Source organism: Diabrotica virgifera, chromosome 7, assembly GCF_917563875.1.
Source record: "Diabrotica virgifera virgifera chromosome 7, PGI_DIABVI_V3a".
In the NCBI taxonomy this organism is placed as follows: Eukaryota; Metazoa; Arthropoda; class Insecta; order Coleoptera; family Chrysomelidae; genus Diabrotica; species Diabrotica virgifera.
This window is the reverse complement of record NC_065449.1, coordinates 137495276-137567364: the sequence shown is the minus strand read 5'-3', so window position 1 is coordinate 137567364 and position 72089 is coordinate 137495276. Positions and strand designations below refer to the sequence as shown.

The 72089-nt window shown below is 33.6% G+C and overlaps 1 protein-coding gene and 4 long non-coding RNA genes across 6 annotated transcripts; 3 read left to right on the top strand and 2 right to left on the bottom strand.

Moving 5' to 3' along the window:
- Nucleotides 1–31447: 31447 nt before the first annotated feature.
- LOC126888049 (uncharacterized) lies at nucleotides 31448–32539 on the top strand. The gene is made up of 2 exons (XR_007699365.1): nucleotides 31448–31586; nucleotides 31731–32539. It is a non-coding gene; the product is annotated as an uncharacterized LOC126888049 (long non-coding RNA).
- Nucleotides 32540–45638: 13099 nt separating this feature from the next.
- Nucleotides 45639–59843, bottom strand: LOC114346770 (uncharacterized). Of its 2 annotated transcripts, none has more exons than XM_028297523.2 (2): nucleotides 59561–59843; nucleotides 45639–59442 (listed from the first exon to the last, which is right to left on the bottom strand). In XM_028297523.2, the coding sequence occupies exon 2, from the start codon at nucleotides 59402–59404 to the stop codon at nucleotides 58139–58141; it is 1266 nt and encodes a 421-aa protein (XP_028153324.1). In that variant the 5' UTR covers nucleotides 59405–59442; nucleotides 59561–59843; the 3' UTR covers nucleotides 45639–58138. The 2 variants fall into 2 exon arrangements, with proteins under 2 accessions (XP_028153324.1, XP_028153323.1); XM_028297522.2 differs by having other exon boundaries at nucleotides 59499–59839.
- A 135-nt stretch (nucleotides 59844–59978) lies between these two features.
- On the top strand, nucleotides 59979–64142 carry LOC126888047 (uncharacterized). The gene is made up of 4 exons (XR_007699363.1): nucleotides 59979–60179; nucleotides 60289–60449; nucleotides 60571–60804; nucleotides 63599–64142. It is a non-coding gene; the product is annotated as an uncharacterized LOC126888047 (long non-coding RNA).
- A 482-nt stretch (nucleotides 64143–64624) lies between these two features.
- LOC126888048 (uncharacterized) lies at nucleotides 64625–69860 on the bottom strand. Its single transcript, XR_007699364.1, has 2 exons — nucleotides 69539–69860; nucleotides 64625–66576 (listed from the first exon to the last, which is right to left on the bottom strand). It is a non-coding gene; the product is annotated as an uncharacterized LOC126888048 (long non-coding RNA).
- A 308-nt stretch (nucleotides 69861–70168) lies between these two features.
- Nucleotides 70169–71502, top strand: LOC126888050 (uncharacterized). The gene is made up of 2 exons (XR_007699366.1): nucleotides 70169–70524; nucleotides 70680–71502. It is a non-coding gene; the product is annotated as an uncharacterized LOC126888050 (long non-coding RNA).
- Nucleotides 71503–72089: the final 587 nt, after the last annotated feature.

Below are 72089 nucleotides of genomic sequence, written 5' to 3'. Positions count from 1 at the left end.
TATGTGGAACGTAAAGATACATACAACCCTAAAATTTCACTTTTCTATCACTAACTGTTATTTTTTAATGGCCATTTAAATATTTTACACCTATATAAACAAAAGAAAGTCGTGACAGTTACCAACACATAACTCGAGAACGACTATAGATTTTTATGAAATTTTCCACGTATATTCGACCGGACCGAGAATAGGTTGTTGTGTATTTTTCATATTCGTACGTCTTAACGGGGGCTGTCCCCCTAATATATTTTTTTATTTTTTTGGTCAAACTGTTTTCTCTTAATTTTGTGTGATGTGGAAGGCAAAGGTAAATACAACCCTAAATTTTCACTTTTCTATCTTCGACCGTTATTTTTTAATAGCCATCTAAAATTTTGCATCTTATACAGAGAGAGTCTGTAAAGTGGAATAAATTCAATATCTCAAATACTAATTGTTTTTTTTGAAAAATGCTCAGACCCGTCGATTAGTATTTCAAATTGTCCTTTTTGACATTCAATAATAATGTATACAGGGTGTCCCAATTTAGAGATATGACGTCATCGTCGATTTTCTTAAATGGCAACACTGTCATTTTGATAGCTAATTTGATAGGGCTTGTAAAGTTATACATAACTGCAAAATATCAAATTTTTATTCTCTACCATTTACAAGATAATAGAAAATAACAAAGTTATATCTGTAATTTGGAATATGTATATTCAATAATTAAAATACTAACTGTTTTTTTGAAAAATGCTCAGACCCGTCGATTAGTATATCAAATTGTCCTTTTTGACATATAATAATAATGTAGACAGGGTGTCCCAATTTAGAGATATGACGTCATCGTTTATTTTCTTAAATGGCAACACTGTCATTTTGATAGCTATTTTGATAGGGTGTGTAAAGTTATACACAACTGCAAAATTTCAAATTTGTATTCTCTACCATTTAGATGATAATAAAAAATAACAAAGTTATGAAAAAGAAGTAACCAACTAATAATTGAATTTAATTATTTCAATAAATTAAGCAAAAACTCATAATGTTGCCCCAATTATTGTCAAATTGTCAATGGGCAACGTTATGAGCATTTGCTTAATTGAAATAAATAAATTCAATTATTATTTGATTACTTCTTGTTCTTCATAACTTTGTTATTTTTTATTATCTTGTAAATGGTAGGGATTAAATTCTGAAATTTTTCAGATGTGTACAACTTTACACACGCTATCAAAATAGCTATCAAAATGATAGTGTTGCCATTTAAGAAAATCAACGATGACGTCATATCTCTAAATTGGGACACCCTGTATACATTATTATTATATGTCAAAAATGACAATTTGATATACTAATCGACGGGTCTGAGCATTTTTCAAAAAAACAGTTAGTATTTTAATTATTGAATATATTCCAAATTACAGATATAACTTTGTTATTTTCTATTATCTTGTAAATGGTAGAGAATAAAAATTTGATATTTTGCAGTTATGTATAACTTTACAAACCCTATCAAATTAGCTATCAAAATGACAGTGTTGCCATTTAAGAAAATCGACGATGACGTCATATCTCTAAATTGGGACACCCTGTATACATTTTTATTGAATGTCAAAAAGGACAATTTGAAATACTAATCGACGGGTCTGAGCATTTTCCAAAAAAACAATTAGTATTTGAGATATTGAATTTATTCCACTTTACAGACTCTCTCTTTATATAAAAATCAATTGCTCTGCGTTAGTCTCGCTAAAACTCGAGAATGGCTGGACCGATTTGGCTAATTTTGATGTTGAATTTTTTGTGGAAGTTCAGGGAAGGTTTATACGGTTTTATATTGTCATTTTAGTAGCCACCAAAATTTTTACAGCTATATGTATAAAATGCTCTTTTTACAGTGTTTGTTGCCATACTCCTCCGAAACGACTTTACCGATTTTTATGAATTTTTGCAAGTATACTCGACCGGACCGGGAGTAGGTTATTATCTATATTTCATACCCGTGCGTCTTAAGGGGGGTTGCCCCCCTGATATTTATTTCTATTTTTTGGGAAAATCTCTTTTTTTTTAATTTTATATTATGTGGAACGTAAAGATACATACAACCCTAAAATTTCACTTTTCTATCACTAACTGTTATTTTTTAATGGCCATTTAAATATTTTACACCTATATAAACAAAAGAAAGTCGTGACAGTTACCAACACATAACTCGAGAACGACTATAGATTTTTATGAAATTTTCCACGTATATTCGACCGGACCGAGAATAGGTTGTTGTGTATTTTTCATATTCGTACGTCTTAACGGGGGCTGTCCCCCTAATATATTTTTTTATTTTTTTGGTCAAACTGTTTTCTCTTAATTTTGTGTGATGTGGAAGGCAAAGGTAAATACAACCCTAAATTTTCACTTTTCTATCTTCGACCGTTATTTTTTAATAGCCATCTAAAATTTTGCATCTTATACAGAGAGAGTCTGTAAAGTGGAATAAATTCAATATCTCAAATACTAATTGTTTTTTTTTGAAAAATGCTCAGACCCGTCGATTAGTATTTCAAATTGTCCTTTTTGACATTCAATAATAATGTATACAGGGTGTCCCAATTTAGAGATATGACGTCATCGTCGATTTTCTTAAATGGCAACACTGTCATTTTGATAGCTAATTTGATAGGGTTTGTAAAGTTATACATAACTGCAAAATATCAAATTTTTATTCTCTACCATTTACAAGATAATAGAAAATAACAAAGTTATATCTGTAATTTGGAATATGTATATTCAATAATTAAAATACTAACTGTTTTTTTGAAAAATGCTCAGACCCGTCGATTAGTATATCAAATTGTCCTTTTTGACATATAATAATAATGTAGACAGGGTGTCCCAATTTAGAGATATGACGTCATCGTTTATTTTCTTAAATGGCAACACTGTCATTTTGATAGCTATTTTGATAGGGTGTGTAAAGTTATACACAACTGCAAAATTTCAAATTTGTATTCTCTACCATTTAGATGATAATAAAAAATAACAAAGTTATGAAAAAGAAGTAACCAACTAATAATTGAATTTAATTATTTCAATAAATTAAGCAAAAACTCATAATGTTGCCCCAATTATTGTCAAATTGTCAATGGGCAACGTTATGAGCATTTGCTTAATTGAAATAAATAAATTCAATTATTATTTGATTACTTCTTGTTCTTCATAACTTTGTTATTTTTTATTATCTTGTAAATGGTAGGGATTAAATTCTGAAATTTTTCAGATGTGTACAACTTTACACACGCTATCAAAATAGCTATCAAAATGATAGTGTTGCCATTTAAGAAAATCAACGATGACGTCATATCTCTAAATTGGGACACCCTGTATACATTATTATTATATGTCAAAAATGACAATTTGATATACTAATCGACGGGTCTGAGCATTTTTCAAAAAAACAGTTAGTATTTTAATTATTGAATATATTCCAAATTACAGATATAACTTTGTTATTTTCTATTATCTTGTAAATGGTAGAGAATAAAAATTTGATATTTTGCAGTTATGTATAACTTTACAAACCCTATCAAATTAGCTATCAAAATGACAGTGTTGCCATTTAAGAAAATCGACGATGACGTCATATCTCTAAATTGGGACACCCTGTATACATTTTTATTGAATGTCAAAAAGGACAATTTGAAATACTAATCGACGGGTCTGAGCATTTTCCAAAAAAACAATTAGTATTTGAGATATTGAATTTATTCCACTTTACAGACTCTCTCTTTATATAAAAATCAATTGCTCTGCGTTAGTCTCGCTAAAACTCGAGAATGGCTGGACCGATTTGGCTAATTTTGATGTTGAATTTTTTGTGGAAGTTCAGGGAAGGTTTATACGGTTTTATATTGTCATTTTAGTAGCCACCAAAATTTTTACAGCTATATGTATAAAATGCTCTTTTTACAGTGTTTGTTGCCATACTCCTCCGAAACGACTTTACCGATTTTTATGAATTTTTGCAAGTATACTCGACCGGACCGGGAGTAGGTTATTATCTATATTTCATACCCGTGCGTCTTAAGGGGGGTTGCCCCCCTGATATTTATTTCTATTTTTTGGGAAAATCTCTTTTTTTTTAATTTTATATTATGTGGAACGTAAAGATACATACAACCCTAAAATTTCACTTTTCTATCACTAACTGTTATTTTTTAATGGCCATTTAAATATTTTACACCTATATAAACAAAAGAAAGTCGTGACAGTTACCAACACATAACTCGAGAACGACTATAGATTTTTATGAAATTTTCCACGTATATTCGACCGGACCGAGAATAGGTTGTTGTGTATTTTTCATATTCGTACGTCTTAACGGGGGCTGTCCCCCTAATATATTTTTTTATTTTTTTGGTCAAACTGTTTTCTCTTAATTTTGTGTGATGTGGAAGGCAAAGGTAAATACAACCCTAAATTTTCACTTTTCTATCTTCGACCGTTATTTTTTAATAGCCATCTAAAATTTTGCATCTTATACAGAGAGAGTCTGTAAAGTGGAATAAATTCAATATCTCAAATACTAATTGTTTTTTTTGAAAAATGCTCAGACCCGTCGATTAGTATTTCAAATTGTCCTTTTTGACATTCAATAATAATGTATACAGGGTGTCCCAATTTAGAGATATGACGTCATCGTCGATTTTCTTAAATGGCAACACTGTCATTTTGATAGCTAATTTGATAGGGTTTGTAAAGTTATACATAACTGCAAAATATCAAATTTTTATTCTCTACCATTTACAAGATAATAGAAAATAACAAAGTTATATCTGTAATTTGGAATATATTCAATAATTAAAATACTAACTGTTTTTTTGAAAAATGCTCAGACCCGTCGATTAGTATATCAAATTGTCCTTTTTGACATATAATAATAATGTAGACAGGGTGTCCCAATTTAGAGATATGACGTCATCGTTTATTTTCTTAAATGGCAACACTGTCATTTTGATAGCTATTTTGATAGGGTGTGTAAAGTTATACACAACTGCAAAATTTCAAATTTGTATTCTCTACCATTTAGATGATAATAAAAAATAACAAAGTTATGAAAAAGAAGTAACCAACTAATAATTGAATTTAATTATTTCAATAAATTAAGCAAAAACTCATAATGTTGCCCCAATTATTGTCAAATTGTCAATGGGCAACGTTATGAGCATTTGCTTAATTGAAATAAATAAATTCAATTATTATTTGATTACTTCTTGTTCTTCATAACTTTGTTATTTTTTATTATCTTGTAAATGGTAGGGATTAAATTCTGAAATTTTTCAGATGTGTACAACTTTACACACGCTATCAAAATAGCTATCAAAATGATAGTGTTGCCATTTAAGAAAATCAACGATGACGTCATATCTCTAAATTGGGACACCCTGTATACATTATTATTATATGTCAAAAATGACAATTTGATATACTAATCGACGGGTCTGAGCATTTTTCAAAAAAACAGTTAGTATTTTAATTATTGAATATATTCCAAATTACAGATATAACTTTGTTATTTTCTATTATCTTGTAAATGGTAGAGAATAAAAATTTGATATTTTGCAGTTATGTATAACTTTACAAACCCTATCAAATTAGCTATCAAAATGACAGTGTTGCCATTTAAGAAAATCGACGATGACGTCATATCTCTAAATTGGGACACCCTGTATACATTTTTATTGAATGTCAAAAAGGACAATTTGAAATACTAATCGACGGGTCTGAGCATTTTCCAAAAAAACAATTAGTATTTGAGATATTGAATTTATTCCACTTTACAGACTCTCTCTTTATATAAAAATCAATTGCTCTGCGTTAGTCTCGCTAAAACTCGAGAATGGCTGGACCGATTTGGCTAATTTTGATGTTGAATTTTTTGTGGAAGTTCAGGGAAGGTTTATACGGTTTTATATTGTCATTTTAGTAGCCACCAAAATTTTTACAGCTATATGTATAAAATGCTCTTTTTACAGTGTTTGTTGCCATACTCCTCCGAAACGACTTTACCGATTTTTATGAATTTTTGCAAGTATACTCGACCGGACCGGGAGTAGGTTATTATCTATATTTCATACCCGTGCGTCTTAAGGGGGGTTGCCCCCCTGATATTTATTTCTATTTTTTGGGAAAATCTCTTTTTTTTTAATTTTATATTATGTGGAACGTAAAGATACATACAACCCTAAAATTTCACTTTTCTATCACTAACTGTTATTTTTTAATGGCCATTTAAATATTTTACACCTATATAAACAAAAGAAAGTCGTGACAGTTACCAACACATAACTCGAGAACGACTATAGATTTTTATGAAATTTTCCACGTATATTCGACCGGACCGAGAATAGGTTGTTGTGTATTTTTCATATTCGTACGTCTTAACGGGGGCTGTCCCCCTAATATATTTTTTTATTTTTTTGGTCAAACTGTTTTCTCTTAATTTTGTGTGATGTGGAAGGCAAAGGTAAATACAACCCTAAATTTTCACTTTTCTATCTTCGACCGTTATTTTTTAATAGCCATCTAAAATTTTGCATCTTATACAGAGAGAGTCTGTAAAGTGGAATAAATTCAATATCTCAAATACTAATTGTTTTTTTTTGAAAAATGCTCAGACCCGTCGATTAGTATTTCAAATTGTCCTTTTTGACATTCAATAATAATGTATACAGGGTGTCCCAATTTAGAGATATGACGTCATCGTCGATTTTCTTAAATGGCAACACTGTCATTTTGATAGCTAATTTGATAGGGTTTGTAAAGTTATACATAACTGCAAAATATCAAATTTTTATTCTCTACCATTTACAAGATAATAGAAAATAACAAAGTTATATCTGTAATTTGGAATATATTCAATAATTAAAATACTAACTGTTTTTTTGAAAAATGCTCAGACCCGTCGATTAGTATATCAAATTGTCCTTTTTGACATATAATAATAATGTAGACAGGGTGTCCCAATTTAGAGATATGACGTCATCGTTTATTTTCTTAAATGGCAACACTGTCATTTTGATAGCTATTTTGATAGGGTGTGTAAAGTTATACACAACTGCAAAATTTCAAATTTGTATTCTCTACCATTTAGATGATAATAAAAAATAACAAAGTTATGAAAAAGAAGTAACCAACTAATAATTGAATTTAATTATTTCAATAAATTAAGCAAAAACTCATAATGTTGCCCCAATTATTGTCAAATTGTCAATGGGCAACGTTATGAGCATTTGCTTAATTGAAATAAATAAATTCAATTATTATTTGATTACTTCTTGTTCTTCATAACTTTGTTATTTTTTATTATCTTGTAAATGGTAGGGATTAAATTCTGAAATTTTTCAGATGTGTACAACTTTACACACGCTATCAAAATAGCTATCAAAATGATAGTGTTGCCATTTAAGAAAATCAACGATGACGTCATATCTCTAAATTGGGACACCCTGTATACATTATTATTATATGTCAAAAATGACAATTTGATATACTAATCGACGGGTCTGAGCATTTTTCAAAAAAACAGTTAGTATTTTAATTATTGAATATATTCCAAATTACAGATATAACTTTGTTATTTTCTATTATCTTGTAAATGGTAGAGAATAAAAATTTGATATTTTGCAGTTATGTATAACTTTACAAACCCTATCAAATTAGCTATCAAAATGACAGTGTTGCCATTTAAGAAAATCGACGATGACGTCATATCTCTAAATTGGGACACCCTGTATACATTTTTATTGAATGTCAAAAAGGACAATTTGAAATACTAATCGACGGGTCTGAGCATTTTCCAAAAAAACAATTAGTATTTGAGATATTGAATTTATTCCACTTTACAGACTCTCTCTTTATATAAAAATCAATTGCTCTGCGTTAGTCTCGCTAAAACTCGAGAATGGCTGGACCGATTTGGCTAATTTTGATGTTGAATTTTTTGTGGAAGTTCAGGGAAGGTTTATACGGTTTTATATTGTCATTTTAGTAGCCACCAAAATTTTTACAGCTATATGTATAAAATGCTCTTTTTACAGTGTTTGTTGCCATACTCCTCCGAAACGACTTTACCGATTTTTATGAATTTTTGCAAGTATACTCGACCGGACCGGGAGTAGGTTATTATCTATATTTCATACCCGTGCGTCTTAAGGGGGGTTGCCCCCCTGATATTTATTTCTATTTTTTGGGAAAATCTCTTTTTTTTTAATTTTATATTATGTGGAACGTAAAGATACATACAACCCTAAAATTTCACTTTTCTATCACTAACTGTTATTTTTTAATGGCCATTTAAATATTTTACACCTATATAAACAAAAGAAAGTCGTGACAGTTACCAACACATAACTCGAGAACGACTATAGATTTTTATGAAATTTTCCACGTATATTCGACCGGACCGAGAATAGGTTGTTGTGTATTTTTCATATTCGTACGTCTTAACGGGGGCTGTCCCCCTAATATATTTTTTTATTTTTTTGGTCAAACTGTTTTCTCTTAATTTTGTGTGATGTGGAAGGCAAAGGTAAATACAACCCTAAATTTTCACTTTTCTATCTTCGACCGTTATTTTTTAATAGCCATCTAAAATTTTGCATCTTATACAGAGAGAGTCTGTAAAGTGGAATAAATTCAATATCTCAAATACTAATTGTTTTTTTTTGAAAAATGCTCAGACCCGTCGATTAGTATTTCAAATTGTCCTTTTTGACATTCAATAATAATGTATACAGGGTGTCCCAATTTAGAGATATGACGTCATCGTCGATTTTCTTAAATGGCAACACTGTCATTTTGATAGCTAATTTGATAGGGTTTGTAAAGTTATACATAACTGCAAAATATCAAATTTTTATTCTCTACCATTTACAAGATAATAGAAAATAACAAAGTTATATCTGTAATTTGGAATATATTCAATAATTAAAATACTAACTGTTTTTTTGAAAAATGCTCAGACCCGTCGATTAGTATATCAAATTGTCCTTTTTGACATATAATAATAATGTAGACAGGGTGTCCCAATTTAGAGATATGACGTCATCGTTTATTTTCTTAAATGGCAACACTGTCATTTTGATAGCTATTTTGATAGGGTGTGTAAAGTTATACACAACTGCAAAATTTCAAATTTGTATTCTCTACCATTTAGATGATAATAAAAAATAACAAAGTTATGAAAAAGAAGTAACCAACTAATAATTGAATTTAATTATTTCAATAAATTAAGCAAAAACTCATAATGTTGCCCCAATTATTGTCAAATTGTCAATGGGCAACGTTATGAGCATTTGCTTAATTGAAATAAATAAATTCAATTATTATTTGATTACTTCTTGTTCTTCATAACTTTGTTATTTTTTATTATCTTGTAAATGGTAGGGATTAAATTCTGAAATTTTTCAGATGTGTACAACTTTACACACGCTATCAAAATAGCTATCAAAATGATAGTGTTGCCATTTAAGAAAATCAACGATGACGTCATATCTCTAAATTGGGACACCCTGTATACATTATTATTATATGTCAAAAATGACAATTTGATATACTAATCGACGGGTCTGAGCATTTTTCAAAAAAACAGTTAGTATTTTAATTATTGAATATATTCCAAATTACAGATATAACTTTGTTATTTTCTATTATCTTGTAAATGGTAGAGAATAAAAATTTGATATTTTGCAGTTATGTATAACTTTACAAACCCTATCAAATTAGCTATCAAAATGACAGTGTTGCCATTTAAGAAAATCGACGATGACGTCATATCTCTAAATTGGGACACCCTGTATACATTTTTATTGAATGTCAAAAAGGACAATTTGAAATACTAATCGACGGGTCTGAGCATTTTCCAAAAAAACAATTAGTATTTGAGATATTGAATTTATTCCACTTTACAGACTCTCTCTTTATATAAAAATCAATTGCTCTGCGTTAGTCTCGCTAAAACTCGAGAATGGCTGGACCGATTTGGCTAATTTTGATGTTGAATTTTTTGTGGAAGTTCAGGGAAGGTTTATACGGTTTTATATTGTCATTTTAGTAGCCACCAAAATTTTTACAGCTATATGTATAAAATGCTCTTTTTACAGTGTTTGTTGCCATACTCCTCCGAAACGACTTTACCGATTTTTATGAAGTTTGGTAGTTATGTTTGGTCTGACTGGGAGTAGGTTTATATCTCTATTTCATACCTCTACGTCATAAGGGGGTTACGTATGACGTCATAACTCTCAGAATAATGACGTGAAAAATACGAAATTAAGTAGGTGTACTCCTTGCTGAATTCTGAACAGAACCGTATTAAAATTTTTTCTCTAGCTGAATCGATGTCCAAAATACAATATCTTAAGCCGTAGAAATATTCTGAGGACAGGAGAAGAACGAGCAACAAATTTCATCGAAGAAAAGTCCAACTGTTTAACTTTTGGACTTAAATTGGGCAAAATATGAATTTCTTAATTTTTCGAAACTTTCAAAAAATATCTCTACCGAACTTTTCTGACGAACGGCAAGCAGGAGAAAAGTTCTGAGCACACGAAAAGAACAAGCAGCAAATTATAAAATTTTATTTACTTTTAATTAATTTTGTTTCATTTTATTTAATTTTATTTAATTTAAGTATTTTATTTATTTTCGTTTATTTTATTTTATTTCATTTTATTAAATTTTAATTATTTTTATTAGATTGTGTTTATTATTTTTTTAAATTTCTTTATTATTTTTATTTAAGTTTATTCAGTTTTATTTATTTTTATTAACTTTTATCAATTTTATGAAATTTTGTTTCATTTTATTTAATGATATTTAATTTTAATTTTATTTTATTTTGATTAATCAACACCTATATTGTTGGACAACCCCGAACCCAATTATAAATACAGGGTTGTTTTGAATGTAAATAAAATAAAGCTGTTATATTCATTATAAGATAAACAACTACTTCTAACTAAACTTTATTACTTCAAACATCCTGTGTAATTCATTAAAAATAATAATAAAAACTCATTCACATCGAGCATTTTTTGTTTATTAATTACGAATTCCTTTTGTTTATTTTAAGTTTATTGTTTACAAAAGTTTGTTCTTATCTATTGAGGCAGTACGAAGTCTGCCGGGTCAGCTAGTATGTAATTATAATTTAATCTAAAAATCTTAGCGCCATCTACACGATAATTGTGAAAGTATCCGAAGTAAGAAATTCATATTTTATCAATAGAACGTCAAAATGATTAGCAAAATCTTAAAAAAAATCGATTACAATTTAATTAATTTTTTGCGTTGTAAATGTTAAGCGATAACAATTAAATAATAAATTTAAAAATTACCGGTGAAAGATAATTCCAGTAATCTGCTAGGAGCGCCACCAGCGAAGCTCAGAGCGTATACCTATGAACGATCACATCAATCACTTATTTTGTATTTGCTGTCTTTTTCTATAAATAACAAGCGTTTGTTATAGAAAAAGACAGCAAATACAAAGCAGTGATTGATGTAATCGTTCATGGGTATTCTTTGATTTTTCCGACTGTATAGTATGTATGTACATGTATTATCCAAGTAAAAAATATTGTGGAATAGCTTTAAGCCGGTGAAATATGATATTCTTCAAATATAGATATTAGGTCAAACGTTTAAGAAGCGGCCCTTTGAAAGCATCTGTGTTTTTACGGCCAGACCTCCCGTATATCTATTCACAAGTTTCGTGCAAAACCTTAGTATTAGTTCGGTAGCTAGCAGTGTATTAGTACTAGAGTGTAGGTACGTGTGTTAAGTGATACGAGTATTTTGTTTGCTGTAATTATTTTGAATATTGGTTTAGTATTTCGTTTGGAGAGCGTCAAGTGTTGATTATTGTAATTTAATTAATGTGAATAGTGATGTGGCGCCCGTGGGATAATGTAAATATCGCGTACGATAACGCTGATATTGTAGAAATTGCCAGTGCTAGTGTGAATGTAATTACTAAAAAAGAGCTCGTAAAGAAGATTCGAATGCATTTAAATGCAGAAACGCAGCAAGTATGTTTGAATGTATACAAAAATCTACGTATGAAATTCGGCTTCGATGAAACACTATTGGCACAAGCCACCTCTGATTTAACAGAAATTCCACTTTCTAGTGTATATAAAATAGTTAAAAATGAACCCTATCATCGCAAGAAACGATGTGACTACAAATTTTCAAGACCTTTAAATCCTTCACTCGTAAAACTATTGAAAACCACAATATACGACTGCTACAAAAGCAATGAAATACCTACAATAGAAATAATAAGAAAGAAATTGGAAACAATAATCGGTCGAAATATGAACTGCTGTGAGGAAACTCTTCAAAATTGGATAAAAAAATGGGCTTTAAGTTCAAAAAAAAAATAAATAAACGTCAAGCAATTATGGAAAGCCAAAGAATAGTCAACAGACGTAATATGTACCTAGAAGAAATTACTAAATATAGGCAAGAAAATAGGAGAATTTATTATTTAGATGAAACTTGGTATGATACCCACGATACAGTAAAGAAAGGATGGACAGATGGTTCAAGCATGTGCATATCAGAAATGCCTGCAAATAAAGGCTCGCGGCTAATTATTGTACATTGCGGAGGCAATGAGGGATGGGTTCCGAATGCTTTATAATTATGTGGAAAGAAAATGGAAGATTGTAACGTTGACTACCACAAGAATATGGAGGCTGACATTTTTGAAGATTGGTTTGAAAACTCTCTGATCTCAAACTTGAAGAAAAACAGCGTAATAGTGCTTGGCAACGCTTCCTATCATTCCCGACAGCTCACTAAAATACCAAATATATCTTCAAAGAAAGCTGACCTGCAAAATTTTTTAATGGAAAATGATTTGTATTTCGAAGATTTTTACACAAAAAAACAACTTATTGAAGTTCTACACACGAAGCAATTTAGAAAATTATACGCTCTAGAGAGTATTGCCGAAAAGCATGGGCACACTATATTGAGACTTCCCCCTACTTTTGTGTTTTTAATCTTATTGAGTTAATTTGGGGACAATTAAAACCAAGTATAAGGCGTTCAAATACATTTCCTAAATTTGACAAAAAAGTAATTGAGATAACTAAAAAAGAAGTAGCCAATATTACCAAAGTAGACTGGCAGAAAAGAATCGCCAAAGTGATTATCAAAGTGGAAGAATATTATAAGAAGATTGGGCACTTCCACATTAATGGTGGAAATAAATTTATTATTGAATTGGGCGATGATAGTGACGACGAAAATACGGAAGAAGGAGAAAATGAGTAAGTGTATCAGTATTTTAACTGTTGTGTTGTGCAATTCATTTTCCAAGCATAAGTGTACTAATGAAAAGACTCGGTTAAAAAAATATTTTTAGATTTTGTATTTTTAATAAAAATAGAGCGGGGATATGCTTGCATTTTGTGCTGAATTTTAAAAGTTTTGAACTGTATACCTAAAGTAATTTTAGATCTAACTGTGTTTTTATGAAGTTCTTTTAGTATTAGTAATTCTAACAATAACAAGATTAATTATAAAAGCTATTCTACATCAGTTATTAATGCAAGCATGCGATAAGAGGGAGGTCCCTGTGAGGTTAAATGTTATTAAAAAATTGATAAAATTAATTTAAACACATACAATATTATGTCCTGCTTTAACGGTATTTACCTAAGTATAAATAAATATTTTTAAGTACATATTTAATTACCTGAAAACACCAGCTGCCGGCCTAATATTAAAGAAGAACAACCCAAAGCTACAAATCTTACCTATTACACTATATAGATTGCTTGAACAATACATAGAAAGAAATATTAGGAAATTGCATATCTGTGAAATAGTATTATCATATCAACAAAAATAAAGACGCTGAGATCAGCGTCTACATTCGCCGATATTTTAAACCTTCCGAAGTATAAACTAATTGTTGTAGTCTTACTACTAAGAACAAGCGCCAGTGGCGTATCATGAGTAATTTAACGCGACTGGTCAAATTATAAAAATATATAAAAATAATAAAATATTCTCATTAAAGATTCAACAGATATCGTAACCGCGGATAAGTGAAACCGCGGTTGATGAGTCAAAGAACGCCAGCCGATAAAGCTGTGCCAACATTTGATTTAAATCGAAGTGATTGAATCCTGTGGCTATGCTCTTGCTGCACTTTATTTTGTTTTTGGCCCTGATGCTCAGTATTGGTTCTGCTCCAAAAGACAAAATTGTTAGTCTATGCGCCTCTAAATTATGGGCTTCTGGGTGTAATGTAAGTTTAGTTTATGCTTCCGTTTGCTTTGATTCTTTTTCCTTTTCTCTTGATTGAGCTCGGGTTATAGCTAGCATATGAGTAAAGGATAAAGATAAAGGCAGTTTTTGTTTTCATTTGATTCAGAGTTGGACCAACATCTCCATATAGCTATTTCAGCATCTATGCATCCCCAGTGTAGCTATGCAGTCACAACTCTAAAACAAAATCAATAAACCCTGCCTATTGAAGGGAAAACATCGCGATGCACAGTATATGAATGATGAGTGTTGTCTATGTATAAGTTCTTTAGTTGATGCAATGTTGTTTTTGAAAGACTTTCTGGGTAGTTATTTTTCCCTGTTATATACTCTATTTCGAAATCGTATTCCTCCAGATCTAATCTGATCCTCGTAAGTTTTGAGGTTGTTTCCTTCATTGAAAATAAATGTGTTAGTGGTTTATGACCCGTTTTACCAAAAATGTTGGTGCTCTATATAAATAACATTTGAAATGATTAATTCCCCAATGAATCGCTAGTACTTAATTCCTTAATATTTATAGGTTTATTACATTCTCCTTTACTAAAACTTCTTGATGCGTAGGCTATCGGTAGATCTATTCCGTTATAATCTTGATTTAAAATTGCTGAACAACTCTCGTTGGATGCGTCCGTCGTTAGAATGAATTGTTTATTGAAATCCGGATATTTTAAGATTGGTGGTTTCATCAAAGATAATTTGAGCTTATTGCATGCTTCTTCACATTGCTTCGACCAAAAAAATTCTACTCATTTTCTCGATAATCTGTTTAGTGGTCTGCATATTTCAGCAAAATTTTGAATAAAACGTCTCTAGTAATTACAAAATGCTAAGAATCTTTTTGTCTCATCTGCTGTCTTAGGCGTCGGGTATTGTTCAATGGTTGCATATTTTGCTTTATCTGGTGATACTCCTTCCTGAGAAAGATCATGTCCTAAATATGTAACTTCTCTTCTAAAAAATGACATTTTCCTGGGTTACGTTTCAAATTGAATTTTCGATGTCTCAAATGTCTTTTTTTAGGTTGTCTAAGTCTTAGACAAGGAAAGAGAGAGGACGAGTAATCCTATGACCAAAAGTGAAGCCAAACTGACACCAGAGATTTTGATCATCGACGTATCTTTGGGGTATTGTTATGCATTGAGTATTTAAAATGAAAACATGAAATGTATTTAAAATGAAGAATTTGTGTACGGTAAATGTTTTATTAAGTTACTCATATTACGTACATATATTTCAATACATACATATGTTTTTATTACGAATTTTAGATGATGATTTACTTTATTTTTTATGAAATTTTAACCTTCAACGAACACCCACCACTGGCAACCCATTGTTATTTTTGACGTGACCGCCATGTTTTTGGTGACAAACAAACCAAAAACTGGCTTCACTTTTGGAACGTGTGTGTTAAATGAGTGTTACCCGTCCTCCCTTTTTTCCTTGTCTAAGGTCTAAGTGATGTTTTTCTGATATTCCTATTCGCTGGTGTCGCTCCTAGCGGTTACTAATTCAACTTTTACCGGTAATTTTTAAATTTATTTTTTAATTGTTATCGCTTAATATTTACAACGCTAAAAAGTAATTAAATTGTAATAGATTTTTTTAAGATTTTGCTAATCATTTTGACGTTCTATTGATGAAATATTAATTTCTTACTTCGGATACTTTCACAATTATCATGTAGATGGCGCCAAGATTAATTTATAATTACATATTACATAACATCAAAAAAACGCAAATTCAGTATTTAAAACGTAAGTATATTTAAGGTAAAAATATAAACCACGGCTTTGATCAACTAATATTTTTTATAATTAATGTTTTTAATTTTAATTTAAAATTAATCACTTTGACATTTATGTCAAATTTCCAGTAAACGTTTACAGACTTGTCACTACTGGCGCTCACGAATTTATAAATATCCCCTCTACGTACGAGCTCACAGCGTATATCGTCCATGTAAAGAAGTAATTTGTCCGGTGTTAAACTTGAAAACGCCATTGACATCATCCTTGAAAAGTTATTCGGGCTTACGTTTAATCCAAAAGGTAATCTGGTGAATTGAAATGCTCCATTATTCGTGCTAAATGATGAGTATTTTCTCGATGATTTTTCTAATGGTATTTGGTGAAAACCTGACATTAGGTCTATAACTGAAAACCATTTTGCTCTTCCTAGTTGATATAATATCGAGTCTATACTTGGTAATGGGAATTTATCTGTGACTATTTCCTTGTTCAGTTGTCTAAAGTCTATGCATAACCTCCATGCTTTATTTCCATCTATAGCCTTTTTCGGTACCAGCACTACCGGGCTATTGTACTCTGATGATGTCTTTCACTCTCAGTTTTTGTTCGTAGAAGTTACATATCAGCATGTCATGCCTTAGGGCGAATATATCTGAGTATTCCTCACATAAAGATACTAATTTATGGCGTATGTATTCTGGAATGACTAACTTCAGTGATTCCCGTAATTCCTTTTTCCTATCCTTACTGTCATTGATTAGTCTATATGTTAAACAATTTAATGTCTAATGTTCTGATTGTGTTTGTCTCTACTTTTGCTGTTTCGTAGGTTGTGTTCAAAATTTTGATGTACGTATTATTCCTTGAAATAATTGCTCTCGCTATGAATATTCCAGGTTGTTTGCAATTCTCCTTTAGTTACTCCTTTTATTTTCGCCTTTGTGTTTGTGGTTTCACATGTTCCTTCATAAAATCTTGTGAACATTTCAGTATTGAAATATCGGCTCCTGTGTATATGATAAATGTATTGGTCTATTCTAGGATTCCTGTTTTCATTCGTACCAAATTCGTTAAATTTAAGTCGAAGTTGTAAATATGGTATTCCGATTCTGACTGTGTATTTCCATTTTCTCGTTCATTCAAAACCCCAACTGCGGGTTTTCCCGTTCCCCTTGGCTATCTTCTAATTCTAATAGCCTTACGTTCCTGTTACGTCCTCCTCTCTGGTTTCCTCTATACGTTTGGTTGTTAAATTGTCTATATCCTCTGTGCGTATAGTTCCGTTGGTTTTCCGCTGCTTCGTTCTGTTATCCAAAGGTAGTTCTTTTCCCTCTATCATATTTGTTGTGATATCCTCTCCTGTATTGATGCTGTCCTCTTATATTTTCGTAATTTGTCCTATAATTTAACACTCTTCCCTGTGTTATCCTCTGTCGTATCAATCGATAAAAATTTGGATCCTACTTCTTGCGGTGTTGTAATGTTACCTGCCTGTAGTATTAGCTTAGCTTTTTCTGTATTAACGTTGCTACTACTGTTTCCGTCGTGTATTTTTTCGCTAATTCCAATGGCACTCCTCCCGCTATGTATGCTACTTCTAACTGTTCTGCTAGTTCTTCCACTTCAGATGTATACACTGTTACATCTTTATGCCCTTGCCTTTTCTTTGCTAACTTGGCTATGACAGTTTTCGGATTGTCGCCACTTAATTCTTTTTTCAGTGCCGCAGCCGCAGCTATACGTGGGATTGTATCTTCTGTGGTTATCAGATTTCTAACCTTATTAGTTAATCTTGTCTTTATTAATGTTATCGATGTTTATTCATGTCCTATCGCTATTTTCTCAAGGAGTTCTAATGCGTCTAAAAATGGTTGTAGTGTAGTTTACCTGCGCTTCCACGGAGAGCACGCCGCAGAAGCACAAGAAGGTACGCAGCGGTGGAAACACCACTGCCCCTTCCCAAAGCTTCGCGGAAGCCTCCGTAACACACCTTAGGGTAGCTATCATAGATAAGGTAAACCCGTACGGCAAGGTTTCTGCCGACCGGGAAAACCTTATCAAACGCAGCCTGATGGAGGAATTGGACAGAGCAATCTTGTCCACCTCCAACAGCCAAGCAAGAGCGGCCACGTTTAAGTCGTGGACCTACTCTGGTGAGATCATCAGAGTGGCCTGCGATGACGACGAGGCGCTTGCGTGGCTAAAAAAGGCTATAGATGACCTTAAACCGTGGGAGGACGCATCACTGGCTGTTGTCAGTCAGGATAAGCTGCCGAAGCTTACTAAAGCCTCTCTATGGATCTCGGAGGATGTTACTAACACCTCCGATGACACAGAAAGAGTGCTGCGGAGGCTAACGGCGCAAAATCCGGACATGTCAGTTGCGAGATGGTGCACCTTCCACCATGAGGCCAAAACCGATCCAAACGGACACCTGTTCGTCTTCGGAATCGGAGACGAGGACATGGCTGTCCTTAAGAAAAGAGCAATGAGGCTGAGCTACGCGTTCACCTCATTGACTCTAAAAGCAAGCAAACAAAAAATGGAGGGCACCTCCTCGGAACCAGGGACCTCAGATACTCGGCAACCGGATACGGTCACTGAGACTGAAACACCCGTGGTTCCACAGCAGGACGACGACCATCAGATGGTGGTCGACGAACCCTGCAGAGGAAGCACCGAAACGACTAAGGCTGCCGGCTCCTCAAGTGAGGAGGAAATGGACGCCTAAAAAGAACCAATACGACACCTTCGCCATGGGCAAAGACGTCGGGAAAAAGGTAACCATTATTCAATGCAACCTCCAGCACAAAAAGGTGGCAACCGCGACACTCTGCCGCCACCTGGATGTAAAGGAGGATGCAATAGCATTAATCCAAGAACCTTGGATAATTAAGACCAAAATAACTGGTTTTGGCAGTCTAAATGGTCAAATCTTCAGCTTACCAAGCAACCAACAACCGAGAACAGCAATATATGTTCCCAGGAAAATTAAAGCCTCCCCCCTGGTGCAGTTTTGTACTTCAGAAGTAACTGCTGTTAAAGTAAAATGCCCATGGGGAAAAGGCAAAAGCAGAGAGTTGATACTAGCATCGGTCTACCTACCCTCAGATGCAGCCACCCTACCACCAACAAAGGAGATGGAAGATCTGGTAGACCATTGTCTCAGCCAGAAGGTAGAACTTATTATCGGCTGCGATTCGAATTCTCACCATCTAGGCTGGGGCAGCAAAGATAACAACTCTCGAGGTAAGTCTCTTTATGACTATATTATTAGTAAAGATTTGTATATCTTAAATAGAGGCACGGAACCTACATTTATTAATGTTCGTAGCCAAACTGTTATAGATATCACCCTAGCAACAGCAGAAATATCTAATAAAATTCAGAACTGGCAGGTCTCAGAGGACATCTCTATGTCTGATCACCGCTGGTTGACCTATATTATTAGTCTGGAAAAAAGCCTTATCAAATCTCGCGACCCTAGGAGGACGGATGTAGAACTCTACAACCGCCTCTTAGAAGATGCTCTGCGGAATGAAAAGGCTTTAACTCCAGGAACTAATACAGAATTGGAAAGGTACACGGTATCTATCCAAAATAAAATAAGCTACGCTTATAAAAAATCCTGTCCAATAAGGATGGTCCAGGAAAGTCGCAAAACGTAGAAAGACAGCAAGAACTTCTTTTAATAAAGCAAAACGCACCAAACTCAAAGAGGATTGGGATATTTATCAATCAAACCTCAGGGAGTTTAAGAAAGTCTGTAGACAAAAACAAAGAGCTGCTTGGAGAGCCTACTGTGAGGAAATCGAAGATTTTCCGCAAGCTTCCAGGCTACAAAAAGCGCTCTCAAAAGATCCACATCGGCATATCAGCATACTAACAAAGGAAGATGGAAGCAAAACTTCCAACCTTTGCGAAAGTGCTGAGGTCCTGATGAAAACACACTTCCCCGGTTCTAGCATTTCAAAAGCACCAAACTGGACGGAAGAAATAATCATACCCACACCAAATGACTGGCATCTTGCCAGAACATTAATTAGTGAGGAAAAGATAAGATGGGCCATATATCGTGCTTCGCCCCTTTTAAGTCACCAGGGCCTGACGGCATATATCCAGCCCTATTACGGTGGGGACTGGGTATTCTTTTGCCGCACCTTGTGGGAATGTTCAGAGCCTCCTTGCCTCTGAGATATATTCCTAGAGAGTGGAGAGAGGTACGTGTGGTCTTCATACCAAAACCAGGTAGGATGGATTACACCCTACCGAAGGCTTTCCGACCAATTAGCCTGACATCTTTTCTCTTGAAAACGATGGAAAGGCTATGCGAGAGGTACATAAGAGATGAAGTTCTGGTTCATAATCCACTTCATCCAAATCAACATGCATATACTTCGGGAAGATCTACCGATTCTGCACTTCATCAAGTAGTGGGAAGAATTGAAAGATCGCTGGATAATAAAGAATCCACCCTAGGTATATTCATAGACATTGAGGGAGCGTTTGATAAAACGACTTTCCCAACCATCACCCAACAGCTCAATGTCAGGAATGTCCCCCTGGCCGTGAGCGAATGGATATTCAGTATGCTGTCAAATAGAGCAATAAGCATAAATGTAGAAGACGTTTTGGTTAGAGGGATGGTTACGAGGGGATGTCCACAAGGGGGGGTGCTATCACCACTCCTCTGGAACATAGTGTTGGATACCCTGGTTTACCAACTCAGCAAGAACGGTTTCTACACAATAGCCTATGCAGACGATATAACCGTCTTGCAAAGCGGTAAGTTTGAGAACACACTATGCGAGAGATTACAAGTTGCTCTCAGACTAATAGAAACATGGTGTAAGGAACACTCACTGTCTATAAATCCAAAAAAGACAGAGATGGTCCTCTTCACCAGAAAAAGAAGGATCACGGGCTTAATACCCCCTAGGATTCTAAACTGCAGTCTGAATTTCTCTGAAGAGGTGAAATACCTTGGTATTACCCTTGACAGGAAGTTAACATGGAACTCTCACTTAGATAGTAGAGCTAAAAGAGCATATATTGCCTATGAACAGTGTCGGCGAACGGTCGGACGCACTTGGGGCCTTTCGCCCAGGGTGGTCGCCTGGATCTACACTACTGTCATTAGGCCAATGCTAACTTACGGAGCCATTGCTTGGGTACCAAAAGTGCTACAGGCAACAGCGATCAACAAACTAAATCATATTCAACGGATGGCTTGCCTAAATATAACAGGTGCCATGAAAACAACACCAACTGCTGCAATGGAGTTGCTCATTGGCATTACCCCTTTAGACATATATGTCAGAGAGGTGGCGCTGATGACGATGATGAGGTTACGCTCAGCGGGTGCAAACCTTGATGTAGGAATGGGACAATTGAGATGTCGTTTCTGGCGGGGTGAGCTGGAGGCACTGCCCCAGCTGCATGACAAGAATCTACAGGTCGAGCAAGTCTCGTAAATTTCACGATTGCGAGCCACGCTTCACGCAACCGTGTTTGCGTACTTGTGTTTCGAGTTGCGTGGTCGTGCGGAGTTATATTTACCAATTCGCGCAATCGTACTTGAGACGCTGTGTCAGGTGAGGTGTTTGAAAATTTGTGTAACTTGATTGCTTGATTCTGTGGTGTGAAGGTGGTTAAACTTTTGTTTTATTTTTTTTTGTTTTGTTTGTTTTTGTTGTTGCGAATATATCGCAGAAAGTTTTTAGATGAAGTAATTGTATGATGAAGATAACACAGAAAATACAAGAGGGCAGCATACTTTGCAAAACAACTGTTACAATTTGAAATCAACAATTTGTTAAGTTGTCTTGCAGGTAAAAAGTGACTTTTTAAAAAAATTATATCTTGGAAACTAAAAATTATTTTTATTTATAATTGAAACATGTAAAAGTATAGTACTCTCAAAAAAATTTCAGCCAAAAATATTCATTTTTGTAGAGTTGACTGCAATTTTTCGACAACAGCCCATTTTTGCGGTGAGCAGCATAACAAGTCCAGTCTCATCTGAAATCAAAGTTTCTTGTAGTTTATACCTCTGGCTAGTGAATGAACAAAGGATTTTTTATTAGATGAGGTCATTTTTGTTTTATAAAAAAAACTACTTTAAAAATGAGAAAAATTGGGGTCAAAAATGTGTTTAAACTTATGTAAAATCTTCAAATTTCATTTTTTTTAATTCCTTCGTTCATATTCTAGCCAGAGGTATAAACTACAAGAAACTTTTTGATTTCAGATGAGACTGGACTTAGTTATGCTGCCAACGCAAAAAAACTTAAACTCTACAAAAATGAATATTTTTGGCTGAAACTTTTTTTGAGACTACCTTAAGTACTATACTTTTACATGTTCCAATTATAAATAAAAATAAATTTTAGTTTTCGAGATATAATTTTTTTAAAAAGTCACTTTTTTTACCCACAAGACCTATGTAACCCCTTAAAAAAATGTTTGGAAGAATATGTTTGATGGCCAAGATGCATACATATATTTAGAAGGAAAGTTCCTGATTTCTGTAGTATAATACATAATACCGAAGAGGAAGTAGCCCTAAGCGCCGGACTCCACTTGCGATTTGTAGTTGTGAAGATTGAACACATTCTTTCAAATAGAAGTCAATCCATGATTATTTAGTCACAAATGGATTGACTTGTATTTGAAACAATGTGTTCAATCTTCCTGATTACAAATCGCAAGTGGAGTGCGGCGGTAATAACACCAACATATTCCATATAGGTCCATAGAAGGTACACAGACATTGAAAAATTCCTGGAATATCCCCGAAAACATGTTCCCTGAACATCCCAGGAAAATCCTGTGTCAGCATTTTAAACATTACCTGAATGTCTTATTGGAACATTCCATGAATGTCCACGAATGTTCTCTGGACGTTCAAAATATATTTTGTAGACATTCCCTGGATATACCAGAAATACAGTGATGAGCGCTCTAATAACCGGCAAAATAGCACAAAAGATGTATTAAGTAGTGAGATAAAAAGACATGAAACTAGTCGAGCTGGGAAATTTAGCGATATTAACTTATACATTTAGATTGTATTGATTGTGTACCACCTTCAGACGTATCAGACGAGTTTGGAAACTACCACTGTCATAGTGACAGTTTTAGTTGACATACTCCTCCGATATGTGTAAAGGGGGAATCAATATAACGTAAATTTAAAGGTTAATTTCGCTAAATTTCCCAGCTCGACTAGTTTCATTTCTTTTTATCTCACAACTAAATATGTTGCCCATATTTTGCCGGTTATTAGGGCACTCATCACTGTACATCCTTGCTGATGTGACAATACCTCCTATCTGTTTTTTCATGAGTTTTGTATGAGAGATGGAAAAACATGTTTTAAGGTCACCTCCTGTGTTCATATGTAAGTTTTGACTTGTTTTGTAGTTCATAGTTAGTTTAATTTACTACAAAACAAGTCAAAAAATATCATATGAAAACAGGAGGTGACCCTAAGACAAGTTTTTAGTCTCTCTTACAAAATTCATGAAAAAACAGATAGGATGTATTATTACATCACTGACGATATGTGGCCATACCAAATAATACATCCTTGATAAATATAAACATTTTTATTGAACAAAATCTTTTCATACATCTTTTTAATGCAATTTACTGATATTCCTAAATATTTCAAAAAAATGTGTCACATTTGCTTTGTAAACCTTTCTTTTGCCTTGCGTAGCCACATATTCCGTTTCCTTCCTGGTTTTTTGTAGACCACTTCTCTCAGCTGATTCTAAAAAAAAATAAAATAAATGGTAATTTTTCTATCCTTTACAATTAACAATCAGAAGAAATATTATTTACAGATAATGATATGCATAATAATAATAGGTTTGTTCTAGCATCAGTTTGAAACCATCAGCGAATAGTGGACCAGCTCGAGTAGAGGGGATCACACTGGTGACTGTATTATGTTCTTTTACTGACCAACTGTTTGCTAGAACTAACCTAATAATAATGAATATTTTGTATTTTGACAATGACATCTGATGTGGAAGTCAAAACATTAATAAAATTATTTTTTCAAGTTAACTTTCACATGCGCGTCTTAAAATTGTACTTTTAATACTTATATCATAAATAACTATTAAAACTATCTTAAGAGGAAACAGTATCGATCAACAGGTAGCGAAAATGTGTTCCAAGATTGCGGCTGTAATTTTGAATATTTTTTCAAGACATTTGGCACACATATTCGTAATATAATAAAGAATGGCGGTACAGAGCCCAATTTGAAAAATATATTAATATGTGGAAATTACTCTGTAATTAAAGACAATATAAAAAAAACGAGCTTGTACCGCCATTAAGAAGAACAAAAAAATACACTTTTTTCAAATACAACTTTTTTATCCGATTTTGTGTTATTTTGGAACTACTAAAATTTTTTATTTCATTAGTAGTTCCAAAATTACACAAAATCGAGGCATCGGATAAAAAAGTTTATTTGAAGAAAGTGTATTTTTTTGTTCTTCTTAATGGCGGTACAGGCTCGTTTTTTAAATATTGTATAATTACAGAGTAATTTCCACATATTACTATATTTTTCAAATTGGGCTCTGTACCGCCATTCTTTATTATTTTACGAATACGTGTGCCAAATGCCTCGAAAAAATATTCAAAATTACAGTGACAATCTTGGAACACGTTTTGGCTACCTGTTTATCGCTACTGTATTACCTTAAAACATTGTAATTTGCTAAACCAGTATATTTTACTCTACTACTACTCTACTAGCTACCTCATTTTCCACTGTTTCTAAAGACTTGTTTACATGGGTAGAGTTTTGAGGAGAGTAGAGTAGTGGTAGTACTCTACCAAAAATGGCTTGATACCATTCACATGAGGAGAGTACAAGTATAGTACTGATGCTAGTATAGTGAAACCGATTTTTGTATTTTTAAACACTCTTGATTATAAGTGCACCTTAAATTCTTAATTTTTTGCTTAAGCTCGTTTACTCCAAAGCCCCCTTTGCCATTCTTTCGACGATTTCATCCTCCGCAGCTTGCTGCAAACTTTTATTTCTGTAGTATACACTACCTAAATTCCATAAACACTGGTATTCGCCGTATTATAGCTCTACAAGTTTTAAAGTTTCATCTTCGGTGAACTTCATTTTCACTATTTACACAAAACACAATTCCAGCCAGAATGACAGCGCCCCCATGTACTCTCCTACCTACTCTATTCTGCCATAATTGAGCGTGTTCCATGGGTAGAGTGTGCAGCCCAGTAGACATTTTGGCAGTAGTGGTGGTCATAGAGTAGTTACTTTGCCATAGGTTGCTAGTCACTCTACTTTAACTCCAACTCCAACTATACACTCTACCAGCTATTCTACTGTGCTGAGCATTTTTACAGGTACAGTTACTCTACTCTATCAAGTACTTGCATCATTACTCTACCCGTGTAAACAAGTCTTAAATCTACTGAATGAAAATCTACTTAATCTTAATCTACTCTTAATGAAAAATGTCTAAAATCATTTACCCACCTAGTATTATTGTAGAATTTAAGACAGTCCAGTGCGTTATAAATAATTTCAATATGAATATTTTTCCCTTTAAATCTCCTACCACTCCATTTTAGATTTTGGGGAACTTATTTCATTGTGTTTATAGACCATATTTTATTGACGGAACCCAATCTGGAGATTGTTATTATCGATTAAGTCGGCTGGTTTTCCTATAAGATTAAAATGTTAACATCTTCAAAAATCGTTACTGTTGTAATTGTAACTTACCAGATATAAAATGATTACAGCAGACAGGACAGGAAAATTTTCATTTCGCTAGTAAAACCTGTACATTGTATTGCATTTAACCATTGTTGTCTCTCAGATACCTTATTTAGTTCAGTTTAAAAGTGAACTTTATCTTGACTTTATCACAATTACTTTGCATTTCACACTTCAAAACACAACACCAATGAAGCATATTATCTTTCTAAATTAATACTTCCAGAGAAAATGTTAAATTAATCTTTGTACAACACAAAATTACAAAGAAATACAACTAAAATTATCTAAAACTCATTAAGAACAGATAGAATAAGATTTATCTTTTACACCCAGTAGCCATATTGATTTAATTTTGTAAATGATTATATTGGATTATATTTAAATTTGGTAAATATAACTCCGCACGACCACGCAACTCGAAACACCAGTACGCAAACACGGTTGCGTGAAGCGTGGCTCGCAATCGTGAAATTTACGAGACTTGCTCGACCTATAGATTCTTGTAGCTGCATGCGGGCCATGGATGCGACTCAATTAAACCTACGTTTGTCTTCGACAAACCCTACAAAATCGAAACAATACAACATAGGGAGTCAAACGTGGCAAATGCATATTGCATCTACACCGATGGCTCCAAAACGAAAGAAGGCTCAGGATGTGGAATATACTCCAGATCATTGAACCTTAGTATAAAATGGGGCATGGGCAAAAATGCCAGCGTAGTTCAGACTGAACTGGCTGGTATCTCCATAGCCGCAAAAGAGATAATCGGGAAAGGTATAGCCGGCAAAACTGTAATAATCTGCACAGACAGCAGACAAGCGCTACTAACCCTGAACAGACCACGCGTCATATCAGGGCTAGTAATGGAGTGTCATGAATCACTAGCCCAAGCTTCGGATGGTAACAACATCATCCTGAGGTGGGTTAAAGGACACAACAGAAATAAAGACAACCGCATTGCTGACCAGGGCCCGGATTCCGTGCACTGTAGATATCTACATGTCGCTTTCTATCAATGTCCATTTTCGTAAAAATATTTGAATTTTAGCTTTAATTGAATTATTTTCTAGTTTTGTTAAGTTATACTCTAATTGATGCTGAAGTGAGACTTAGTAAAACAAGAAAATATTTGAATTAAAACTAAAAATTCAAATATATTGACATTAACAGAAAGCGATATGCGCGATATCAATATATTTGAATTTTTAGTTTTAATTCAAATATTTTCTTGTTTTACTAAATGTCACTTCAACATCAATTAGAGTATAACCTAGCAAAACTAGAAAATAATTCAATTAAAGCTAAAAATTCAAATATTTTTACGAAAATTGACATTGATAGAAAGCGACATGTAGATATCTACAGTGCACGGAATCCGGGCCCTCTGGCTAGAAGGGCAGCAGGCCTAAAGTCCACTTTACATCAACAATAAATTGGACAAGAAATTGACCAAGTTATTCAAGGCCAAATTTGACGTGTAAAAGCACACTTTGACATCTAAGTTTGTTCGTTATAAACTTCACGTGAAGAAATTGACGAAAAAGAAAATTGTTCTATTTTTTTCATTTTATTTGGCGTGAATTTGTTCTCAAACCGCGTATATTTTCGCGTTTGATTTTTCTTAGCCTCCGCCCACCGGCCAGGAACCTTCCTGATTGGTCGGTTTTTGCTTTCTGAATTTTAATTACGTCTTACTTTAATTCGTGAACCTATAAATTGAAGTAATTTCTCTGATTCTCTCTCTTACTTCGCCTAACATCATTTTCGTCGTATTGAGCGCTCTAACGAGCTGGGGCTCCGGCCTCAACTTCGGCCATTTGGCCGTTTTACAGGCGAAATGCCGAACTAGAAGGAGAATCTGTGCTGTACCTTACTAAAACTCGACTGTGTACTTTATTTCAACACCTGAAGCCCTCTTAGCCTTTCAGGGTGCTAGATCAGAGGCAGAATGGACTTAAAGATACGCCTAGAAAGGCAACCTATGAGAGGAAGTTCACATATACGAACCTCTCACCTAGGACACAGCACAACCTCCAACGACAATGGAGTATCAAGAGCTTCTCGAGGACGGGCTCCACCTACCTTTTGCAGAGTCCAGCTTTTACCCCCCGAGATGACATGGCGCCCTTAACGTGGTTTGGTTGAACCCACGACCAAGAGATGCCGGTTCTGGTTCCAGCCCCGTGTGAACGCTGTTTCCTGACGATCTGACACCAAGTAAGGTCCACCAGCATGAAACACCGAGCAGTCGACCCCTTGAAGGAGCACATGGGCCCACGAGGGAGATTTCGCGCCTAGTTGAGCGTAAGGGCCGCAGGCACCGGTAGCTGATGGATGGTGGAAAGTTCCAGGGACTGCGATCGAAGTCACATGGCCAGCCAGACCGCTTCTACAACCAATACGTGAGTTTATTCTAACTTTTTTGTGTTGTGTTCTAGTAATCTATTCAATTTTGTAATTTTTTATATTAATTTTGTGGTATTAATTAACTTTAAATATTTCAATATTTATTACAACAGTAGTATCTGTTGTTTTGCCTATTTGGTCTAGCATAGGGGTTGAAATTTACATGTAATATTTTACTGCGTATTTTACTACGCAGTATTTTGAGTATCACAATATTGCATCATATTGCGCAATAATTTTTTTTTACTTACTTTTATTGTCTAGCATTCACAATGATACAATGAATAATTTACTACGTTTTTTCCACTAATTTTAATATACAATTTTTTAACTTACACAAATTTTTGATCATTTTTAATTATTTTTTTTATGTTGTACGCATTTAATTAATATTTTGCAAATTGATAACGCCGTTTTGGCCCTAAACCTAAACGTTTTTAATAATTTTATATTGATTTTCACGTTATTTCTAACTTCAAATTAATAAATGTACTAACTTTCAAATCTATAAGTATACTAACTTTTGTTTGTTTTTTGTTTATTTTGGTATATAGGCCGGCGTTTTGGTCATTTGTGCGCATTGCTTGTTTCTGGCTCTTGTGTGCTCCCTATCACGGTCGGCTGCGTTTGTTTCAGGTTTCTGCAGCACCTGGACAAATTTGAGCCTCCGAGGATGGGTTTGCACACATATAAGAGCGAAACATCCATGGCATCCATTTTGTTTGTTAGTGGAAATAGCCAGTACTTTTCCAAGGTTTCTGCGTAGTTGCATCGATGTCAGATGGTGCTCGATCTGCGTAGTAGTCTTTGAAGTGGTGGGGGTAATACCGGGTGTTGATTCGACCAATCGACACATGGCGTGCCTTTTCCCCCCCTCTTCTCCTCCTTTGCCCTTCTGGCACTCAGATACTCAGAATTTTCATCTTTTCTCTTTAATATATCATACTTTACTTTTTTCTAACTTTTAGGGTCCAGTACACCCGTTTGCACAGCGAGTTTGGTGGGAATAGCACACCCACACCCGAATTTGACTTTGTTTTTTTTTTCCCGTCGTTCTACCGTACTAGAACGAACAGACAGAACCAAGAGGCAGGCACTATAGCCGCATGTTCTACTGTCTGTAGGGTTCGTTTTCGTTGCGAACCGACACAGAACATGAGCCTCTTCCCTACAATAGCGATTCTCGTGAGAATCGACGTAGGGGATTTTACCTCCGTCAGGTAGTCACCTAGGTCTAACTGACGTCGAGGAAACCTGTGTTGAATTTGGAGTACGACCTCCTTAGGATTCAACACATTTGTCATTTGCTTGACTATTGTTTTTGCGACCAGCATAAGACGGACAGACCCCGCAGCGGCGCAAAGAAATCGTGTCTCTGGACATAACCTTCGTCGGACGACGAAGGCTGGTGGTTTAGCAGAGGTTCTGTCTTCCAAACCCACACCGTTTGCTCGACTATGCGGACGCACAGTCACGGTAGACGTATTTTTTGCATAAAATGCGTCTAACCATTATAAATACATACACGTCTGGATGGATTTTTGGCTCTTGAAATTGCATTGAGTTTCATTGTTACTTTGCTGAAAGCTTTTCTAAGTCATGAAATTTGAAATTTTAAAGTTTTTTTTTACTAAATTTTTCTAAGTCAATTATTTGATATTCTGAAAAATTTTACAAGTCCATAAGTTTACATTTTACCTTTTTTCAATTTTACTAAAATTTTGCTAAGTCCGTAAAATGTCATTTGCTTTCACAAAATTTTTTTTTTTAGTAATTTTTCTAAGTCGATTGAATTTTGTCTTAATGAAAAATTTTACAAGTCGCTTGTGGCTTTCGAAAGGTTTTCTAAGTTTTAAAAGTTTTGTTAGCTTTCGCCAAAAATCTGTCTAAGTCGCTGTTCTAATTATTTTTTTTTTATCTTTTTTAACTACTATAATTATTAATATTTTATTATTGTTAGTTACTATCGTCCTGTCTGCCTTTTACTACTATGGAGATTAGATTATAATTAATTTTTTTTTATTAATATAAGATATATAATTAATTTTTTTTTATTATTAATTAATATAAGATTTGTTTTTTTATTTTGGTTTCCAACCTCGGTATTCCTTATTTTAAAACACCAACTGCAAAAACGTTTCTCTTGAGCTGCAATTTGAACAGAAATTAATGTTAAAACTTTAATTTTAAGCGTAATATATAAGTGTATGGTATCATTGTTTATGATTTTAATTTTTTTTTATAACATACTGCAAACGTTGTTTGGTAAGTAGTGTACCACAGTGTAGGGTTTGGGAGTATAGATTGTAAGCTACCTCTGTATAATACATGCACAACATTTCGAATCTCTGTGGACACTTTAGGGAAACTTATAAATAAAGGTTGTACCCATTGTTCCCCTAAAGTTGTCGTACGACTTTGTTTCTATTTTTCATGTATTTTGACTTGACTTTTTTACCTATTTTGACTATGTTTTTTTGTATGTATTTTGTTAAATAAATACACCGCAGCACAGATTCTTCAGAGCGGGGGGGGGTGTTCTCAAACCGCGTATATTTTCGCGTTTGATTTTTCTTAGCCTCCGCCCACCGGCCAGGAACCTTCCTGATTGGTCGGTTTTTGCTTTCTGAATTTTAATTACGTCTTACTTTAATTCGTGAACCTATAAATTGAAGTAATTTCTCTGATTCTCTCTCTTACTTCGCCTAACATCATTTTCGTCGTATTGAGCGCTCTAACGAGCTGGGGCTCCGGCCTCAACTTCGGCCATTTGGCCGTTTTACAGGCGAAATGCCGAACTAGAAGGAGAATCTGTGCTGTACCTTACTAAAACTCGACTGTGTACTTTATTTCAACACCTGAAGCCCTCTTAGCCTTTCAGGGTGCTAGATCAGAGGCAGAATGGACTTAAAGATACGCCTAGAAAGGCAACCTATGAGAGGAAGTTCACATATACGAACCTCTCACCTAGGACACAGCACAACCTCCAACGACAATGGAGTATCAAGAGCTTCTCGAGGACGGGCTCCACCTACCTTTTGCAGAGTCCAGCTTTTACCCCCCGAGATGACAAATTCAGTGTCACCAACCTGTGTCCATTTGGCGGGAAGTGGAAGTAGAGCTTTTTGTTTATTATTATTTGTTGAGGTTGAGTCTTTCATGTTTATGACAACCTAAAAATTTTGATTGGAAAATGCATATAAGATAAGGGGGTGGAAAAATGGAAATTAGTGGCTTTTTTTTGCAGTTCTGTCTGTTAGTTTTGCGTTTTGCTCTGGCTGGGTCTCTTTTGTTTAAACAATTATGTAAGTATTATAATAACGTTTTCAATTTTCTGTATTCTTTAGGAAACGAATTATTTATGCATATTATTACCTGTAAATAGTAGTATTTCTTTTGATTTTTAATTGTAAAGAATAGAAAAATTACCATTCATTTTAATTTTTTAGAATCAGCTGAAAGTGGTCTACAAAAAACCAGGAAGGAAACGTATTATAGCCTTGTTGTGGCTATGAAAGGCAAAAGAAAGATACCTATAAAAAGTGTATTGACTAGTTGGAAGAAACTCCACATTGTCGATGCATAATAAGATATTACTTTATAAACAAATATCAAGACCTAGGAATGGAACCTGGATAATATAGTCATCAAGAAGATAGCAGGAAGTCATGAGCAACAACAACTTCATAAGTATGAGAATATTGAGGAAATCCAGCTCCTCATATCTACTACTGGACAAACTAGAAGATTGAAGAGGACAAAGCCTTTTGAACTAGTTTGAGTGATAGGTGATAGTGAAAAGCAGAGCGTAGTGCTTGTGTGCCTGTGTATGTTAGAATAGTGCACGATCTTGTTAGATTAGATAAGAGACGCTATGGGGTAAGCTCTTCATTTTAAGGAACAGTAGTAATTTAGGTTAAATTAAAATTGCTCATTGGTCAGTTATGACCAGACTGTAATTCTCTGATGTTTGGCAAAAAGGGCTTAAGTCAGAATTGCACATCAATAATGTTTTGATGATTTCTGGACCATAAAAAAAGTGTTGCAGACTTAAACTGTATGTACCAATAAAAAGAGCCGATTTTTCTGGTCCAGAAATCATCAAAACATTATCGATGTGCAATTCTGACTTAAGCCCTTTTTCCCAAACATCAGAGAATTGCAATGTACAATTCAATACAAATGAATCATCATCGTAGTGATGATTATGGAAAAAAATATATGACAAGATTTTGTGCAATAAAAATGTTTATATTTATCAAGGATGTATTATTTGGTATGGCCACATATACTTCTGGTATATCGTCGGTGATGTGACAATACCTCCTATCTGCTTTTTCATGAATTTTGTAGGAGACGAAAAACCATTTTAGGGTCATCTCTGTTTTCACATGTAAATTTTGACATGTTTTGTAGTAAATAGATAATTGAATTTACTACAAAACATGTCAAAAAATATCATATGAAAACAGGAGGTGACTGTAAAAAAAGTTTTTAGTCTCTCTTACAAAACGGTTAACAGAGGTGACAGTTAATAGAGAGACAGATAATCAAGGTTCCACTGTATAGTAAAATTTGGACACCCGACACCCCATACAAATTTTATGGGGGTTTTGTTCGTTTAAACCCCCCCAAACTTTTGTGTAAGTTACAATTGAATTATTATTGTGGTATTATTAAACACAATGTTTTTAAAACTTTTTTGCCTCTTAGTACTTTTTTGAAGTCAGTTTTTATCGTGATATTTTGAATATTTGTCAAATCCACCACATATTTGTATATGGTTAAGTACGATTGTAGAGACTAATAATATGAAAATTTATTTATGATTTACATTTTTAGGTATATTTTGAACCATTTTAAAAAGAAGCCATATCTTGATAAAAAGAGCTTTATCGAAAAAATAGAAAGAGGTAAAAAAGTTTTAAAAACACAGTGTTTAACTAATGGTACCACAGAAATAATTTAATTGGAACGTACCCAAAAGTTTGGGGGGTTAAAGGGAACAAAACCCCCATAAAATTTTTATGGGTTGCACAAATTTCACTATAATTTTTCTTTAAGATGTTACTGCAATAATATTGCTTCATGTCCATTTTCAATAAAAAATCTTTAATAGTTTTCGATATATTCGAAAAAATCAATTTTTATTTTGTATCTTCAAAGGGCTGTAACTTTTTTTGTGTGCATATTTGTACTAAGGTAAGTTAGGTTCATTCAAATTATTTTTGGTCCCAGAATATGTGATTTAATTTACGACCAATCTTTTCGGGACACCCTGTATAATAAATGGGATTAGCTGGCTTAAAAATTCATAATCTACGTTCTGTAGAAAATATCCAGTTTTTGGTTTCTTTTTAACTAGATCTTAATATCTAACCAAGCATTTTAAGACCTTTTTATTAATTTTTCGATGATATATTCGTGTTTTTAGTTTGTTCAAAATATTCTAGATGATTGTACACTATAATAGATAGCCAACTAAATAAATACAAAAATTTTATTTTTGTTACAGCCTGTATATAAGTTTACCTATATATACAGTGCATTACGCACCACCTTAAAAATTGGGCATTTTTGATGTCTCGAATTTCCTAAACCTGTTGTCCCATCTAAGTGATTTTTTATAATAATATAGCCTGAGGCTATAGGTTATTGCCTTATGCTTGTCATGCACGGGGAGCTATACTGTAATATATATTATATCACATCGCTCTCTATAGTAATGAGTGAGCCTGCACATACGGAACCATTAGTTCCCTGTCTGCAGGCTCACTCATTACTATAGAGAGCGATATGATATAATATACATATATTACAGTATAGCTCCCAGTGCATGACAAGCTTAAGGATGTAACCTATAGCCTAGGCTATATTATAAAAAAATCACTCAGATGGGACAACAGGTTTAGAAAATTCGAGACATCAAAAATGCCCTATTTTTAAGGTGGTGCGTTAATTTCTTGGAGAAGTGTATTGTAATTTAATGTAAATAATGTAATATCCAATAATTGTAATTTAATGTAAGATGTAATATAAGTTCCTTAAAAATTTATTTTTTATTTCCCACCATACATTCTCCACAGGTCTAAATATCAATGCTAGACGTCCACCGGAGGTCCTCTCAGGACGTTAGATGGACGTTCGGCAGCAAGACATTGGACCAAACTGGGACGTCCTATGAAGGTCCAATTGACCGGAATGGGACGTTTCGGCGTCGCCGTTTCGGCGTGGCCATTTCGGCGTGGCCGTTTGGGCGTAGAGCCGTTTCGGCGTAGGCCGTTTCGGCGTAGGCCGTTTCGGCGTCGGCCATTTCGGCGTCAGAAATTTTATTTTAGTTGACTAAATACCTACATTGAGGTTTATTGGTCAGGCAATTTTTTGGAAAAAAATCTTTTAATATAGTTATTTAAATACATTGGAGTTCATTGGTCACACAATTTTAACATTAATGGTCAAGTAGAAAAATAAACTAAATATATTTCTTTTATAAACATTTTGTTATATTTTATTCTGCAAATACCTATATTGGATTTTTTATTAATGCATATTAATAATAATTGCTGTTCTCTTAATTGTCCCAGAGCTAATTAGATGATAACTGACATTTTTCAACTTTAATTAGACATACATTATATGGTATATAGACGGAGAATTTTAATATTGTTAAAATATCTTTTTTAAGCAAAAATATTTGCAGAATGTATATTTTTAAAAAAAATTAAATTATACAATATTTTCTTGAAAGGAATCTGCTTTTAAAATATTTACCATTAGTTAGTATAATAATAGTTATCCCTATATTTATTGCAGTTTCTTCGAAAATTTAAATACAAAATTCTATAAATCACATAATAATGTTATTAACATTTCCTCGAAAACTTAGGTAAAACTTCAGGTAAATTATGGCCCTCCCTGCGGTCGGGCCATAAACTTTACCTTCAGGATTAAATGTACTACTTCAGTCCCGCGGTATATAATGTACTATTATTAGGAAATACCTCGAACAGAGATCAGTTTAAGAGTTTATGTAGTGTCTTATAATATTTCATAGTAGTATTTATACGATATACAGACGAAGAATTTTTAAGCTATGGAACGAAAAATTTTATCGACCAGAGGAAGAGAGAAATTTACCACTGATGGTTTCATGTATGTTTTTGACGCTGTTAGTAAAAGCGATGAATCCCTAAAATTTTGGAGGTGTGAGAGGAAACAAACGTGCAAAGCAAGAATACATACAAGAGATGGTGAAGTCATCAAGAAAGTAAATGTTCACACTCACGACTCCTCGGCGATGGACGTGGAAGTAGCACAAGTTGTTACAAAAATGAAAAAGCGTGCTACAGAAACAAACGAAGGGACAATAGTGGTAATCAATGAGTGCCTGAGAAATACAAGTCAAGCTTGTCATGGTCGGCTCCCAAACACTGGCGCGATGAGAAAATTCATCAGACGAAAACGTAACGAAGTTCATGCAGCCCCATCAAATCCGACAACTGTTGAAGAGTTAGTAATTCCCGAGTCTTATCGTGTTTACACGTTACAAGATGGTGTAGAAGAAAATTTTTTATTAGCAGATGATGGAGAAGGATTGCAAAGAATTTTGATTTTCGGGAGAGAATCGTGGCTGCAACATCTACAGACCTCAGATGTGTGGTATGGTGACGGTACATTTGCTATAGCACCATCTCTATTTTTACAAGTATACACAGTTATGGCCACAAAATATAATGGAGTCCATCCAATATTTTATGCCATGCTGCCGAATAAAACAAGATCCACATATACCCGTATGTTTGAATTGATCAGACAAATTGTACCAAATTTGCAACCCAGAGCAATCCATTGCGATTTCGAACAGGCGGCATTTAAGGCAATGGAAGATTGTTTTCCAGGCGTCGACATCAATGGATGTTTTTTCCATTTGGCACAAAATATGAAGAAACAAGTGGCTGCTATGGGATATACGAGAGAGTATAATGCTGATCCACAATTCGCTTTAAATTGCAGAATGTTGACAGCATTAGCATTTGTTCCTATCGAACATTTAGATGATGCCTTTGCCGTTCTAGCGGAAGCTCTACCTGCTGAACACCAACCACTTGTAGACTGGTTTGAAGACTACTTACTATATTGGACGTATGAACAGAAGAGGAAATGGCAGAAGACCAAGTTTATTTCCCCAAAGGATGTGGAACCTCTACCAGAGAACTCTGGATGGAGAAGACCGGACAAATAATCACGCTGAGGCCGCCCATAGAAGACTCAAGATGGAATTGGGAGCAGATCATCCAACCATATGGAAATTTATAGATGGCCTGCGTCAGGTGCAGAAAGGTCGAGATGTCTATTTCGAGCAACTTGTGGCAGGTAATCTCCCACCATTGAAATTAAGAAAATACAGAGACGCAGATGATCGCATTTCACGGCTTGTGGGAAATTTTGATGCAAACGGGGATGTTTTAGAATTTTTAAGAGGACTAGCACATAATTATAATATGTAAGTAGGTACTTTATTTTAATTAATATTTCGTGAATAAGTTTTGTAGGTTAAATATAAATGTCTTGTATGTAAGTATAAATGTTTCAGAATTTTTAATTGGACTAGCACATATCTAATTATAACATGTAAATAATAACTAAAATAAAATATTCATTTTTCCAAAATCTTGTTTATTCATTTATTTATATATAATATCTACAGCTAGAAGCCAATTACAGATATTACATTAACTATGAGCTAAATAACAAGCACACACACATAAGTATAAAATTGACATATACAAATCTACCATTAATATTAAAATTTTGTGATCAATGGACTCCAATGTATCTACTTAAATAACTATATTAAAAGATTTTTTTCAAAATAATGTCTTACTAATAGACTCCAATGTAGGTATTTAGTCAACTAAAATAAAATCTCTGACGCCGAAATGGCCGACGCCGAAACGGCCTACGCCGAAACGGCTCTACGCCCAAACGGCCACGCCGAAATGGCCACGCCGAAACGGCGACGCCGAAATGTCCTAGACCCCCAATTGACGTTCACTGAACGTCCCCTCGGACGTTAGGTGGACGTCCATTGGACGTTTGGCAACGTGGCATTTGGACCAAAATAGGACGTCCTGTTAAGGTCCAAAGTATGTCCCTTCGGACCTTAAGTGGACGTCCAACGGACATTCGGTAGCACGACATTTGGACCAAAATAGGACGTTCCTTGGACGAAAACGGACCTCCCTAAAATCCGTGAAGGACATCCTTGTGCTATTAGGGATGTATATAGTCTCTTTATTCTATTATATTCTACTCTATTTCAAACCTATTCTATATAAGTATCTACACATTACACCTATTATCATCATCATCATTCTTTTTTCCTTATCCCTATGCAGTGTCGGCTTCCCTAATTGCATTTCTCCACACAATTCTATCTTGAGTCATATCAATGTTAATCCCCTTTACCAACATGTCCTGCCTTATCGTCTTCTTTGGTCTTCCTCTCCTACTCCTTCCAGGAATCTGCACTTCAGCTATTCTTCGTATTGGGTGATTAACGTCTCGATGTTGAACATGACCAAACCATCTTAACCTTATGCTCTCTCATTTTGGCATCAATTGGTGCCACACCTAGACTTCCCCTAATATACTCATTTCTAATTTTATCCTTCTTTGTCACTCCACTCATCCATCTAAGCATTCTCATTTCCACCACGTGCATTCGTTGTTCCGCTTTCTTTTTCACTGCCCAACATTCAGTTCCGTGCATCATAGCCGGTCTTATGGCTGTTTTATAGAAATTTCCCTTCAGCTTCATTGGAATTTTTCTGTCACACAACACACCACTCGCTTCTTTCCACTTCATCCATCCAGCCCTAATTCTACTGCATGCATCTCCATCTATTTCTCCATTACTCTGTAATACGGATAGTAGGTACTTAAAACTATTGCTTTTCACAATCATTTCACCTATTATATTATATTTTACTTTATTCTATACTATATATCTATTCTAATCTATATATTTCATTTAATCTGTTACATTCTACTCTATTCTGTTTTAAATCAAATACTTTATTAGTAAGTTTCTACATATATATTACATCTATTCTATTATATTCTACTCTATTCTATTTCAAGTTTATTCTATACTATATATCTATTCTAATCTATCTCTCTATTTTATTAATCTGTTCTATTCTATTCTGTTTCAAATCAAACACTTTACTCAAACAAAGAAACTAACGACATTCAAAAGCTTCTAATAAAAAAATCATTGCATTGGTACTACTGAAAATATTGACATTTTTACAACATTTATTCCAAGTTCCTTCAATTTTTTTGAGGACAAGAAAATTTTGCTTTCAAGAAATTCACGAATTTATTGAGGTCAAGTTAATAACGAACAATTATGGATGTCAAATTGTGCTTTGAGAACACGTCAAATTTGGCCTTGAATAACTTGGTCAATTTATTGTTCAATTTATTGTTGATGTAAAGTGCACTTAAGACTCTTAGGACCTTGTGATCTTTTTGGCTTGTCGACTACAACAATCGCGGAAACTGTCAAATGTCACTCCCACACGCAAACCGTAAGAAGATGGGAAGAAGGGCCAGGATGTAGACTTGCCAAGGTAACACTAAGGAACCTTGGGAAGTCAGCATCAGAAAAGTACTTGAGAATGACCAGGAAAAACCTACGCTTGACCGTTGGTTTTTTAACTGGCCATTGTCAACTAAGAAAACACCTCCACACACTGGGGCTAGTAGACACATCTCTATGCAGGAGGTGTGAACGAGATGACGAAACTGTCGAGCATGTCCTATGTGAATGTCCGGAGTTTTCGTCAATACGAGAGTATGCGTTCGGCGAGCCTTGGCCTACACCTGCCGATATAGGGGAGATGTCACCAGGTGATTTGTCCACCTTCCTGGAAATGGCAGGATGGATAATGAACTAAGGACGACAACCCCCTGGGAGGATGTACAATGGGTCAATTGTGGCCTAAGTGCTGTGGGACTTGACTCACACTCCCTACTCTACAGATACAGATACCTGCGCTTCCATCGAACTAGTTGGGCAACACCTTGCTTGCGATATTAAAAATTCGTTGATCGTCAGAGCCATGTTTATATCTTGCTTTACGTCGCTTTGTTCCTCTTCTATTTCCCCGTCACTTTGTTCTTCTTCTAGTTCCTTGTCGATAGGCTCATGTATCGAACTTGGAACTACTGTTCTTAATTTTACTGCTTGAAATGAGCGTATAACTTTATCTATGATTTTCCCAAAATATTTGTTGCACGTCTCTCTTTGATTGTCTGTAAAGGCCGCGTCTCACCATCAAATAATTTGATCAAACAGTTTGAACAAACTCCGGAAGTACGTCAAAGTGACGTCACAATTGCAGTTTTTTTGAAATTCTAAAAATCTGTGCTCTCACTATCAGTCTAGTTTGATCAAATTTTTTGTATTGAGTTGTCTAACTTGTTTGTACTTTATTTAAAATTAAAATTTTTCATTATTATCCACAATGAACACTCAGGATGTGACGTCACTAACTGTCACTTTCAGTTTGCTCAAACCAGTTTGATCAAATTATTTGATGGTGGGACGCGGCCTTTAGTGTCTCCCAATTTTTCTTTGTTAAATGTGTGAATGTGTTGTATAATTTGATTAACTGTGTCGTTACCTCTTCTTTTTTTTTCCTTAGATTTAGATACTTTCTTCTTCAAAACCATTTTGCTTTGTGTTATAACTTCTTGTGTAATCTCCTCAATTATTTTGACGAAATCTTCCCAATAAACCTTGTTGCTACTCATTTATTAATAGTATTTCTCTGTGTTATTCTTGTACTTCGTAATGAACACATAAATTCGATAGTCTTATGCAGTATAGTAAAATTGTCAAAAAATATATCATGATAATAATTATAAAAATCAATAAAGATTAAAAAATTATGTATGATAATAACAAGAATAAAAAACCGCTAAACGCCGTAAAAATGAGTGGCGCATAAAATATTCCAGCTACAAAAGATCTGATATGAATATTACGTGGCGCGAAAATGGATTTTCATTTGATGCAAAACAAAATTCTAGTTTTATTTTAAAAGATTTTTCCATAATATTTGCTAAATTTGAAGTAAACGCGCCACAAAAGAGTAACTTTGATACAGTTTGAAATTTGAAACTCTTTTGTGGCGCGTTTACTTCAAATTTAGCAAATATTATGGAAAAATCTTTTAAAATAAAACTAGAATTTTGTTTTGCATCAAATGAAAATCCATTTTCGCGCCACGTAATATTCATATCAGATCTTTTGTAGCTGGAATATTTTATGCGCCACTCATTTTTACGGCGTTTAGCGGTTTTTTATTCTTGTATCAGGAGTTTTTCAAAGTTATTTATAAATTAAATGTATGAAGTTGAATGCAATGTTCCTCTATTACACGTCAAGCTTTATAAATGGTCACCTTTGTTGCATTATTTCCCAAATGATCTAGTGTCCATCGAATGTACACTAGATTTTTTTTTATTCGAAATAGATTGAAAAAAAAATTGAGATGGCCAGTAAATGAAGTCGGATTGTCCGTTGCCAGATCAAATTTAGCGTCGTAACCACTACAACTACATAAACCATTTCGGGAATAATCGTTAATTGGATTATACTTTTGTAGCTTAAAAACTTCTAAACGGCTTAACCGATTTTGATCAGTAAACATGAGTTTGAAACGTATTGACCAGTAGTATCTGATGGATCTAAGGTCAAGTATGAAAATTGAAGCTATTACAGGAATTATTGAGCTTGAGAAATCATTTTTCCCACAGGAAATAGATTTTATCATACTTATGAAGCCTATAACCTAAAAAATTCAAATTTTCCGGGATATGAGGTATACACCGTTAAATTATTCTGGAGTACTTCTATATTCTAAGTTATTGGCGCAATTTGTAGGTTGAAATGTTGAGTAATTGTCGAAAAACCAAAATTTTCAAAGTTTAGTTTTTCAGTTTTTCGGCTATACTGAGCCGTGTGTATGTCTGATTCTGACGGCTTAGACACCATTTGAAAGCTTAAGTCAACACTATTAATTTGATGTATTTGCAGTTCTCCTGGCTCTTCTTGATCCGAATATATATACCCCCAGAACATATGCCGATTTGTACCTACCAAGTCCTATAGCGGGCTTATGGGTGGTCAAAAGTCACAAACTACACCGGTTCTAAATCGGCCCTGACCCCCTCTTCAAACACAGAGAAAAAATATCAAATCGGTTTAACTTTCAAACACACATACATATATATCCACAAACATTTTCCCTTTTTTAAATAAAAATTAAGTCACATTTCTAAGCTCTATAACTTTTGAATGGTATAACCGATTTTCAAAATTAGACATGCGTTGGAAAGGTAATGATCAGTACTGTTAGAAGCCGCAAAGGTCGGACTTAAATTTTTGAAGTTTTTGGGAGTTTTGGGGGCCAGAACGAAAAACAGACCTAAATAGGAAGGGCCGTAAAATCGACAACCTTGGACCAAAATGGATGGTTGACATATGAATGGGTGAGTCTTTTTCTGAACTTGAAGATGGGAGTTGGCACAATTTTCAATTCAGTCAGATTTAGAAAATTGAAAATTTCGTGTATATAATAGTGTCGCGTGTAGGGGGGTGTATTTCTGCGCCACTGGCCAGAACTGCCGTTCTCTGGTAATTTTTTCGATATAAAACTAACAGCTTCGATAACCAATAAATCTAAAACTATTAATTTTATCAAAAAAATGTATAATGAACATTTTTTGCTTATAATTAATATTTTTACCAGCATTTGCGGTCAAAATATAATAAAAAATTTCCACCTACGAGATGAGGTGGCAACCACCCCATGGTAAAAGCGTCTTTCGGCATCATATAGATTTTGATCCTTGGACTATCCACTACTTATTGTCAAATTTTCAAGCAAATCTATCCATTCTGTAAAAATTGCGAAGTGAAAAATTTCAGTTCCTGGACTAATTATACTTTTGGAGCTCTATAACTTCTGAACGGTTTAACTGATGTTGATCACTAAACATGAATTTGAAACGTATTGACAAGTAGTATCTGACCAGCATCCAAGATCGAGTATGATAACTGAACGTATTACAGGAATTATTGAGCTTGAAAAACCCTTTTTCCCATAAGAAATAGATTTGATTATACTTATGAAGCCTATAACTTAAAAATTCGAATTTTCCCAGATATGAGGTATACACCGTTAGACGCGTCCTGAGTCCTTCTACAAACTCTCAGTTATTGGCGCAATTCGTAGGTTGAAATTTTGAGTAATTGTCGAAAAACCAAAATTTTCAAAGTTTAATTTTTCAGTTTTTTGGCTATGGCGAGCAGTGTGTATTTCTCCGCTTGATCGCTTAGGCGCCACTTGAAAGCTTAACTCAACCCTATTGATTTGGTGTATTTGCGGTTTTCCTGTCTTTCCTTGAACTTAAGATATATACGCCCAAAAAATATGCTATTTTGTATCTACCTAGTCCTCTAGCTGGCTTACGGGTAGTTAGAAGTCAAAAATTAGACCGGTTCTGAATCGGCCCTCACACCTTCTTGAAACACAGAAAAAAAAAATTCAGATCGGTGTAACTTTTCCACACACATACATACATACATACATACATATCCACAAACATTTTCCATTTTTTAAATAAAAATTGAGTCATATTTCTGAGCTCGATAACTTTTGAATGGTATAACCGATTTTCAAAATTAAACATGCGTTGGAAAGGTAATGATCTGTGCTATCAGAAGCCGCAAAGGTCGGGCTTAAATTTTTGAAATTTTTGGGAGTTTTGGGGACGAGAACGAAAAACAGGCTTTAAATGGGAAGGGCCGTAAAATCCACACCCTTGGACCAAAGTGGAGAGGTAACATATGGATGGACGAGTCTTTTCCTAAACTTTAAGATGGGATTTAGCCCAATTTTCAATTCAGTCAGGTTTAGAAAATCGAAAATTTCGTGTATATATAGTGTCGCTTGTAGGGGTGTTGTGCGCCACTGGTGAGAACTGTCGTTCTCTGTGGATTGTGTATAAAATTGTATCAATACGTCTTGTAGTCTTATAGGTAACCATAGTAGGTACTTGTTAAAAAAAATTGTCAGTAATAGTAATAAAAGTAATTAATAATACTGATAATAGATTAATAGATAAAAATTAGATTATGTATATCTTAAAGTATGTCAAATATAAAGGTGATTCTATGACTATATCGTGGAAGTATCATAAAAACAAATATGGACTTGCCACTTTAAACGTCTAGATTAATTGCTATCGATATCACCACCAGTCCTCGATGTATGTCCCTTTTCCATACCATATTCAGCTCCGTGTCGTGTCTATTGTCTCTATGCAGTTGCTATTTACCACACCGTTTTCTTGGGTGGTCGAGGTGCAAGAAACCTCGTCCTTCGACGTTTTTCCTTCCATTCTCCCATTTCATCCTTGTTCCTGCGGTTTCCCTGGTCTAGATCGCCATATGGCGGTTGCCACCGGTGTTGGGGGTTGATTACTTGAAACACTATGTACTTGAATATATTTATTTAACTCACTACGTATGACAGTAACTAGTTGGTGTTGAATGGATGGACCCCGTCTGGACTCTAACCAAATCTGTTTCTGAATAATGAATAATCTCTCCTATCTTTTTACGTATACAAAAATAAATTGTATTTGTTATGATTTACTATTTGTTTATTGTGACCGTGAATTAGTAATAACAGAATATTTGTTGACTTGCTGTTTTCAATATGTGTGACCTAGATTACATAAATCAATGCCACCCACTTACGAAATCCAAACAATGTGTATAATATTTACCTAAGACTTTTAAAAATTAAATCGATTAAATACTCTTATTTTTTGGATGCTAATATAAATCCTTTACAGACTGACTCTCCAATTTATTGTGATACTGTTCGGTTAATACCCAGTTTCTCACTGAATTTATTTCTTATACATTTTTGTTTTAGGGCATCGACGTTGTATTTGTTCCTTCTGCTGCTTTTTTGGTTTTTATCTCTGGCTAATTTCATTTTTAATTTCGCTTTGACTAGCATGTTATCTGACCCCACATCAGCACCTCTTAAGCTCCTGACATCTTGCAACCAGCTTCTCCATTTATATTCAATTATCATGTGGTACAGTTGTTTCTTGTATCTCCCTCCAACCAGAAAGGTCAGTCTATATAAATTTTCTAATAATTTGTATCCAGGCAAAGAACGAGGATTGTCCACACGCTACCGAACAAAAACAAGGAATGTCAGCAGTTTTTTGGTACATTATTAAATTAATAAGTTAATATAGATTAATATTATATTAAGATTATAGAATAATAATTGCTATAATTCCGCTAAGAACCTCCTAAGTATGTAGTTTTTAGATATCACAAGAATTAAACCTTTATTGGTGTTTATTTCGATATGTATAAAATGTGACATTCCCTGTTTCCCTCCTGTACTCTTCATATGAGAAACGAAAATTTAAAAAGAAGAACGAAAGTAAAAAATGATATCGAAGCTATCGCAAAATCTAACAAATGGAAATGGGCAGGATAAGTGACAAGAGAAAGCAAAGGGAAGTGGACAAAAAGAATAATACAATGGTGTCCAAAAGCACATAAACGAGGCGTAGCAAGACCGCAAAAAACGATATTAAAGAAAGGTAGTAAGAAACTGAAACCAGAGAGCACAAGACAGGCGAATATGGAAACACAAGGGAAAACCTATGTCCAGGACTGGGCCAGAAGAGGCTGATAAAGAAGATGACACATTCTACAATGAATGATGATTGAATTGAGTGTGTGAGGAAATACCCAGTTATTTATGATCTCCATGCTGGGTGGAGTGCCCATCATCTTTCCCTTCTTTCATCTTCAATCAAAGCTACAGCTACCACTAATAATTCCATGTTTGTGAAATTAATTTTTTAACCCCGCTCAAGACACTCGCAAATAAAACTAATTAAAAAAACGTGCAAAAGCCAGAAGCTACCAGTCGCGTCGTAGCATAAATCAAAACCCCGTGCGGACCCGTTCGTTCCACGGCCCGTGTTGTACTCGTCCCTTCCTAATATAAATCAGCCTTTATCCGCTATTTTATCCCAATTAATTTATAAATCTATATTTTGACGTCAGTTGGAGATACAATATAAAATAAAATTCTTTATAATAAAATAATTTTTAAAATAATGCATCTTTGTAACCTTTGGTGCTGTAGGTTCTCTGATAGGTCTTATTTTATATAGGTTGGGAAACATAAACTCACTCATATATTTGGAAATTCTTTTTGATAAGCAGTAAACTTAAAAAAAATAAAACTAATATTTATTGACTCAATTATCACAAGTTAAATGTAAAATACATAATACAGACAATAAAACAAAGATAATACATATTATAAAAATAGAAACATATTTTTTTGTAAATAATACTTATGTGAAACCGGCCACTCAGGGTACTGTAGTGTCGTTCGACAAAATCGTCGATGATATTAATTCTGCAGTAGTGCAGCAGACAGGCTAGTCTCTCTGTGGTCAAATTGTAACGATTTTGCCGAACGACACCGCAGTACCGTGAGTGGCCGGCTTAATATTGAACGATACCGTATGGGAAAACATAATTATATTCATTTAATAACGTATTTAGGTACATATAAAAATATAGTGCAGATCCAAGATAGCTGTAAAAATTTTAAATTCGATGTAGCTCTATTATTCGAGATTTTGCATAACTATTTTATTTCTTCAATTTTATTATGTTATAATATGGGATATTTAAAAATATTAATTGCTGTTTTGTATTCTCATACTTTAATATATCAATTACGATTTCAATACCTGTATCATAATGGGCTGCATTATGATACAGACTTTTAACCAATAGAATCGCGAGATGACGTTCTGTCTGGCTGTGGCACATGCGCAATGAGTGATGTCAAGTGAAATGCATAGGGATATTGAAAATTTAACCTCAAATTAATAATTGTAAATATTATTAATTCATTTTAATACTTGTGGCTTTGATACATAGGGATATTGAAAATTTAACCTAAAATTCATTTTAATACATAATTAGAATATTCAAAATATAAATGTAACAACAAAATAATTAATTTAATCATATAACTACTTTAGAGTGCAGATTCTAAATGTGCCGGTGGGGGATGGCGTCTATGCGCAGTATTCTAGTCGGTGTATGAGAAAGTATTCGAAATAATGAAATAACAAATTTTATAATAAATATAAATATAATAATAATAAATGATGGTTTTGCTTGTTTTCGATTCAGAGGGTTGCACACCAGCTAGACAGGCACTGTTTCTACTTTTTCAGGCGTCATCAGTAGCTTTCGAAAGTGTGCCCACCTCTGAACCGAAAAACAGCTCCACCGTCATTTTAAAGGGAATCTGAAAAATAATTCAAATTGCCCATCAGACGCGATACAGCGACATCTACTAAAAAATTGAAGAATCTCAGATGCAGAATCCACCAATTTAATAAATTAAAATGGTAGATAGTATTTTAAAACTGAGATTTTTCGTGTTTGAAAGTTCTTACTGGTACATCCTTAAACTGTGACTTTTTCAATTAATAAGACAGCAGACGACGAATATAGAAAACGAAAGGGAAACGATCACATTTCGCTTTCATTCGTCTAGGAAAAACGGACAGCAGAGGAACTTTCAGTACTCAAATCCGAGTAAAGGAAATAAAAATAATAAATGATGGTTTTGCTTGTTTTCGATTCAGAGGGTTGCACACCAGCTAGACAGGCACTGTTTCTACCCTTTCAGGCGTCATCAGTAGCTTTCGAAAGTGTGCCCACCTCTGTGTGCCCTGTGTGAAATTTTATATTATTTGAAAGAAAGTATTCGAAAGGTTGTGAGAGAAAATATTGAGAGAATGTATTCGAAATAATAAAATAACAAATTTTATATTTGTTATTTTATTATTTCAAATACTTTCTCCCTCAAACACCGACTATACAGTGATGAGTGCGTTAATAACCGGCAAAATAACGCAAAAGATGAAAACCATATTAAATTGTGAGATAAAACGAAATGAAACTATTTAGTAGAGTTTTACTAAGTTTGCTAGTTTACTAATAGTTTAATAGAAACTATTTAGTGATAAAAACCTATAAATTTACATTATATCACCTTTAGACGTATCAGAGGAGTATGTCAACTAAAACTGTCATTGTCATAGTAATAGTTGCCAAACTCGTCCGATCCGTCTAAAGGTAGAAAACAATATAATGCGAATTTATAGATTTCTATCGCTAACTTTCCCATCTCTACTAGTTTCATTTCTTTTTATCTCACAACTTATTTCGCCGGTTACCAGCGCGCTCATCATTGTATACTGCGCATAGACGCCATCCCCACCGACACCTTTATAATATATATGTGCACTGTTATTTGTTTGTGTTATAAAATAAATAATTTGAATATATGATGTTTGTTCCAACACAACGAGAAACCGTCCATGTAACGATCACCATCCTGCGCAGTAACATGGAACGCATGATATACAGACACAGAACGCATGGAACGTATTATAGTAACGTGATCGTTAGATGACAGTTCTTGGTCGTGTTGGAACAAACCTAATGAACTGTCAACACAGATGGAATGGGCATGAAGCGAATTGAATGCGGCCCTTAGAATATAAAATAAACTTTGGTTTATTTTATATTCTAAGATGCGACCAGGATGAGAGAGCAATAGACAGGGAAAGAGGGAAGATAATCGCCATTTTTCATAAACAAATTGATAGTGGTAGTCAGGGTTGCCAGATTGGGGTATTTTCCTACAATTTTGGAGTAATTTAAAAGCGTCTATGGGAATTTTTCTAAGCAGAAATGGTTGGGGGATTTTTGGGGGGGGGGGAGTTATGGAAGATTTTAAGGGGTCATGGGAAATTAAATTTGCGAATATACATAGAACTGTATATTATACTCTCATATAATCACAGAAGATAGGACCTATAAATTATTTCCAGGGCCCTCTGTTGATAAGTAGTATAATGTTGGTTTACTGTTCTCTACATTTGACTACTAATTTATTAAAATGCGGAAAACATTTTAATTTGGGGGATTTGAGCTTAATTTGAGAGAATTTCAGTTTCTAAGTGGGGGATTTATAAAATCACATCTGGCAACTCTGGTGGTAGTTGTAGCAAATTTTCCCTGGCATGCTCTGTCTCTCTCTAGGATTTCTCACAACTCTCACTTGTATGTTGGCCGCAATCTCGTTTCACTATTTGAATGGGACGGGGCCATTCCATCCGTGTTGACAGTTCATTGGTGGAAATGCATAATTGCATTTTAAGGTGCATAAAATGAATCCAAAAGAGCATATACATGTCAAAATAAGCATATTAAGGGCCATATTTTGTTACTCGGGGGTTTTTGGAATTTTTGAACACGAGTAACACGACTACGCCATCAGAACCGACCCCCCGGAATACCTGGTGCCCAGGGTTATTGATAAGGTACATCATCTGGAGGTTCGAGGATTCTCAGCACTAAATTGATGCAAACAGATTACTTAAAAGTTTTTGGAGTCGCTGAAGACGATTACGCTATCGGAACCGACCCCCGGAGCACCTGGTGCACAGGGTAACTGCTGAGACACGTTATCTTCTGGAGTTTCGAGGGGTTTCGGCATTAAATTGATGAAAACAGATTTCTCGGGGCGTTTTTGAGGTTGCAAACGAATATGCTATCAGAACGAGACCTGGTGTCTAGGGTTACGTCATCTTCTGGAGTTTTGAATGATTCCGGTACTAAATTGAGGAAAACAGATTACACGGAAGTTTTTGGGGTTGCTGAACACGAATACGCCATCAGAACCGACTCCTGGAGCACCTGGTGCCCACACTCACTGCTAAGGAACGTCATCTGGAGTTTCGAAGGTTTTCGGCACTGAATGCATGCAAATAGATTACTAGGCGGTTTTTGGGTCGCTGAATACGAATACATCAGAACTGACCCCCGAATCACCTGGTGCCCAACGTCACTGCTAAGGCATGTTATCCTCTAGAGTTTTTATGGTTTTTGGGCACCAGGATTCGGTTCTTATAGCAACCCCAAAAGCAACCCCCGTGTAATCTGTTTGCATCAATTTAGTATCGAAAACCTTTAAAACTCCAGATGACGTGACTTACGCCCGGTTTCATAATCAACTTAAAGTGAACATTAGATAAAGTTCACTTTAGATGACACTTACCCGTATGAATTGCATTGATAAAGCTACCAACTTAAAATTTAAAGTCCACTTTAACTGATTATGAAACCGAGCGTTAGCAGTGAACCTGGGCACCAGGTGCTTCGGTAGTCGGTTCTAATGGCGTATTCTTCTTCAGCGATCCCAAAAATCGCCGAGTAACAAAATCTGGTCCTTAATACACTTATTTTGACACGTTTATGAACTTTTGGATACATTTTATGCACTTTAAAATTGCATTTGCACCCATTTTCCAACATAATGCAAAAAGTTGCAAGTTTCTAGGTGCTGTATTTAAAAATCGATTTATTTTGTGCTAAATGCCCTGGTCTAATAATGGCCATCAATGCATCATTAAATGCTCATTGCATAATATACTATTATGTATGTGTTTGTGTATAAGAATAGGGCGTAGTGATACATTGTTTACCACAGTGGCGGATCCAGGGAGGAGCGATAAGGGCGATCGGCCCCCCTCTCAAATCATGTTATTTTTTTTAATTATATATAAATATTATTAAACATTCATTTATTTTTATAGAAATTTAGCCAATTGGTCCCCCCTCTTAACGATGCTGGATCCGCCACTGGTTTACCAGGATTATATGATGAAATTATGGTCTGAAATTATTTCTTTCTGTATCAAAAGCGATACCGCAACTGATCGATAACGATTTGCGATTAGCTGCCGTCCAGAAAAAAACTAGGACCGTTGCTACATCGCCTTTGATCATGCTGATAAGCAGATCAGACGTAAAATAAAAAACCAGATCCTATAGTAGGGATGGCAACGATGTATCGATATATTACACAACGATGTATCAATATACCCCAAAATGTTTTACAAAAATTTCAGGTACTGCAATATAATCTTTTAAAAAGTTAGTACAATAGGGCAAGGTGTCTCACCATCATAAACTTTTTCAATCAATATGTTTCCAACTTAAGTAGACTCGCTGTATATAATGTCCGATTAAGTTGGAACCATATGGAAAACGTTTTTATTATTAATTTTACGAAAAAAAATTTTTTTCATAAAAAGTTCTGGATTGTCAAAACCTAAGATACAACCATCAAATATCAAATTTTATCAATTTTATACGCGATATGTCAAAAAACTTTTTAAAAATACAGTTTTAACCAGTGCGTTCTACCAGTCATCACATACGGAACAGAAACCTTAACTCGCACAAAAACATCCGCCGAAAAATTGAGGACACAACGAAAGATGGAGAGGTCAATGCTTGGAATAAGCTAAAGAAATAGAGTAAGAAACGAGGAAGTTCGTAGAAGAACCGGAGGTGGAAGATATTATCGAACATATTACAAGGCAAAAATGGAGATGTGCGGGACATGTTGCAGGAATGAAAGACGACATGGACAAAAAAAATTTGGGAGACCACGGGCAGACAAGCGAATCCGAGGAAGAACCTCAACGCGATGGACCGAAGACCTCAAAAGAATTGTGACCAATTGGATAGCAGAGGCGCAGAACAGAAAAAGATGGAAATATCTGGAGAGGGCTCTATGTTCAACAATGGACAAATCACGGTTGATTGATGATGTCAAAAAATATTAATTTCGGCTCAAGAGTAAATTACTTTTATGTTTCATAATATTGCAAGTTTTTATTAAGAAAAGTTGTTTGGAATTAAAAACTATGTTCTAATATGCAATTCTTCTGCTTCAGCATGTTTGCATCCACTCCTAGACAAAGACCTCCCCATGAGTTCTTCATTATGGAGAAGGATGTAATATGCAATTACATCCTTTTAATTGAAAAAAAATTCAAAATGTTTCCTAGGGTAACGTAGTTGGCCCTTTCCTTTATACAATTTATACTGCGGATCTCCCACAAACCGACGATATTATACCAGCTACATTTGCAGATGATACTACAATAATAGCCTCAGACGTCGATCCAACGAGAGCATCTGAGAAGGTGCAATACCACCTAGATTTCCTTTCTAGATGGCTATATAAATGGAAAATAATTGTTAATACCGTTAAATCCGTCCAAATAACATTGACTGCAAGAATAAACAGATCACCCCAGGTTACCATAAATAACAACCATATCCCCATAAAAACTGTGGTACAATATCTTAGACTCCACTTGGATATGAAACTGACAGAAAACACACATAAAAGCAAAAAGAAACCAACTTAATCTGAAAATCAAAAATATGTGCTGGCTACTTAATAGAAAGTACGAAATATCACTTAAAAACACTCACCATCTACAAATATATTTACTACCAAATACAGGCTTAAGCAGGCAACCAAAGGATTAAAAAGACCAATGATGCAAATACCACCCATAAAAAAAGAAGACGGCACTTGGGCTAGATGCAGCGAACAAAAAGCAGAATATTTTGCTACACATCTAGAGAAAATATTTCAACCGCATCAACAACAAGAAGAAGAAGAAGAAGAAAAAGCATTACAGAGCAACCATTTGCAAAAAGAAAAAAACATAACGCTAGTAACTGTAGAAGAAGTAATAAAAGAAATCAAGTACAATTTAAACCCAAGAAAATCTCCTGGATTTGATTTAATAACATGACAAATATTAAAACAGCTCCCAAGAAAAGCAATTGACCTATTTAATTAATGCTGCGATCAGATTAAAATATGTTCTTTCATTGTGGAAAGTGGCGGAAATAGTAATGATACCAAAACTAGTCAAACCACCACATATAGCCTCCTCCTATAGACCAATATCATTGCTACCCACGATGTCTAAAAGGGGTGATACACACGCGAGTAAGTACGCGAACTTATGGCTCGACGACCTTTTTCGCGCGTGTATCACAGCAAGTACGCGTACTTTAAGTCCGCCGAGTAAGTACGCCGGCGATCCAACAAGTTTGAAATCTTACTCGTAACCCGTACGTGTATCACTGCCACAAGCCGCGAGTCTCGAGCCATCATGTTATTCCGCTTAAAGTTACACTTATATTTTCACTAATTAAGCAAATTGCCTAGAAATAATTCAATCGTTTATTGTTGAAAGGAGACAAGTTACATTTTATAAGTTTTGAGAAAACCGTAAAACTCTATTTTAAGCTATAGTAAATTATTTTTGATTATTTGTTTTTGAGTAAACCTAATTATTTATAGGCTGTTTTATCCTCCTGATGAAAATATTACCATCTTATCTATGATATTTTGTTTGTTTATGCCTACCTTGTATTAAATTAAAATAGATCAAAAACAAGTGCTATACTTCACATCATGATTTTGACAGCTTACCACACTTATAAAAAATCAATTATAAGTAAGTCTGCCGTGTGTCAAACCGACGGCGACCGCGATCTTTAAAACCGCGTACTTTAAGTCTGCCGTGTATCGCCGACGGCGAGCCGAGTAAGTCCGCGATCTTTAAACTCGCGTACTTAAAGTTTGCGTGTGTGTATCAAGCGCTTAAATTATTTGAAAAACTTCTCCTCAGAAGATTGCAACCAATTATAGTAAACAAAAAATTAATTCCAAATCACCAGTTTGGCTTTAGGCAGAAACACTCCACTATAGACCAATTCCACAGAGTGACCGATATTATAAGGTTTGTTCCAATACGACCAAGGACCGTCAGATTCAAGGTTCATAGATAGGAGGTAGGTTGTCTCGTAACTATGTGGGGGCGGAGCGTGGGAGAGGGGAATTACTACGTCACTCGTACAACAAAATCAAGGTTGACCCTTGACAGTTTTTGTTTGTTGCTTGCATAGATATATATAATACTCTAGATTGCGCCTTACGATCTTAAAATGGGTGACGGTTGCGACAGAGATAAATGGGCCTATTTGGTCGGTAGTCTCTTTCTAATTCAAGGGGAGTATCGACGACGTCACTATCCTACTCTGTCGTCGAGTATTTTAGATGGTTTGACAGTTCGAGCGGATGGCGACGAGAACTGGTCGTTTGTCTTCGGACGTGGATAATCCTGGTTCGAATCCCATACCAATCTTTACTTTTTTTATTTAATCAATATTGCGTTTATTAGATATTATTACATCTCTAAAGTAAATCTATGCAAAGAAATATATAACAAATAAGAAAAACTCTGTAGGCACCTATAGATTTTTAAAAATATAAAAGCCAATGTTATTTTTTTAATAAGTTAATTGTAGAATAGTATAAAGTAATTGTTAAAAATATTCGTAAAAAATTACCAATAATTAATATCAACATAATGTACCATCGATTTATTAATTGAATCGGTCATTTCAAAAACAACATGAGTCACATATTCCTAATTTTACAGAAGAGCAAAGAAAACTAACTATATATAGTCGAAAGATGGATGAAATGGATGACACCAAAATTCAGAGTTATATTGTAGTTTTGTTCCTAATGTTTTTACTGGACTGGTGTCGTTTTTGCACACAACGTTTATCTTAAAGGAGTCTATTCCTCTCAAAAAGTTAGTTTCTGAAAATTGTGGACTTTGCTGTTTTTGAAATGACCGATTCAATTATAAGTAATTAGACATTATTTTTATTTATGAAACTATTGTTACAATTTTTTAAAAAAGTAGAAGCAAAACAAACATTCACATCATTCGAATAAGGACGAATTTATATTAATAACGAATGACTTTTATTTTACTATGCAGTTCACAAATTATGTATTCCAATATTAACTTACTATACATACATTTATTATCTGCTAAATTTACTTAGGTCCATTTTTCAGATGTAAAAATATGTAATAAACGCAATATTGATTAAATAAAAATAAAAAAAGTAAAGTTGGTTGGTATGGGATTCGAACCACGATTATCCACGTCCGAAGACCAAAGACCATTCCCCGTCACCACCCGCTCCAACTGTCAACACATATTACTCGATAAAGTGGGATATTCACGTCGTCGATATTCCCCTTAAATTAAAAAGAGACTACCGACCAAATAGGCTCATTTATCTCTGTCGCAACCGTCACCCATTTTAAGATCGCAGGGCGCAATCTAGAGTATTATATATCTATGGTTGCTTGTGGTTCAAACTTAACCCCCTCTTTTATGTTGTGGTTGCGTTTCCGAATATTTCTATATAATTTTCTATAATATTGTTTATTTGTTTAATTTTTCGTGAGTTATTTACGCCCGGTCTTTTCACCTCCGAATAAAAGTTATCCGGAGGTTTATTTGACAGATTTACATGTAATCTGCCGGATAAACTTCCTGATAAATATTTATTCGGAGGTGAAAAGACCGGAACTTAGTGTATAATACCCGCTTTACACCAACAATAAATTGAACAAGAAATTGACAAAGTTATTCAAGGTCAAATTTGACGTGTACAAAATGTATGGTTTGTGGTACAAAACACAATTTGACATCCAATTTTAATCACCTAAAGTGTTCTGTAACTTTAATGTGAATCACAAGAAAATGACGGAATTTGATGAAATAGAACAATTGGATATGTTTTATTTTGTCAAATTTCTTTATTTTCTTTTTATTCACGGCAAACTTGGATGTAGAATTGTGTTTTGTATAAGTCAAATTTGACCTTGAAGAAGTTAGTTAATTTCTTATTCAATTTATTGTTGATGTAAAGCGGGTATAAGGACAATATTAGGACAATAAAGAAAAATTGATACAATTATCAATATAAGAACCACTTAATATATCCATACCCAAAAAATATTACAAAACCTAAGTTTTTGAACCGTTTATTAGCATTGAAACTTACGACAATTTCAAAAGTGTCGTACGAGTGACGTATTCCCGCCTTTAAAAAACGAGCATTTGATTGGTCTATAGTTACGAGACAACCTACGCCCAATCTATTAACCTTGCGTCAGATTACCGTTTCGTTACTAGATAATTACAATTAGATAATTACAATTAACGTTCCATGGGAACGAAATAATACGTTCAATGGTACTGCGCAGGACAATGAGCGTCGTTACGGTTTCTGGACCGTCCAAAAGTTCATGTTGGAACAAACCTATAGAAAATGCACTAGAGGAAAGAAAAGTTTGTTCAGCTTTATTCTTATGACGCGTCCGCATTGGTAAATTTTTCGTGTGTATTGAACTAATGTTTCGTCGCAACAATTTGCGTCGCAAATTTTTACCAGTGAGCTCAAATCATTTGATCTTCGCTCAAAAACGTTAACCGATGGAGCAGGTGCGTTGAGTGCGTCGAAAAATCTTGCGTCCGATTTATGCGACGAACACGTCCACACTAGCACAATTTACTTCGAGCACGCAAATATTTGCGACGAACAGCTGGTACGCACGAAAAATTTACCAATGCGGACGCGGCATTAGATGTTGCCCAGGTATTCGACAGGGTTTGGCATGAAGGACTATTTCATAAATTAGATACTATTCTTCCAAAATCAAACACAGACATAATTAAATCGTACTTAACTGACATTTCAGAATCAAGCAAGATGATGCTTATTCTGAACTTAAAGTAATAAAAGCCGGAGTCCCCCAGGGTAGCGTATTGGGCCCGGTCCTATATCTCCTTTATAAATGTGATCTACCAGAATTCGATAACTACTGTTTGGGTACCTTTGCCGACGACACCGCCATATTAGCAGTAGGTAAAGATAACGTAGAAACAGCCAATAAACTACAAAAGGCGATGAGCAAATTCCAAAAATGGACTAAGATGTGAAAGATTACATTGAATAAAAACAAATCAGTACATGTTGATTTCACTAATAAAAAAATGCTCTACACCAATAAAAATTAATGGACAAGACATTCCTTATGCCAACACAGCCAAATACCGGAGCTTAACGTTAGACACGAAGCTACGCTGGAAAGCACATGTAAAGAAAAATAGAGAAGAATTAAATATCAAATATAAAAAATTGTACTGGCTACTGGGAAGATACTCAGGGAGGGTTGTCAACGTATAACAAGATGTTAATTTACAAACAAGTTATAAAACCAGTTTGAACATATGGTATCCAACTATGGGGATGTACAAAAAAGAACATCTTGAAAATAATAGAAACTTTTTAAAACAAAGTATTAAGGGGCATAGTTTATGCACCCTGGTACATCCGTAATGTAATGACGACCTCCACAAGGATCTACGAATGGAGCCCGTCTACAAAGAAATCTGAAAACACGCAGAAAGTCATGAAAAACGACTTCTTCTCCAAGAAAATATTTGTATATCAGCAGCGCTTTGTGTGATAGTGCGCAAGCAAAAAGTGCCCAGTGATACTAGAGACAACTAAGAAGATATCAAAGGGTGCCTCTTAGATATTAAGTAGTTAGTAAGATAGGATAGATAAAAAGTTACTCATTGGTCAATGACCAGATTGTAGCACTTAGCAAATAAATAAAAAAAAATAATACAGCCAATTTGGACATATTATGGAATTGAGTTTTGGGGATGTACCAAGCCATCAAATACCAAAATAAAACAGTCATTTCAGTCCAAGACACTTCATATGACATCTGGAGCACCTTGGTATGTAACAAATCTAACCTTTTAGTAGGGGAGGAAAGTATGCTAAATTTGCAGTCACTCGAGCGCTTTAGGGACCTATTGGGTTGTGATTATTAGGTGCTAAAACCAAAAAAAGTTAAGTAAAATTTTCCATTTTAGTGGGGATTTTCCATTTTTTAATTAATTTTACATTTCCAACAATCGTTTTTTTTTTCGATTATAGCGCCATCTATCCATAACTCGAAAAAATGTATCGAATAAAAGTTGCTTACTTTTACGTAAAGAATCCAAATCTGCAATAAAAATTTGGGGCTCCTATTTAAGATTTTAAAGTAACCCCCATCCTCACATCCGCGGGGGTCGTGTTTTGTACCATTCGATAGATTTTTCAAAAATACTGAATAAGTGTATTTTGCAATTTTTCGATCTGATATTTAATTTGCGAAATATCGCGGGATTTGTTACCCCCACCCCTCTCCGTGGGGGGTTCTATTTATCATTCGATAGATTTTGAAAAATATTGAACATGTATTTTTTAGTTTTTCAATGACGTTCATTTCGCAAACTATTCGCTTTTTTTGTGAAACTTTTTGACCCTCCCATTTCCTTACGCCCCGCTCAATTCGTCAGATCTTTGAAATGTTCAATCTTTTGCATATACTTAACTTACCTTATCTTAATCTGACAATTTCGAGTATTTTTAAGGATAGATTTTTTTCGGGCCCCTCTTAACGAACGCCCCTGTATTAAGAGCCAATATATGGTAGAGGTACATCTGCAGGGTACCAGGTTTCTCCCCATATGATAATCTGACACGCTCGAGTAACTGCAAAAATCCCCGCTTGGGCTCCCCTACCATTACACAGTGATCTGAAAATCCCATTAGATATAATAACTTCTAGCCTGAATAAATATAAATAATGAACATCACATCATGACAATCTGTTCATAAGAGACCTATTCGATTAACCCTTGGAAGAGAGAAGACTGAAATGAATCTAGCCAGAATACCTACTTGAGTAACTATACATGCATAATACAAAATATAAACTATTTACTCATTAAGCACTCTAAATGTTAGTATGGAGTAGATTGTAATTAAATTAATAAAAAAATATAAACATATTATATCCCATATAACATTAAAAAATAATTACGCAGGATAAAAAGAGACCCCTCTGATAATAGAGCCGTTCATTTCATAGAATTTGATGGCAACATCTTTAGATCTATTGTGTAATATCTCAGACATATAGTAACAATGTAATGGCAATTGTTCTTTATCATTTGGGTTACGAAATGAAATTCTAAAATTATAAGAACATTCTGGTTCCAAAACATATGAATTATTTAAATTTATGTAAAAATCAGTTTCACCATAAGGTATTTGTCCAATATATTTTACAGGTTCAATTACATCCCTTTCTCTATCAGAATAACATATTCTAACACGAATATCTCCGTCAAAATGAGGAAGACTATAATTGAGATAAGGAGATATAGGCGTTCCAATTGATAAACCAAAAATAATCATATTGGTAGAGACTCTAAATTCTGAAATAAACTCTTCATGTTGAAGCAAACCTAACCTGCTAGCAATTTTAAATCCAGTTCTAAGGTGACAAAAATTTGGGGTAACTGTTGTGTGACATAACATTGTTCGATCAAATGAATCTGGTGTCCATTCAAAAATATCAATGAGTGTCGTTAATGTATCTAAAATAACATTGTCTTTAATTTCTGCACACTTTGTAAAATCTAAACAATTTATTTGAAAATATGAAATCAGGTTTTCTTCTCTTAATCTTTCAATTATATTGGAAGGTAAAATAGACACATTCTTAATTTCACATTCTATTATTCCCCATTTTATCACATTTACTAGTAAATTAATGTCGTGAACTTTAAGTCCCTTTAAAATTTGATGTATAGTAGATGGTTTCATATGATAATAACAATTAAGGATACTATTAACATAGTTAATCATATCATCTAAACATATTTTCTTCAAATCTGCACGATTATATAAGTCAGCGTACTCATAACTCATAACAACATTATTTATAGTCAAATGTTTTTTAATATATCCTAAGCATATCAAACCTAAGCCATCCAGCAGATATATATTTGCTATATAATACAGATTCCAAGCATTTATCACAGAATAGATATTAATGTTGCTTGTATATAGATAATCCAGTACTTGTTTAAATTCAGCAAACTTCACATGCTCATCAAAAAGTTCTATAACATTTTTACCCATATCACCAAGAAGCAGACTTTCAAAAGAGGGACTACTACCGGCTAAAATCAATTTGTGGGCCCCGATTTGCTGACCATCCAATTTAAAATGACAATCCAAATATTTTTGACTTTTATAAAAACCTAATATACGCTCCATTTTAATATCCATTTCCATTTTATTATCAGCAGACCACTGATTCTTTCTTTGTTCAACTAAAATTTAAATTACATATTTTATAAATTGTGGTAATTTGTAAAGAATAACTTACGATTGGAACTAAAATTACACCTTTATAAATAAAACCTACAAAAAACAAACAACAAAACAAACCTAAACACGTTTAGTTAATATTACATAGTCATACAGAATGTACTGAATGTGTTTAGTTTTAGTTTGTATAATATAAACCTTGAACTATCTTGTTAGGACAAAGCCAAGGACGAATTCTAAGATGTAAACAGATAATGCATACATTATTTTATAAGTTTGGCACAAAACGTGATATAATTTTGTTGTGTTGAATGATTCATTGGAATCTCTGTCTGTTATTTTATAGGGCTTTTTATCGACTGTCATTTGTTTCGAGCTTCTGTCATGTGTCACATAATATTAATATATCTACGCCATACGTCTTTGCAGGGCTGCTTTATCCATTAGGCAATGGCAATCATCAATAAGCGCGCCACGCACGGCGAGCTAAGCTATAATATATATTTCAGATTTCGGATTTATTCGCGCTGCATGTCTCTTTGACTTTTGTTGATGGAGACAAGAGACAGTTGACAATTCCTGACTGTAAATTGTCAGATTTTTGGTTTGATTGTTGTTTTTTTGCCAAAAACTTTTTGGTTAACTTATTACTTATTTATTTTTAGAGGTGATAATACATATTTTTATATAAATATAACTAGATCTTACATTTTTGTAGTGGTAAAAATAAGATAAAAAAGTAAGTATTTATTACATTTTAATACATTATAAATATGGAACTAAAAACAGTACACATATTATTTTTATCAGTATGTATTAATTTATTAATGAATTATTGTTATTTACAGATGAGTGATCATTTTACATCCATCCAGCGATGAGAATTTAGAAGGAATTGACACTTAGGGAGTACCAAAAAATTTAGATTATTTTGAGGAAACTGTGCCTTTGTTCGATGGCGATAAGTATGTCCTGGAACATTTTGGCATCATCAGAGTAAAAGTAGTAGGTAAGCTTATCAGAAAGATTTAGGCACTCTAAATATTCTCATTATCAAAAAGGAGATTCGCAAAAGATTTCTCCGTTAAAATGTTTGACCATTTTCATGCTAATGAGGTAATTACTTTTAGAGATGTTACAGGTCCATTCAACACATCCAAAAGTTGTTTACACAAAATAGTAAGGAGAATCACTTTTTTATCTGTTGAATACGTTCGTTGGCCAAATGAGTAAATGACAATCAAAAACAGACTATTTAAAGATATTTTCGTTATTGCAATTTCCCAGGGGGCTTATGTGAAAATCGATAAACCAAAGGAAGATCCAGATTCATATTAAAATAGGAACAAAAATATTCAATACAGGTAAAAATATGTAATATTTTTGTAATTACATATATAGAGTTAACCTAGTTAAACAGGGTTAAGGCCGGTTTTTCAGTGATGGGTTAACCTATTTATTTTTCAGTCACCGAAATATTTATGGTTAATCAGTTTTTCAGTACTAGGTTAGAAATTAAGCCCGTTTAAATTAACCAAGATTTTAACCGATACTCGTTAGATGGTTTAACTCCGAATTTTGTGGTTACGCTTGTGCATGGGTGCAGTGAATGCATCAGAGTCGAATTTGGAATGTTTATTTTGAAGAGAATAGTTAGGTATTTTGTTTTTATCGTGGGAAGTATTCTTCCTTGTTATTATTATAAGAAAATTATATATTATTATGGTTATTATAATAGGAAGGAATTGTAAGGAAATATGTTTTTATAACTGTAACAGGTATCTATGTTTACACATACTTTAACAGGATTTAATGCATGATTCCTAGTAATATTTTTAAAAGATAATTATGTCTATACAGCAAAATAATTATTTACTACACAGTTCGACTTCTTATTTCCTGGCTACTAATTTCCAATAGCGATATCACCCTGGTCTTTGACAACCGAAATCGGCAAAAAAATTCTAAATCGTCCCAGTAATTGTAAATGGTCTCTTCTGTTATGAAACCGAGGTAGATGCTATGAACTAAATAAAGAATCCGAACTTGATATTCCATTAAACATTTTTTTTTTAATTTGGTTATGAAATTGTTTTTATATATTCTTTTGAAGTTATACTTCTTTGCGATCGAGGGTGAAATTTTATACTTGCCTGGTGCATGCGCAGGACAGACAGTATGTAGTTCGTTGCTAATCTTTCAAATTATGTAGGTATGTATCAGCGCAAATAAGTCATTAAAAGAATATATTAGTGTTTTTAGTAAATGTGTTATTTATTATAATTTTTGTGTCTTTGGATTTGTCTTCCTCAGTAATAAAATATTTTATAATAATAGTAAGTATATTTCCTTTAAATTTTAAAGTATTTTGTCAGTATGTATGAGAAATCTTGTAACCTGTCAAAGCAAAGGGATTTAGCTCAGTGGTAGCACGTTTGACCGGAGATCGAGAGGTCCCTGGTTCAAATCCTTGTGTTATCTAACTTTTTTTTTATTTTAGTATTGTTTTAATAAAAATTTTTGGAAAGTAGTAAGTAAAAATTAGTTTAATCTTTAAATACAAATAACCTGTTGAAAGTATATTTATTTCGTTGAAATCATATATAAGTATAACTTCTTAGGTGCGTACAAAGTACACACACATTCTTTTTTTCTGTCAAATTGCTCATTATTTCTCGAATTGCACATGCGCAAGTACAATTACTGCAGCCAACATAAGAAAAAAAGTGGTTAGCTAACTGAAATTTTTTAAACTTGGTTTAAAGCACTGAAAAATGCTAGGACAGTTAAAATATTGGTTAAAATTTAAACTAGGTTAGCTAACCAACATTTTAACCTCTCACTGAAAAACCGGGCCTTAGACATGCAATTTATTTGAAAATTAGTTTATGTATACAAATAGGGCCAGTTATCCATTCATAGTTTTCAAACCTCTCTAAACTATCTGTACTATCTATTACCCAAAGACATTGGATATTATTTTAAATGTGTATAAATATGAAACAATTTAACAGAAATTTTCATTAGACAATGATAGATACAATAAGTTGTCCTCCTCACCAACAAATACATTTTAACCCTTAATTACAGACATTCCATTATTACAATGTTACAGAGCCCCAGTATTTTTTACCGGTCATTATAAAATAGAGTCGATATATAGGTAAAGCTAATAAAAAGAAAACATAAAAATTATGCATTATTATTTTTCTGGAGTCTCTAGATATGGGAGAGCTGGTGAAATGAGTGATTTTTAATAATATAATACAAGTTTTTTAAAGAATAATCTAATAAACGATAATTGTGGTAACATTTTTGGTCTATTGGAACAAACAGCCATAAATGCTATGAACAAAAATTTTGATTTTTGTAACAAATAAACCTAACATAGAATTACAAAGAAACAGAAAATAGCATTTGCAAAAATTTATACATCCATGAAAAAAAATCTGCAAGAGTTTAAATTGTGACAAAATTAAATGGCAATTCCATTTTTGCAAAGTTTCCTCCTCCAAATTTAATCTTCATTAAAGGTCCCCGATGATTTCCACAGTCCATTTCTTCACTTTTTCCATAAAAACACAAAAAAATATTATAAACATTTCACATTTCACCCATGTAAGACTAATTAATACTTACTTAAAACAGACCTCTGGTAATTTTTACCGGTTAAGATTTTTATGTGGGTTACAAAAGAAAAAAATATTGACAATACACACTACCCGCTTTGACTAGTACTGATATACAAACTGCCCGAGAGGTACAGAGACACATGAACTTAAGTGGTGAGGTTACCACAAAATTTGCATTGTAGGAATGCCCACCGGTAATAAATATCTGATCTCTGTAGTTAAGGGTTAGCGCCGGACTCCACTTGCGATTTGCAGTCGCGAAGATTGAACACATTGTTTCAAATACAAGTCAATCCATGATTATTTAGTCGTAAATGGATTGACTTGTATTTGAAACAATGTGTTCAATCTTTGGGACAAAACTATCGCACAACTACAAATCACAAGTGGAGTCTGGCGCTTAAAGTGCATTTAATATACCTATATTGATAAGCTTTACAGAAGATCTGTGCTTGGACCCACAATTTTGAGAATGCAGTTAATTTTTATATTCATATCACTCAATAGGCACATATTTTTGTTTCAGGCACAAATGGTTTATGATCACGAGAAAATGATCAGGGATATATTTGTTGTATATCCAGGTTCTGTACACTATAGCAGAGTTTTAAGGAGATCCAATTTGTTTGCAGCTCTTCCACAAAGATGTGGTGAATACTATATTTTAGGTGATAGTGAATACACATGTTTAAACATTTTTTGACTCCAGTTAAAGACAAGGGTCATTTAACAAGACAGTAAAGAAATTATAATTATTGTTCAAAAATACATATGGGATAGAGCATTGTTTTGGATTTCTCAAACAAAGTTTTATAGGCAGCTGTATCACCATCCATTAAGAAATATTAGAGATATAGTCCCATTTATAAGGGCTAGTGCAGTGTTACATAACTTAGCAATTGATGATAATTTGCCCATCAATTGAATGTTGATGCACCTCATCTTCTCATTACCAACAAATATGAAATTGATGCTGTATATAGGTGGTGTTACAAAAAGAAATTCATGCAAGGTTTAAATTTGATTTTGTAATAATTGTGTTTAATAAACTATATTCAGACACTTTCAAATTATTTGCTTTATTAAAACAAACCATCATTTTATAATAACCTATGTATCGATGGCTTTAGTATGAAAACCTCCTATCTTATTTTGAATGAACTGAATTTTACAAGGTAGGGTCACCAGCGACCCCAACAATATTTTTAAAAATAAACGACATTTCAATATTTTTTAAACTTATTTAGCAAACATAAAGGATTCGATTTCTAATCAGAAATTGTATTGTTACATAACAATAAGCAATACTAATATACAGAGTAAGTCAAAATATAAAAGCACTTATATTTGACATATCGATGGCAGAAAGGCAGGACCTCATAACTGAAAAATTTGTATGAGTTACTTCGGTTTTCACTTTAGAATAAGTGTATCAGCACCTATTACACATACACTTATTCTAAAGCGAAAAGCGAAGAAACTCATTTTCAGTTATGAGGTCCTGCCTTTCCGCGTCGATATACTTTATAAGATATCATTGATATAAACAAAGTTAGAAGTTGAATAGTTTATTTTTATATTATTTACAATCTTTACAAATACTAAATTGATGTTCTGCACAGTAAACACAAATATAGCAGCCTTTTCTATCCTCAGGTGGGGTCAAAAATCAGAAATGTGCTGCATTTACGACTAAATGTAAACTTTCATAAAAACATACGTATCATCGGAGTAACTCGCATGTCAAAAAAATTTGAGCGGTGGGGTCACAGGTGACCCCACTTCGTGGTTCTAGGGTTAATAATAATTTTGGATATTGTGAAAAATGAAAGGTAGTTTACTCTTTAATAAAATTCATATTTTTTGACAAACCTAGTATACAACTGAAAATTTTTTATATTTGATGGTTGTTTAAAGGTTTCAAATCATGCAAAGCTTTTATAAAGAATAACTTGTTCCTAAAATTGATAATAAAAAAGTTTTTCATATGGTTCCAACCATGGACGTATAAATAAAGATATATCTTTATTTATACGTCCATGGTTCCAACTTACTGAGACATAAATTTCTTTGCATTTATTTTATTATATTATGATAAGGTTATTAAAAGGCTACAAATGTAAAAACATGCATTTTAACTTTTGTTCTGTGTCATGGATAACATACAGTCAATATTTCACATAATGTTTTATGTTGTTCATAAAACAACAGCTAACACACTACATATTTACATAATTAACTATTTAGATAGGAAATAAGCCACAATTAAATAAATAATTTTATTAACGTTTCGACACCCAACTCGGATGTCGTTGTCAAAATACAAAATACTACTAAATTAAACAAAAATGTTGTTGCTAAGTAAAAAATTCTTCTAATAATTTATTTAATTTGACTCATTTATATTGGCAATTCAGACATATATTATACATTTTAAAGTAGAAGACTTTAAAATGATATTGCCAATATTTATGAGTTGCGTTCCTGGGACGAATTTACTGAAAGATAGTTCATTCGATTACATGAAATCAACCTCAACTCAAGAACATCCGTCACAAAAAAAAACATAGCATGTGATCTGTCTTTAAAAAGACAACCAAATGCAACGATGACAGTAAAATTCTCGCGTTAGAGATTCCATAGTAAATCACTTTTTTTGCATTTGGTTGTCTTTTTAAAGACAGATCACATGCTATGATTTTTTTTGTGATGGATATTCTTGAGTTAAGGTTGATTTCATGTAATCGAATGAACTATCTTTCAGTTAAGTCGTCCCAGGAACGCAACTCATAAATATTGGCAATATCATTTTAAAGTCTTCTACTTTAAAATGTATAATATATGTCTGAATTGCCAATATAAATGAGTCAGATTAAATAAATTATTAGAAGAATTTTTTACTTAGCAACATTTTTGTTTAATTTAGTAGTCTTTTGTATTTTGACAACGACACCCGATTTGGACGTCGAAACGTTAATAAAATTATTTTTTTCAATTTAATTGTGGCTTATTTCCCATCTAAATAGTTAATCATAAAAATGCCACAAGAAAATAGCTTCAGAACAATATTTACATAAAGTACAAATAACACAGAACATACATTTTTCCAAACTTACTGAATTAATTTCTAAAATTAATTTGAATTAGCATTTGTTGGAGTCTTCTTCCTGTGAGCAGATCTCTATCACGAATTCTACCTTCTATATTTATTCCATTGACATGTCCATAATCAATATCTATATGATTGTTTTCTTCATCACCTAAACCAATAGGGGGTACATTATGCATACCAATGCACAAATTGTGCAGCACAGTGCATGCATTATTATTTATTTTATTCAGCCATGGTTGGAGTGTAAAATTCTATGCCTCCATTTTAAAATCCCATTGCATCTCTCTATAGGGGATTCAGTTCTTCTGTGATGAATATTTCTTCTAGAGTAGCAGGCAATGCATTTTGGATGGATGTCAACATCAACTGACTTAGAGCATATCCAGAATCACCTTAAAGTAAGAATAATTGCATTGCTACAAAATATTATGTACATTTATGGCCTGAAGACCATGGCAAATAGTTTATGTTAACTCACATTAAAAAAAAGACCTGTGTCTGTTGTTATTAATGTTTCTAATAAATTGGTAGGCTACACTATCATTGAAAATACTTATAACTAAGTATCATGACTGCTAATTAAACGAATTAATTTGTTGAATCGAAAAGATCTGCAAAATAAAATGAAACTACTTGAATTGAAAAGGAGTTTTGTACACATAAATCTATGTATTTACATCAAAATGATGCTGTTAGCGTGATTCCTTGGATAAATAATATGTGTAATAAATAAGGTGATGAATCACCTGTAATTTATTACAAATTACAATCGAAAGTAGCAGAAAATAATATGTATAAGAAAGACGATATTGTTCTGATCTTAATGACCCAGTATCAGATTGAATTATTAAAGAAATTTGGTAGAAACCTCATTTGTATAGATTCCACACATAGCACAAACAGTTATGATTTTCTATTAAGTACTCTTGTTGATGAGTATGGAGAAGGTATTCCTGTGCCATACTTAATTTCAAATAAAACGGATAAATTTTTTATGGCCCATTTCTTTTAAATTATTAAAACTGAAACTGGATCTATAACTGCTAAAGTATTTATGTGTGATGATGATGCTGTTTTCTATAATGCTTGGGTAAGTGTAATGGGTTTACCGCTACCTTGCTTATTTTGTGCTTGGCATGTTGATCAAAACTGGCAAAAACAATTAAAAACAGTAAATAATGGCTCTCAATAAGTTAAAGCTGAAGTATATAAATGTTTAAGACTTCTAACGAACAGTACCAGTGAAAATGAATTTAGCAATCTTCTAGAAAATACCCTAAATGAACTTCACAACAATGGCACTACAAAAGAATTTACTATTTATTTTCAACATAACTATGCTAATTGAGTGAAATCATGGGCATATTATTATAGGTATGGATTGGGAATAAATACAAATATGTATTTAGAAGCATTCCATAAAGTCCTAAGCATATTTTTTATTTGGAAGGAAAGAAGGTAAAAAGACTGGATAAAACGACAGATGATCTAATGAAATTTACTAGGGATAAACTGTTTGATCGATTGACAAAAACAATAAAAGGAAAGTCAACTTATCGAATTTCCTTAATCAATAAAAGTCAACAAAGTAGCTTTGAAATAAGAGGAAATTACTGGCATTTTTCAAAATTATACAGGGTGTCCCGAAAAGATTGGTCATAAATTATACCAGATTCTGGGGTCAAAAATAGGTTGATTAAACCTCACTTATCTATATACAATAGTGCACACAAAAAAAGTTACAGCCCTTTGAAGTTACAAACTGAAAATCAATTTTTTTTTCATATATCGAAAGCTCAGGAGATTCTTTATTGAAAATGGACATGTGGCATTCTTATAGCGGCAACATCTTAAAAACATTAAAGTGAAATTTGTGCACCCCATAAAAATATGGGGGTTTTGTTCCCTTAAACCCCCCAAACTTTTGTGTACGTTCCAATTAAATTATTATTGTTGCACTATTAGCTAAACACAATATTTTTAAAACTTTTTTGCTTCCTAGTATTTTTTTTGATAAGCTAGTGTTTATCGAGATATTTTGAATATTTGTTGAATCCGCCACATATTTGTATATGATTAAGTACGATTATAGAGAGCTGTTAATAATCTGAAAATTTATTTATAATTTAGATCATTTGGTATATTTTCAAAAAAAAGTTACATCTTGATAAAAGGTGACTTATCAAAAAAAGACTAAGAGGCAAAACAGTTGTAATACTGTGTTTATTTAATGGTACCAAAATAATAGTATAATTGGAATGTACACAAAGATTTGGGGGATTAATGGAATAAAACGCCCATAAAATTTTTATGTAAACATCTTAAAAAAGAAGCTGCATCCCGATAAAAACTGGCTTATGTAAAAAATACTAAGAGGCAAAAAAGTTTTAGAAACATTGTTTAACTAATGGTACCACAATAATGAATTAAATGGAACATACACAAAAGTTTGGGGGGGGGGCTTAAGGGAACAAAACCCCCATAAAATGTTTATGGGGTGGACAAATTTCACTACCTATATAATTTTATTTTAAGATGTTCCTGCCATAAGAATGCCCCATGTCCATTTTCAATAAAAAATCTCTAATAATTTTCGATATATTGAAAAAAATCGATTTTCATTTTGTAACTTCAAAGGGCTGTAAATTTTTTTTATGAGCGCATTTTTAGGTACTAAGGTAAGTTAGGTGCAATCAAACTATTTTCGACCCCGGAATGTGTGGTATAATTTATGACCGACCAATCTTTTCTGGACATCCTGTATGATATGACAGAGAAAATTATTCAAGTAAAATTTATAAACCCCAATGCAAATACCTGAGGGATCAGTTCTTATTGTACTATTTTTTATTTGCATAAATTCATTATCGCTACTACATTTAGAAGTAAGATAAAATTATTTGCTGATGATATCATTATAATTCATTTTAATAATATCCAGAACAACATAGAAAGTTATTTAAAAACAGTAATTATGGAGAAAGATGATACTTTTTTACCTACATATTTTTAGTAATTAAATAAATGTAGTTAATTAATGGACTAGATCATAAATTGTTACATCCCTTTATTTACAGCGTAAGTTGTGATACAAATTATTAAACTTGAAGGCTAGAAAAAATTTGAAAATTTTGTAGGCATAAACATTTTTGAAAACATGATGTGCTTTATTTAATATCTTACTCATTAAAATAATGGTTAAAAATTCTTGTACCATAAATAAAGTAAATAATCAGGTAATATAGAAATAATTAACAAAATGTTACATTTTTCTGAAAATTCATAATTTTTGGTGTTTAATCTTATGATCTTAAAAATCATAAGGAGGAATACATTTTAATTTGTCACTATTACCTGTATTGACTAAGGTTTGCTTAATACAAATTATTCTTTGAATATACGTATAAAGATGTTTTGTTTGCGTCTTTTGATCCCTGAAAAATTAGGCGAAAATAAAAATTATACATTGAAATTGAAATTAAAATTTTTTCCTTGCATTCTTGGATGAAATGACAATGACATCCGTCAACACGACTGCTTTCATTAATATTTCTTCATTCTACCACATGGCGCTGCCATCGCGTCAAAATATTTGCAAAAATATATCGCTCCCATATCGCTCGGGTAGGCATATTCGAGATATACATAGGATATTCGCGAAGACTCGCCTGCCGTTGGTGAACTGAAAATCAACTGTCATCAATACGCCTAACTTCACGCGCAACTATGATATGAGAATTATAAAAAAAATGCATTACAATCCAGATCCCGTAATTTTTTGAGCATTATTAGTGAGTACAAAGACATACATAGTAAATTTGGGTCAATGTCTCCACCAACAAAACTTATATCTTGGGAAAAATCAGGATACGTTCGGGATATGCAGCGCGAATAAATCTGTAATATATATTATAGCTTAGCTCGCCGTGCGTGGCGCGCTTAACCACTTTACATCAACAATAAATTGGACAAGAAATTGACCAAGTTATTCAAGGCCAAATTTGAGGTGTAAAAGCACACTTTGACATCTAAAATTGTTCGTTATAAACTTCACGTGAAGAAATTGACGAAAAAGAAAATTGTTCTATTTTTTGATTTATTTGGCGTGAATTCAGTGTCACCAACCTGTGTCCATTTGGCGGGAAGTGGAAGTAGAGCTGTAGAGCTTTTTGTTTATTATTATTTGTTGAGGTTGAGTCTTTCATGTTCATGACAACCTAAAAATTTTGATTGGAAAATGCATATAAGATAAGGGGGTGGGAAAATGGAAATTAGTGGCTTTTTTGCAGTTCACTCTGTTAGTTTTGCTCTGGCTGGGTCTCTTTTGTTCAAACAATTATGTAAATATTATAAAAACGTTTTCAATTTTCTGTATTCTTTAGGAAACGAATTATTTATGCATATTATTACCTGTAAATAGTAGTACCTATTTCCTATTTTTTTTGATTTTTAATTGTAAAGAATAGAAAAATTACCATTCATTTTAATTTTTTAGAATCAGCTGAAAGTGGTCTACAAAAAAACCAGGAAGGAAACGTATTATAGCCTTGTTGTGGCTATGAAAGGCAAAAGAAAGATACCTATAAAAAGTGTATTGACTAGTTGGAAGAAACTCCACATTGTCGATGCATAATAAGATATTACTTTATAAACAAATATCAAGACCTAGGAATGGAACCTGGATAATATAGTCATCAAGAAGATAGCAGGAGGTCATGAGCAACAACAACTTCATAAGTATGAGAATATTGAGGAAATCCAGCTCCTCGATATCTACTACTGGACAAACTAGAAGATTGAAGAGGACAAAGCCTTTTGAACTAGTTTGAGTGATAGGTGATAGTGAAAAGCAGAGCGTAGTGCTTGTGTGCCTGTGTATGTTAGAATAGTGCACGATCTTGTTAGATTAGATAAGAGACGCTATAGGGTAAGCTCTTCATTTTAAGGAACAGTAGTAATTTAGGTTAAATTAAAATTGCTCATTGGTCAGTTATGACCAGATTGTAATTCTCTGATGTTTGGCAAAAAGGGCTGAAGTCAGAATTGCACATCAATAATGTTTTGATGATTTCTGGACCATAAAAAAAGTGTTGCAGACTTAAACTGTATGTACCAATAAAAAGAGCCGATTTTTCTGGTCCAGAAATCATCAAAACATTATCGATGTGCAATTCTGACTTAAGCCCTTTTTCCCAAACATCAGAGAATTGCAATGTACAATTCAATACAAATGAATCATCATCGTAGTGATGATTATGGAAAAAAATATATATATATAGAAATATATATATTTTGTGCAATAAAAATGTTTATATTTATCAAGGATGTATTATTTGGTATGGCCACATATACTTCTGGTATATCGTCGGTGATGTGACAATACCTCCTATCTGCTTTTTCATGAATTTTGTAGGAGACGAAAAACCATTTTTAGGGTCATCTGTTTTCACATGTAAATTTTGACATGTTTTGTAGTAAATAGATAATTGAATTTACTACAAAACATGTCAAAAAATATCATATGAAAACAGGAGGTGACTGTAAAAAAAGTTTTTAGTCTCTCTTACAAAATGGTTAACAGTTAATAGAGAGACAGATAATCGAGGTTCCACTGTATAGTGAAATTTGGACACCCGACACCCCATACAAATTTTATGGGGGTTTTGTTCGTTTAAACCCCCCCCCCCCCCCAAACTTTTGTGTAAGTTACAATTGAATTATTATTGTGGTACTATTAAACACAATGTTTTTAAAACTTTTTTGCCTCTTAGTACTTTTTTGAAGTCAGTTTTTATCGTGATATTTTGAATATTTGTCAAATCCACCACATATTTGTATATGGTTAAGTACGATTGTAGAGACTAATAATATGAAAATTTATTTATGATTTACATTTTTAGGTATA

Excerpts from the sequence above, each read along its gene's own strand:
- LOC114346770 (XM_028297523.2), bottom strand. The coding sequence starts at position 59,404 with ATGGAAATGGATATTAAAATGGAGCGTATATTAGGTTTTTATAAAAGT.